General features: G+C 38.6%; 3 protein-coding genes across 5 annotated transcripts; 2 read left to right on the forward strand and 1 right to left on the reverse strand.

The window, feature by feature from the left end:
- LOC109839988 lies at positions 17,512–24,003 on the forward strand. Of its 3 annotated transcripts, none has more exons than XM_020408462.1 (9): positions 17,512–17,875; positions 18,735–18,835; positions 18,913–19,048; positions 19,134–19,210; positions 20,291–20,731; positions 20,840–21,379; positions 21,961–22,173; positions 22,908–23,063; positions 23,382–24,003. In XM_020408462.1, exons 1-9 carry the CDS (start codon positions 17,848–17,850, stop codon positions 23,490–23,492), a joined length of 1,803 nt encoding a protein of 600 aa, XP_020264051.1. In that variant the 5' UTR covers positions 17,512–17,847; the 3' UTR covers positions 23,493–24,003. The 3 variants fall into 3 exon arrangements, with proteins under 3 accessions (XP_020264051.1, XP_020264052.1, XP_020264053.1); XM_020408463.1 differs by having other exon boundaries at positions 23,406–24,003; XM_020408464.1 differs by having other exon boundaries at positions 18,735–18,799.
- Positions 43,448–43,876, reverse strand: LOC109842107 (3-hydroxy-3-methylglutaryl-coenzyme A reductase-like). The gene has a single exon (XM_020411019.1). The coding sequence runs from the start codon at positions 43,874–43,876 to the stop codon at positions 43,448–43,450; it is 429 nt and encodes a 142-aa protein (XP_020266608.1).
- On the forward strand, positions 47,791–54,727 carry LOC109839990 (aldo-keto reductase family 4 member C9-like). The gene is made up of 7 exons (XM_020408465.1): positions 47,791–47,998; positions 49,098–49,148; positions 50,796–50,872; positions 50,953–51,040; positions 51,210–51,482; positions 52,095–52,343; positions 54,458–54,727. The coding sequence occupies exons 1-7, from the start codon at positions 47,888–47,890 to the stop codon at positions 54,539–54,541; spliced, it is 933 nt and encodes a 310-aa protein (XP_020264054.1). The 5' UTR covers positions 47,791–47,887; the 3' UTR covers positions 54,542–54,727.

The following is a 72,089-nucleotide window of genomic DNA, read 5'->3' on the forward strand; positions in this document are numbered from 1 at the left end:
ACCCAAATGGGAACGACCGTTTGTAATAGAAACAGTCTATTCAAACGGTGCGTATCCGCCTGATCACCCAGGATGGCAACAAACTCATGATACCGATAAATAGGAAGTTCCTAAAAAAAATATTACCCTTAGTATGTTCAGGATAACCTATTTAAATGGGAAGTTCCTAGAGAATACTGTACAGGGTATTTTTTGAGGATAGTCCAAAATCAGTTGATTGCCCTATATAGGAACTGATCATCTGAATAATTCCTTCTTAATTATTATGAAAATGATTAAGACTCTTTCACGGTGGTTATCTAATTATTTCCAAAATGATTAAGAATCTACCACTATGATTATTTCGCTGAGACGAGGTTCAATGACTGCATATAGTCGATCTTTCCTCACGAGGTCTCCACGGTGTAATTGCGAAGTATTCAATGATTCACAACCTTTCACCACCAAATACCTCACCGATCAAGTTAATTGACGATGAGTCTACTAAAATCCTTCATGGATTAAAACCTTTCAAACTTCCACTTGGTCAAACCTTCCTATAGTTAGGACCAAAACCAAAATCCCCTCTCGATTCCTTCCATGAACGAGAGGTTCATTTTCAAAAACAAGATTCCCTTTCGACACACGAAAAGGCCTCAATTCCATTTGAGCAATTAAGCCTATAAAAGATAAAATTATCTCAACCCCCACCTGGTCAAACCTTCCTACAGTTAGGACCACAGCTAAAATTCCATCTCGGTTATTTTCACGAATGAGGAGTCTATTTTCAAATCGAGTAATCAAACCTTATGACAGTTAGGATTATTCAAACCTATCCAGATCCTCTAAATGGAGACCCCACTTTGAGTTTCCCTTGCACCAGAGAGATAGAATATAAAATTCTTCCTCTCCGATTTTGGGTTCATCTCTACCAACAAAAAAAAGACCAGGAGATAGAATATAAAATTCTTCCTCTCCGATATTAGGTTCATCTCTACCAACAAAAAAGAGACCAGGAGATAGAATATAAAAAAATTTCTCTTCGATTTTGGGTTCATATCTATCAACAAAAAAGAGACCAGGAGATAGAATATAAAATTCTTCCTCTCCGATTTTTTGGGTTCATCTCTACCAACAAAAAAAGAGACCAGGAGATAGAATATAACATTCTTCCTCTCTGATTTTGGGTTTATTTTTCTACCAAGAAAATGTAACCTACTTATATTTTAAAATCCATGTCATTCATGCATGGGGGATGTTATCTCGATCCCTTATTAGAGATAAGCCTACATCTAACACATGTAGCTTACATATTCAACATTATAGTTCAGAGCCTAAGAGAGTTTAAGTCTTTTAGTATAACATGATATGTGAAACGGATTTAGATAATTCACATACTATCCTAACTCAAACGGTAGTCGGTAAAGGCACATCAAATCCGTTAATGGTTGAGAATTTACCAAAAATCCTATAAGTATTATGATTATTTATTCCAAACAAGAAGAAGTAATCATGATAAATAGTCAGTAAGCAAAAGAGTTCACTATATTCGTCGAAAGCATTCAAATAAAACTACAAAGGAAATGAGGATATAAAAAAAATATCCTCAAGATTACAACACCTTATAACGACGAATTTGATCTTCAAGTTTGGAGAGCTCTGTCGTATAAGCCTGCTCAAACTCAGCTATCAAGTTAGCTTTAAAAGCTTCTTCATCAACACTTTGAAGCTTGGCGGCCTCTTGTTCTTTTTCAACGAGTATCTTGTCTTGAAGATCCGATTGTTGAAACATGTTTGCCTCGACTTGAGTTACTTCCGCCAGATCGGATTCCAAAATCTCCTGAGCATCATCAGCCTTCGCAAGTTGCTCTTTCAAGCGGGCTATCTCAACTTGACCTGACTCTAAATCTCGACGCATGTCAATCTTAGCTTGTGTTTTCTTGGCAACGCTCATCCTGAGCTGACTAACGCGAGCTCTTAACATTTGAATCTCATATTCAGGTGATTTTTGAGAATCGCCTATAACCTTGAGTCCATTTTAGAAGCAATATAAGCAGGTACACCGCTGGTACGAAGATCCCTCAAATATTCGATGTGTTGCTTAAGGTCGACTAAGTAAGCCTCAATCGAATTGGCCAATTTAGCATATCCTTCTTCTCTAATCCCTAATACATGACGGTCGAGAGATCTTCTAAAATTCTCGAAAGGTGATCCTTTGAGGATAATTCGATTGACCATAGTATTCAGAAAAGAGATGAAGCTTTGAAGATCAAAACTGATAACGGCCTTGTCATGGTCTTCGTCTAATATCAATGCCTGGATAGACTCGGACAATGATAAAGAAGACGCTGCAATAAAGACAGAAGAAAGTAAGTACTCGAAAAAATAAGTTGAATTAATATTCAAGACTTAGAATCCAAAAGCAATGGTAGACCGAAATGTATCAAATCTAATAAGAGAACCTTCAACATGGCTTTCTCGCACCAAGGATACCAATTCAACTTCTCGAGTAGATGCGATTATTTTAGGAACAGCTACTGTCGACGTACCCGCTACATCGGTTAACGGGGCAGCCGGGACCTTTGTCAGTGTCGAATCTGAATCTATGAAATTCTCAGAGGGAAGGAGTAAAGATTTGTCAAGCAAGAAAAACACAATGAGTATGCTGGAATATTAATCAGAAGTTTAAAACAAGCAATTGATAAAACTCGCCAACTTTAGATGCAACAGTTGTTGATGTACCAACTTCTTCGATTGGTCTCACATTTATTGTGACAGGATTAATCTGGGGGTGGCAGTAGCTTCTATCATCATTGGGTCTAAAGGAGTAAGAGATTGAAATTTAGGAATTGATGATTGAATGTCGGCTTCGGTTCCTACCAACGACAAGAAGCCACGACCCTCGGGTTGATCAGACATTCCAACAATTATAGCAGTATCAGTTTCAGCAACTGGTCCTATAATTCAAACACTTATATGATTATTCAAAGTTAAATGACAAAGAGACAATGAAGGTTATAGAATAAAAGCCTTACCTTCAGAAGAACCCGCTTTAGTTAAACCAACTCTAACGGTTGGTCCTGTGGCTACACCAGGAGTTTTCCTCGATAATAAATCAGAGATATACTGATGGCCGTCCTCTGAGAGATCAAGATTGATGTTGTGCTCGTTAAGATCCTCAACTTTAATAGTATGAGTGGTTTCTCCTTCAGCTAGTTCATTCATGGTGACATCTACAGAATATGCTGGATAATAAATAACATACATACTTATATGAACCTACACAAAATTGAGATTAATTTTACCCTCATTGACTGGGGTGGATTTGATAGCTCTACTACTTATACCCGCTTCTTTTAGTTTAACTAAAAGGAGATAAAGTGCACAGGTCATTAGAAAAGGTAAGCAATCCGACTCATTCATCTTTCGGAATTGCCCTCCAAATAGAGAAATACTCGTACCTGTGCTTGGAGCCGATGGATCAACGTTAGAAGTTGTTTGAACACCAGCAGTTTCGTCATTAAGCGCGTCATGCATTTGTTGAACGAAGCTGGGTTCCTCAGTTTCCATACCGCCGGGAGAAGCAATGTCAGCCTGAAATTCTTCTTCTTCTTGACTCCCTACGGAAATTGAGTACGGGATGAGTTCAAATATTAAAAAGTATAAGAATAGTAAAATGAAGATAAAGATGAATCGTTACCTTGTTCATCTGAAGGAATACTGTGAACAGATGTTTTCTCTAAAGTAGGACGAGGAATGTGTGGTCGAGATGCAACCTTCTTCCTTCTTTTTAGTGAATGCGCTTCACCTTGAACCCCCGATCTTTCATGGCGATACTTGGTGTGTAACTTAGTTCTTGGAGGAATTTGAGCTTGAGCCTGAGTTGAAAACTGAGATCTCTGTCTATGAGCAATGGGCATTGTATCTTCTTCTTCTTCTTCTCCGCTACGGACCTCTACTGTTATTCGATTAGGATATGTCATAACGACCCTTTCCCTTCTTCTTTTGGAACGTTTGGTGGTTGAGGCGGATCAGCATAATGAGTCCTGTGAGCAATAGAAGGGTCTACATACCCTCTTTCGAAGAAAGAGGAAGGGAGACTAACTTCTCTCTCTTTGTCTCCAGTGTTAAGTTCGGCACTCCCAGTCTCATTTTCAGACCTGATATCAGCTTTACCTTCTTCCTCAGAGGTTTCTGTTTTGTCGGTTTGAAATTCTTCTTCACTGTCATCTGAATGAATTGGTTGCTTACCTTTCATTGAAGATTCAACAGGCTCTTTTCCTTTTCGCGAAAGCACAGTTTCGCGAACAACCTCTGTAGCACGCTGAGATGCAGCCTCCGCTTCTAATTCGGATATCTTCTTTTTCTTAGTTGGAGCGTTAGCAACTATTAGCCATCTACAATATAGGAAAGTCATCAATAGAGGAGGCGTTGGCAACGGCAAGTCAAGCTGAGCATTTGTGCATCCAACTATGCTCCAGAACCAAGCTCTTGCCCCGTCAATCAAACCCCCGTAAACTTTGAGGCAATTGTTTGGACTTCCAACATAGAGCTGATCGTACCCAAATTGGCGAGCGAATCTGCAAGGAAAATACTGCTCGATATATAGACATCCTTCACTCTGAAAACCAGGTAACCAGGACGGATATTCATCAGCCACCTGAAACATCCAATATCCAATATGGTCCTGTCTTGCCTTGGCTTTTCCATATCCAATAAAGTGTCATTGTAGGCATCGGAAAACTGAAGAAAATACGAAAAGAACTCCCAATACTTATGAATGTTGAATTGCCGAGACACCTTGTGCCATTGTTTCACTACCCACTTAGATTCTTCTAAAATTTGTAGTAAAGGGAGATTAGGATTAACATTCTCTAGAGCCCACATCAGATTTGGTCGGTGAAGAACTAACCAAGTCATTAGATAAGTATATGGCAGTTCCATTTTGGGAATTGGAATCTCCGTAGAAGGCTGCTTTCCCTCTTGCATAAATGTGGTAGCTAGATGATGAAGCCCACAGTGAATATCAACTACCATAACTGGGAGAAGAGATAGCTTACGACCTTTTGCTAGCTGAACTGCTGGATATAATTCTTCGACAGGCATTGCATCAGAAGGTTGGTGAGGTACTACACACTTCTTTAACCAAATAGCTAAATACCCGGCTAAAAGAGTTATCGGTTCAATTTATGTACCGGCTTGCCACAAAAATGATCTGAATCTGGTGCCATGAGGAAATCCATCTTCCGAGTACGAGGTATACATTTGAGAATTCGTCCTCTCTAATAATTCATTAATCTCTGATGTGGATAAAGGAGACAACCCGCACACTACTCTATCAGAAGGATTCTCAAGATTCTTGAACAAGTAGTCAGCGAATTGTTTCAAGCTAAGCTGTGGAGACTTCTTCTTGGTCTTAGTCTCCATTTTTACCAAGGTAGTATAATAGTGATGAGTTAACTCCCATAAGGTGTCATAAGTTATCTTAGCCCGTTCCTTCATCCTATTCAGTTGACCAATTGTCGGAAAGAATTCCTGATAAGGTACGTCACCCATGGGTAATCCAGAAACTTTCATCATCTCATGGAGAGAGAGTCCCAATTCTCCATTCTTAGTCAGGAAGGTGTTAGTGTCAGGGTTATAAATTTTAAACATAGCAAAGAAGTGATCAACATTAATTTGCAAACCATGCATACTAGCTCGAATAGGGATGTATAATCCACTTTCATTCAGCTCATGATCCCAACGTGTCAATACGTAGTTGGTCAGTCTCGTCCACCACTTATCTCTAGTATAATGGACCCAGCCATAACATCTGAACTTCTTGATAGGGAGTTCTCTGCCTAATCTTGCTAGGTGATTCTTCATAGTGTTAGCCTTAGCTAAGATTTCATTTTGAGGGGCATTGTCTTGACCTAGAACACCTGAATGAAGTCCTCGTATGGAGTTCCTATTACTTAACCCTAGAGTCGTCGCATCTTTCCCAAGAAAACCGCAATGGACCCGCTCGTGGTCCTCGATTAATCTCCAAGACATCTCACGACCTACGGCTAAGTTCCGAAACCGTAAAAGATAATGGTGGCGAGGAATTGGTGGCAAATACCGAAAGTATGAACCACATTCATTCAGCCACTATGTAGGTGGACAAGAAAGGGCTTTGGGATCCTTCACCGAATCCCCGAAAAGGTACTGTGGCTTCTTCAATGACCGTGTCAAAGCCTGGTCCAATGTCAAAGGAGCGTCTGAAATCAACCAACATAAAGTATGACAGTCTCCTTGTTGCACAAGCCTATGGACACCCTCCAGACAGTCCGTAGAAAATTGAGGTGCCCCTTCGATTAAAGTAATTCCCTCATAACAAGAGTGCGTAGCACTACTCTAATTAGTGACTTCTCCATCCGGGAAAATTACAAAAAGAAAATGGACTGAAAAGGAAAATAGAGGGTTGGAATCTATTTGAAAAGGATGTCCTAAAACTAAATAAGGGGTAGAACTCGTCTCGTGAATTTACAATATAAAGTCACCACCTCACAAGTAGGTGAACGATTTCAATTGGTACACGCATGAAAAGCAATATACATCACCGCGTACGAACACTACGACAATACATACGACCTTTAATGTGGAACAATATAAAATCGTCCCCACTGCTTTTAGATGTGTTCTGTCCAAGCAAAACAGCATCTTTTAGCGTCGATCCTCTCAAAGGATAATACCGGCTCTTCCCGAATGCTTCTCAAGGGATAGCAAACGAGGATTTACACACATGATTCATAAAATACTGAATTTAAATCAACAAAAGTGGAGAAAACATACCTCCATGTGAAGCGACAGTAGGCTCCACCCTATCGGTGACATGAGAGACGGATCTACCCCTCGGGATGCGGGATTTCTTGGGAGACATGATAAAAATATAATTTTGACTGAAATTCCTACAAAAAAGATTAGGGTTTTGAATCAAAATCAAACAAAATCATGGAAAACATCAAAGATATGATCCTATAGCTCGGTTTTGCCAAGAATTAATGAAGACAACAACTTAGCAAGAAGAAAAAACAAAGAAGGAGATCAAACCTTCGAAGAAAGAGCCAAAACCCTAGATCCTTTTTGATGAAATCCAACAGAATCCTAGGAAGAGGGAAGGAAAGGGGCTTAAGGACTCTTTGGAAGAAGTTTGGAGGAGTTTTTTTTGAATAAGTGCCTAAAAGATCGAGTTTTAAAGCCCCAGCGAAGGGACTGTTCGCCTTCATGTGAGATAGTCGTTACTGTCTCGCACTTCTGATGACTGTCTCGCACTTCCGAGATAGTCACAACTGTCTCGGAAGAAGGAATGACTCCTATGCTTTCGAGACAGTTACAAATGTCTCGGAAGAAGGGTCAACCTGTTAGGTCAACGATTGTACTCGTGAAGCATTCTCGACCCATTTTCAGCATATTTGCACACTCCGATGAGTATATGAGTATAAACTACATCTCCTTGAACCTCCAAAAGGGTATACAAGGTTAAACTGTTCCTAGAAAACTCTGAGGAGTACATGAGTATAAACTGATTCTCCACGCCCCAACGCCTTAAGAGCCTAAAATGTGTAGACTCTAATTAATATATGAGTATAAACTATGTTTCTATAGCAATGAAGGCCGATGCTAATCAACGCGTCAATAACTTTGTCAAAAAAAGGTGCAGATCAATTCCAAGTCAAAGGAAAATCCCTGCTAATTCATTCTGAATAGGATGAGCAGTTCATCGTCAACCCAATGACACGAGCTAATTCAAAAATCAACATATCAGCTTTAGTTCAAGATTTCGACAACGGTCAGTTGATAAACGCAGCACCAGAAAATTTTAGCTATTCGACAACAACTGAACAGACTGAAATATGCAGAAGTCAATGAATCGAAGTAGAAGTGCATCATATCCAAAGTATTCTAGACTCCTCCATAAAAGATTGAGGCTGAAATACTTTGGAGGGGGTATCTGTAGGCGTTAAAAACTGCCTATAGACCATCACATATAGCTCAAGACAGATAGAAGGTAATAAACATCATCATCTAATTTGCAGAGGATCATCCAAAGTTAAAAATCAACTAAAGGGTGTATCAAGAAATACATCATACGAGTTTCAAGGAATAAAACATGCATTAGAGTCATAAAGGAAAATCATAATTTCCGAGACAGTTATAACTGTCTCGGAAGCATGAAAGAAGTCCACCATTTCCGAGACACTCACAACTGTCTCGGAAGCTAAGAAGGAAGTATATTGGTTTTCTTGAGATTTGTACGTACCACGTGGCTCCATAACTGCCAAAGATCGTGTTTGAACATGGAGGAGTAGTTACAAGCGGGAATCACGTCCACAACCGCAGGAATCATAGCATTAAAACGTGTTTAAAGCAGTTACATAATAGCTGAAATAAAGTATGCTTCCGAGACAGTTGTAACTGTCTCGAAAATGGAAAGCCAACTACGCTTCCGAGACAGTTACAACTGTCTCGGAAATGGAACTTCTTCGACGTGATTTATTTTTTACTTACGACTTCAGTTATTGTTCCTAAGGGCTATAAATACCCCCCCAGGACCATTACTGACGAGGATCCAGATCGGAGCATAGAGAGAAAATAGAACAGAAAGACTTTAGCTTTTGGTGAATTTGAGCAAGAGAAAGAGAGTCTTCATTCCTCACAAACTTCAAAAAGGCTTTGGTGATTCCTTGAGATCTAAGCTTCGACTTGATCTTGAGAAGAGTGTTCATCTTACTTTGATAAGATATTCACTGAAACTATTCTTACTTCTAAACGAAGGAAGAATCCCCAAAACCTCTACGATTCAACCAGAATCTGTGATTCGGTGGTCCACGGGCTAACGTACCCTCAGCACAGGCGAAGATCCCACAAAAGCAAAGTCGATAAACGATTTTTGTGTTATTTTTTAGAAAGTTGTAATTTTCTTATTTTTCGTTGTAATTCATTGTAAGTGACCGAAGTTTTAATGGATTCCACAATGAAAACGACTTTCGATGGAAACAAAAACAAACCATTCACCTTGATCTTTCTATCTCCAGATCTAATTCTAGTATTATTCATTCATTTTCTGATGCTGATTGGACTAGTTGTGCGGATGACAGGAAGTCCACTGGTGACTATGTGATATTTATGTGTTCCAATCTCATCTCATGGTGTGCAAAGAAACAATGTACAATTTCTCGCTCTTCAACGGAGTCAGAATATCAAGCCCTAACCAACACTACTGCAGAATTAATTTGGAAACGATCGCTACTCTTCGGATTGGGTATCCAATTGAACAACCTCAAGTTCTATAGTGTGACAATATTGGTGCCACATACCTAACCACCAACCCTGTGTTTCATGCTCGCGCCAAACACCTTGAAGTCGACTTTCATTTTGTTTGTGATTACATTGTTGGATTTAATCTAATAAATCTATTTGTGGGCACATATGATTAATCAATGTGTATTGATATCTTTCAGGATAACCCACTAAAGTGATCAATTAATTTGGGTTAATTAGGTATTTAAATAAGTCATGGGGTTATATGTGCAGATACCAGGTTGTAATTGTGATTTGTTGAGGGGCCAAATTGCAAATGTACAACATCTATAAATAAGGGGTTATGGTCCCTAATCTAGGGTTACATTCTCTAATTATCTTCACCCCCATCTAGAGAGAAATTCGGCTAGAGAGAACCCTAAGGTTAGAAGATCAAAACCCATCTCAAGTTTAAGCAATGGATTCAGGTATAAGCTTCCGTTCTTTTATGATTCTTGTTAATCTCTTCGAATTAATCATGGCTATATGGTTTTAGATCTCAAGTTTTATGATTTAGATCTAACAAGTGGTATCAGAGCCACCTTGATTAATTCTTAGGGATTTAAGTTCTTAAAATTGGGTTTTTTTTATCTTAAAATCTCTGTTTTTTTGTTAAGATCTGTTCTCGGATGAACAGTAACGTTCGGATGAACAGTTACGTTTTTACTTTTTTCGGGTGAACAATAAAGTATTTTTTCGAATGAACAGTAACTAAAAACGTCGGTAAACAGTAACTTTTTGGAATTTTTTTTTGGCGTTTTTTTTTCTTGGATCTGGATCAAGAGAAATTTTCCGATTTTGGATCTGTTTTTTTTTTAAATCAAAGTATTTTTTGGGTTTGATCGGCGGCGGTTTCAGTTTGAAATCCTAAGGGTTCGTGCGTGAAAACGTGGCAAAAATTAAGGAGGTCGTTACCTCAAACGAACTTCGCGTTCGTTCTCAAGTGAGCTTCACGCTCAAACTTAACCGAACTTCGCGTTCAGTTCTTAAGTGAGCATCACGCTCAAATCAAACAAACCTTCGTTCGTTCTAAGGTGAGCCTCGCGCTCAGTTCTAAGGTGAGCCTCGCGCTCAATTTAAACGAACTTCACGTTCGTTCTAAGGTGAGCCTCGCGCTCAGTCCTAAGGTGAGCCTCGCGCTCAATTTAAACGAACTTCGCGTTCGTTCTAAGGTGAGCCTCGTGCTCAATTCAAGTCGAACCTCGCATTCGTATTTCAGTCGAACCTCGCGTTCGTATTTCAGTCAAACCTCGCGTTCGTATTTCAGTCGAACCTCACGTTCGTATTTCAGTCGAACCTCGCGTTCGTTTTCAGTCGAACCTCGCGTTCGTATTTCAGTCAAACCTCGTGTTCATATTTCAGGCGAACCTCGCGTTCATTTTTCAAACGAACCTCGCGTTCGTTCTCAAGTTGAACCTCGTGTTCTTTTTCAAACGAACCTCGCGTTCGTTCTCAAGTTGAACCTCGTGTTCTTTTTCAAACGAACCTCGCGTTTGTTCTCAGACGAACCTCGCGTTCGTGCCTAAGTGAGTCTCGTACTCAATATAGTCGAACCTCACGTTCGAAGTCAAGCGAACTTCATGTTCACTATGGTAAAGCCTCGGCTTTTCATGTGTCCACTTTGGTATACTTAATTTATTCAATTAAGTTATGGGCCCTAATTAAGCTGTGAGACCCCAATTAAGTTTTTTTGGAAATTCAGTTGATTTAAATTAAAACTTTTTAATTTAAATCTAATTTGGTTTTTAATCAATTATTTAATTCAAATATTATGACACTAAGGTATTAAGGTTGTCTCTTACTCCAATTTATTAATTAAAACAAGAAGTTGCCAAAGTAACCTCTCTTGTGTAGATTGTTCATGAGGAATGTGAGATGTTTATGTGTATGCTTTCGTGTAAATATTTAATCGGCTCAAAGGAAGGTTAATATTTATTTAGACTATATACACATCTGCGATGATAAGCGTGTGACAATTATAAGGTTTACATGTGAATAATAAATCGATCCAAAGATAGTTTCATTATTTGACATGAGTTATTGTCAATGTTTGATCATTGCAACAAGGTATCACTTACAAGTTAATATTACTGTCCAAAGACTTGATATTAATGTTGTGCCGGTATCTTGGATGGGGATTGTCATTATTTGAATTTTATTGATTATGGTTATTGATGTGAGCATTCTTTTGTTTTATTTCAGCTAATGCATCTGCTGCAACAATTTCTGCTAACATCAACTCAATTCCCATGCTAAATGGGACAAACTTCAAGGTTTGGAAAGAGAACATATTAATTGTTCTTGGCTGCATGGATCTTGACTATGCATTAAGAACTGAACAACCCCAACCTCTCAATGCGGATAGCACTCCTGATGCAAAGAAGGAGCATGAGAAGTGGGAGCGTTCAAATCGCATGAGTCTTATGATCATTAAGCGCGGCGTTCCGGAAGCCTTCAGGGGCATAGAATCCGAAGGGATTACTAAGGCTAAAGATTTCCTTGCCGAAATTGAGAAGCGTTTTGCGAAAAACGATAAGGTAGAAACAAGCACGCTTTTAGCTCGCTTGATTTCAATGAAGTATAAGGGCAAAGGAAATATCAGGGAGTACATTATGGAAATGTCTCATATTGCTTCAAAGCTTAAGGCACTTAAACTCGATCTTTGTGACGAGTTATTAGTGCATCTGGTTTTGTTGTCTCTTCCTGCACAGTTTAACCAATTTAAGGTCAGTTATAACTGTCAAAAGGAGAAATGGACTCTAAATGAGCTCATTTCATACTGTGTGCAAGAAGAAGACAGGTTGAAGCAAGATAAGACAGAAAGTGCTCATTTGGCCTATGCCTCTAAGGATAAGGGCAAGAAAAGGAAGAATGATAAGGAAGCTGCTAAGGGTCCAGTTGAGAAGAAACAACATAAGGATAATCAGGGTTGTTTCTTCTGTAAGAAGCCTGGACATGTAAAGAAGGACTGTACAAAATATCACGCCTGGCGTGATAATAAGGGTACGTTCCTTGCTTTGGTCTGTTCTGAGGTTAATTTAGCTTCAGTACCTAGAAACACTTGGTGGTTAGACTCTGGTGCTACTACTCACATAAGTGTTACTATGTAGGGTTGCCTGAGCTACCGAAAGCCAAGTGATGTTGAAAAACACATCTTTGTGGGCGACGTACAATCGGTAGATGTGGAAGCAATTGGGCACTTTAGGTTGTTGTTAGGAACTGGTTTTTATTTGGACTTAAAAGATACTTTTGTAGTACCGTCTTTTAGACGGAATTTGGTTTCTGTTTCTGTATTGGACAAATCAGGTTATTCTTGTTCATTTGGAAACAGTCAATTCAGTTTATCTTTTAATTCAAATGTTGTGGGAACCGGTTACTTGAGTATTTATGACAACCTATATTTGCTTGATACAATTGCTTCTTATAATGAATCCTTGCATGTGGAATCACGTGGTACTAAGCGTAAATTAAATAAGGAAAATTCGGCGACATTATGGCATAAGCGCTTAGGTCATATCTCAAAAGGTAGAGTTGAGCGTCTTGTGTCTGATGGCATTTTGGATTCCCTTGATTTTTCAGACTTCGACGTATGTGTTGAATGTATTAAGGGAAAACAGACCAAAGTTAAGAGATTAGGTGCCAACAGATCTTCGGATGTCTTAGAATTGATACATACGGATATTTGTGGGCTATTCCCTACAGAATCCTGTAATGGTCAACAATATTTTATATCATTCATAGACGATTACTCACGTTATGGGTACTTATATCTCATTCATAAAAAATATGAGTCTCTGGACATGTTCAAAGCCTATAAAGCTGAAGTTAAGAATAAACTCAATAGAAGAATTAAAACTGTTAGATCTGATCGTGGTGGTGAGTACTACGGTAGATATGATGGTTCAGGTGAACAACGTCCAGGACTATTTGCTAGATACCTAGAGGAATACGGTATCGTCCCACAGTACACCATGCCGGGTTCACCTAGCATGAATGGTGTAGCTGAAAGACGAAACAGGACTCTTAAGGATATGGTAAGAAGTATGATTGCTCATTCTTCTTTACCAGAGTCTCTCTGGGGAGAAGCACTAAAGACAGCAGCTTACATTCTGAATAGAGTACCAAGTAAAGCAATTGCTAAAACACATTATGAGCTTTGGACTGGTCGAAAGCCCAGTTTAAAGCATTTATATATTTGGGGATGTCCAGTTGAGGTAAGGCCTTATAGGCCAAATGAAAAGAAATTGGACTCCAAAACAGTTAGCAGCTACTTTATTGGGTACTCTGGACATTCTAGGGGCTATAAGTTTTATGATCCCACACTAAGGAATATTTTTGAGACGGGAACTGCAACATTCTTTGAGGATGTTGAGTTTGGGGGGAGAAATAAGGTTAGAGACGTTGCTTTTGAGGAGGAATTGGCTTCATATCCAATCCATACAGTTACTTTTGACAATGTTCAGGTTCCTATACCTGTTGTTGCTCAAGAAGTAAATCCGGAACCTCAAGATGATAATGTTGAACAACTCCCTGTTCCAGAAGAACAAACTCAACAACCTCAAGAACCAGTGCCATTAAGGAGATCCACGAGAGAAAGGAGAAATGCTATTTCGGATGATTATATTGTATTTCTTCAAGAACATGAGGAAAGTAGTGGAATGTTGGAAGATGATCCAATCAACTTCTCTCAGGCCATGAAAAGTTCTAACTCTCAACAGTGGATTGATGCCATGAATGAAGAGTACAAGTCTATGCAAGACAATAAGGTTTGGGAACTTGTCCCATTACCAGAAGTTGCAAAACCAATTGGTTGTAAATGGATTTTTAAGACCAAACGGGATGCAAACGGTAATGTGGAGAGGTATAAGGCACGCCTTATGGCTAAAGGTTATACTCAAAAGGAAGGCATTGATTATACAGAGACTTTCTCTCCGGTTTCATCGAAAAACTCTTTTAGAATAATCATGGCACTTGTTACTCATTATGATCTTGAGTTACATCAGATGGATGTTAAGACTGCATTTTCATGGCACTTGTTACTCATTATGATCTTGAGTTACATCAGATGGATGTTAAGACTGCATTTCTCAATGGAGACATTGATGAGATGATTTATATGGTGCAACCAGAAAACTTTGTGTCAGAAGATCCAAAGAATATGGTCTGCAAATTAAGGAAATTTATCTATGGACTCAAGCAAGCTCCTCGTTAATGGCATCATAAGTTTCAACAAATAATTGTCTCATTTGGTTTTGAGATGAACATTGTTGATGACTGTGTATATCACAAGTTCAGTGGGAGTAAGTATATCTTTTTGGTTCTGTATGTCGATGACATATTGCTTGCCACTAATGATATAGGCATGCTGCACGAAACCAAGAGATTTCTATCAAAGAATTTTGATATGAAAGATCTTGGGGACGCCTCTTTTATATTAGGGATCCAGATACATCGAAATCGCTCTCGGGGTATTCTTGGATTATCACAAAAGAGCTATATCGATAAGGTACTTAAAAGGTTTGACATGCAAGATTGCAGACCAGGTGACACCCCTGTTGCTAAAGGAGACAAGTTTAGTCTTAATCAGTGCCCTAAAGGTAACCTTGAAATTCAGGAAATGCAGAAGATTCCTTATGCTTCGGCTGTAGGAAGTCTAATGTATGCTCAGGTATGTACGCGTCCGGATATTGCGTACATTGTTGGGATGTTAGGCAGATACTTAAGTAACCCTGGTATGGATCATTGGATAGCAGTCAAAAGGGTTATGAGGTATCTTCAGAAAACAAAAGATTACATGCTCACATACAGAAAATTAGAACGGTTAGAGGTCATTGGGTATTCGGACTCTGATTTTGCTGGATGCCAAGATAGCAGGAAGTCTACATAAGGCTACATTTATATGTTAGCAGGAGGAGATATATCATGGAAAAGTGTCAAACAGATACTAGTAGCTTCCTCCACTATGGCAGCAGAATTTGTAGCTTGCTATGAGGCATCCAATTAATCAGGGAATATGGCTGCGAAATTTTGTCACGGGACTGCGCATTTTGGAAAATGTTAAAAGACCACTAAGGTTATATTGTGACAATAAATCTGCAGTAATGTATTCCAATAACAACAGGAGCTCAACTAAGTCAAAACATATTGACATTAAGTTCCTGGTTGTGAAAGAAAGGGTACAGAGTGGACAGATATCCATAGAGCACATTGGGACAAACTCCATGATAGCTGATCCTCTTACTAAGGGATTGCCACCTAAGGTCTTTCATGAGCATACTGCTCATATGGGTGTGGTATTATTTGAGGATATTATGTTTTAGTGGGAGTTTGTATTTGTGGTGCTTTATGTTTGTTTGTATTGTCTGATCAGAATAAAGTTTTCAGTTAAGACACTCTGTTACATTATGTTTGGTTTTGACCTCACTAAGGAGGACCAGTTGAAAATAGACATGTACTGATCACATTGCATGTAATTTTCATGCTGCACATCCATGATTGATCTATGTCGTTTGATTGTATTGGTATATGTGACCATTGATGGGTCGAGTCACGATAAATGTGACGAAGGCCGCTTTGATCCTATATTGATATAGTCAAATTGTGATTTGTTGAGGGGCCAAATTACAAAAGTACAACATCTATAAATAAGGGGTTATGGTCCCTAACCTAGGGTTACATTCTCTAATTCTCTTCACCCCCATCTAGAGAGAAATTCGGCTAGAGAGAACCCTAAGGTTAGAAGATCAAAACCCATCTCAAGTTTAAGTAATTGATTCAGGTATAAGCTTGCTCTTTTATGATTCTTGTTAATCTCTTCGAATTAATCATGGCTATATGGTTTTAGATCTCAAGTTTTATGATTTAGATCTAACATACATTGCTAGGAATCAACTTCAAGTTTCTTACATATCAACAAAAGACAATGCGGCATATATAATGACAAAGGTCTTACCGGGTCCTCAGTTTGCATTACTTCGGAGCAAGCTGTGACTCCAAGAACGTCCAGCATATTGAATATTTTCTACAGTTGTTATGAAGATAGTTCATCTTCTATCTTGATGTCCAATATCCCCCTCCATTACTCTCTCTTATTAACTCATGGAATCAACTTTCACTTTTGTATATAACTCATGCAAACTCATCTCCTTCAACTTTTGTAACTGCTCTAAATGATTATAAATGGAAACTCTCTTCACCTGAGAGAAAGTAAGTGCTTGTAAACTGATAACTAAAGATGAAGGGGTTTTGTGATAACACCTAAAGTTAAGATGAGCTTCAGAAATTTTGAAAGTTGTGTGTGAGTAATCCTTTAGGAATATACTATTTGCGCAAAACATGTATAGTTTCCTCAATTAATTAAGACAAATAAGCGGGGCTACAAGTGACTGTAGATAAATTAACATAACTCGAATTTAATCAAAAATTTGGCCCTATTGAAAAATATATCCATCATACTGCATGTATTCTGTTCTAATCAAAAAATTTATGCATGAACTTAAAAACAATAGACTTTAAATGCGAACAGAAAAAATAAAAAAAAGAGTTTGGATCTCACCCAAGTAAACACGAATAGAACATAAAACCCAACAAAAATTGGTTTAATAGTAAGATTTAGTTGATACAATGAATCCAACCAATTAGAGAAGACCAGTCTGAACCTTCATAAAAAGAATTGAATTTTCGATTAAAAATGTTAGACCAAACCAAACCTAATCTATTTGCGACTCCGTATAAGAAAGCACAGATTTTTTTTTTTTTAATTAAATTTTTGAATCATCAATAGCGGGTCGGGTCGGGTCGGGTCGAACTTTAATAAAGAATCCATGCATGTCAACCATGCACCTTTTCCAGCCCAACGACGCACTTTTTGTAAGGTTAGATATTGCCCTTCTTGCCATCTTGCGGCCTAAAACCCATCTTTGGGATCCACCACCATCCGCATGCATGCAATGTACATGCCCATCTTCATCCAATCACTATGCGCATACATTCATCAACCACTCATCCATCCATTTGACCTCGTGTTAACTTATCCTCCCTATCCTAATTTACCTTAACTTGTTTCATAAATAAACGACAAAATGATAACTGCAAATCCCGACGTCCACGTCCGATTCCCATACAATCCAAACAACGCCTACGGAACACCAGAACACTGATCTCCCTAGATTTTATCCCGCGCGTCTCGGGATCATCAACAGGCGCAAGACTCTCCCTCTTGTAAAGCGCGAAAAGACCTCAACCGTCCGATCTTTCAGCGATCTGCTGACGTGTAATCACTCTCAGCCGTCCACTTTATTCTGCTGCTGGGCTTTACAGCTCGCAAACAAAAGAGGCCGAGTTTATTCCCACCAACCATCATTTCCAAAATTCCCCTCTTCACCGTCGGAGGCGAAACTTTGTGTCGGTTGCGGCGAAACGTTCCTCGTGTCGGCGATACTTTTTGCCCCGTTATTTTTTTCGTGGCGGTATCGGGCTAGGGTTTTCGAGCTGGATCAAGGAGGTGATTTAGGGTTTTACTGCGGGGAGTTCTGGTGTGATCTCATGGATTCGGGCGCCAGAAACGAGAAACGTATCCTTGATTCAGTCTGTTTGAGCCGTTATTATGGATTTTCTTTTTCTTTTAAGTTTGATTTGATGATTGTTTGTTAGGGAATTGGTCAGATCTGATGAACTTAAAGGCGTATGGTTGATTGAGGGTTTTGGTTTGTTTAGGTATTTATTGGATTGAGGTTGATCAAGGGTTGATGAAGGGTTTTTGGATGCGAAACGGATGTTTTTGAAATTTTCATGTGGAATTACGGTTGAAATATTGTTTTTACCTGTGTATGTTGATTTTATTGCAGTTAAAACCTGTTCAGTTAGAAAAGATCTTCATTGGTAGATGACCATTTCTTTGATTTTAATCATTCTTTACAAATTTGCATGTTATCCAGGGTTTATGTGGGCTTGGGTTGATTTTATTGCGCCTAAATCTCTTCAATTAGAAGAGATCTTTGTTGTCAGGGCCTAGATTCAATGATTATTTCCTAATTTTTTATTTGATTTTACAAATTTTCAGGATATCTAGGTTTTATGTGGGATTAGGTTGCTTTTATTGTGGTTAATCTGTTCAATTAGAAGAGATCTTAATCAGTAGGGCCTAGAATTCGTGATTATTTCTCATAATTTTAATCAGGTCCTTTGAAGTTTAAGAGGAATCTAGCTTTTATATGTTTTTTGCTAGACTTCTGTTGGATGAACCGAGCAGGATGGATTTGTTTTATGGTTTTTTGTTGTGTTTTTGGTAGTCATTTTTATATGGGAGTTGCAAGCGTTTTGATATCATGAATCTATTTATTTGCTTATCAATGGAGTCTATGAATAAAGAAAATAACTCACATGATGTTTCCTCCCTTGTTAAATTTCTTTAACTCTTGTTTCCAACCCAGCTATTGAAGAGTCGATGAAAAGCTTAAAAATTGATACTGCTTCAAAAAAATGCGAGACCAATTTGGTAAATTTAAGATTTGAATTCAGAAACTTCATTTCAGTACGTATTTAATTTTACATAGTACTTTGCGGAAATTTTCATCATTTGACAATGGTACTTCTCATCTTATTTCTTAGTCTGGTCCAAGAGAAGCGAGCCCGTTTGATGCAACATCTTGCATGTCCTCTACAGGCAGCATCAAAGGGAGCGAGGTTGACCGAGAGACTACTATGGGAGATCAGGGGATGTATTATTATGGGTACTGCTATCCAGGTTCGTTGTAATTATTCTATTCAATTATGAACTGAATATTTTTTAGAAAGCCATTCAGATTCTGATCATATAGTCAAAATTACAGGATACAGTGGTTCAATTGGTGAGTGGGATGATCAGGGTTACTATATGCCAGCTGAGAACTTCGAGATGCAACCCTCTGTATGTTTATATCTTGTATTTACTTTTGCCAGGACAGGTTGTCTTCATATTTAGCCTGATATTTGTTTGGGCAGAAGTATTTTAGTAACAGTGCATAATTACTGTTTACATGGTTCGTGAAGGACAAACTTATGCGTAAATGGGTGCCATGTCATTGTCATTTAAGCATCTCCTTTATTTGTTAGGGTAAAGATGGGAAACCCCACCTCTCCCTTTATTTCCTCTTTCAGTTTGCACTCCTTTTAAGTCTTGAATTGGTGACCTATCCTGTACGAGTCAAGCCCTCTTACGAGCTTGCTTCCATCATTGGTTTAGGCATCTTATTCTTTTAATACTAAATCAATATTTTAATAGTTGATATGTAAACTTGATAAAGATGGGACATATTAATATTTTGAAAACTTGCATATTCTTATCAAGTAATATAGGTTTTCGTCTTTTGTATATCAAAGCCTGCTCAACATTTGAATATCTTGAAAACTCACATCTTCTTATCAAGTAATATAGGGTTTTGTCTTCCGTATATCAAAGCCTGCTCAACTAATCCTAGAACTTCTACTAACACTAATTTCAGTTTTCACATGTTTGTTTTATACCAGCTATCAATTATTATATATCCTTTGGTTTGTTGGCTTTTGGCTATCCCGCTGTTAAAACTGTCATTGATTCTTTGTCATTTTAACCAACAACAGTACAGCCTCATCCCAACAAAACATTTTGATAGGTGTTCTCTCTACTACAGTATTTCTACTAAGTTATTTTGGTCAGTACAACATACTAACTCATGTTTGAATAATTGTTTGAATTCTTTAATAGGCTTACGTTGCTAATTTCTCTTCTGACTGTGAAAAACACCGTGTTAATATCAATAACGGAAACTGAAGGAAATACATTGTAGTTAGATCTTCAAGTTATCACAAAGTTCCACAATTTCTTGACATTTTTAACGGACTTAAATTAAAACCCCTTCATTTTAGTGCATACCGCCTGCTTGTCTTGTATACATTTGTGTTTGTTAATTTGTGCATATGATTCGGTGGACAAATAGTTAAGCTTATATGTGTTTCTCTCTCATATCAGGCTGCTCAAGCAGAAAATGGGTCAGTGCTATACTATTTACCCGGGTATCAACCTGGCTATGCTTCTTACAATCCCATCATTCCCGGAGCATTTGTTGGTGCTGATGGGCAATATTTGGTTCAACAGTCATATTACCCAAATCCAATGATACAGCAGCCCCCTACATCTCCAGGTTTTGCTTATGGACCAGATCTGGTTCCAGCATGCCCATGGGATTCATCTCTTCTCTTTGCCAATGGGCTTCAATTGCATGGGGTTTATGGAGATACAACAATTCCAGCTTCAAAATCTAATTTATCTTCCCGAAGTCAAACATTTATTTCTTCCAAAACTTCAACCTCCTCAAAGTCTTCAACTTCTGAGTCAAAAGGAAGTTCACTGGGATTGGATGTGAAATCAACTACTACAGTTCCAAAGCATTCCCTCAAGCCTGTAAATAAGGTACCCTTCTCATTCTAACTTTCCTATGTGCTTCTGTGACAATATGCATTTTGTAACAGCTATTTGAGCATGTTTTTGAATAATTGTAATGTTACATTGCCATCTTAGGGAGCTCCTCCTGTATTCTCCAAAGGTTATATCCCCATTAACAAGCTTCCGGCATATGCCCAAGGGAAAAGCGGAGTATTCTATCCAAACAGCCCTATGAACATTAAAGAAAGTGGCAGAAATTGGGTTGGGGCTGAGAAGGCGAGAGCCAGGACTAAACTTCATGAACTTGGCGATTTTGATGATTTTGATCTAAATGAACAAAATCGAGGTCCAAGAACAAACAACAACAAGAACGCCTTGGATGCTGGGGTTAATCTAGTTGGTTCTCCAGGTACTGGGAAAAATGAGAACGATAGCACTCTAATCACCAGAATAAAGAAGGATATGTATAACCTTCCAGATTTCCCAACAGAGTACGAACATGCATTATTCTTTGTTATAAAGTCATACAGCGAAGATGATATCCATAAGAGTATAAAGTACAATGTCTGGGCAAGCACTCCAAATGGAAATAGAAGGCTTGATAATGCTTTTCAACTTGCTCAAGAGAAGAAGGCTGAGAAGGGAAGCAAGTGTCCAGTGTTCCTTTTCTTTTCTGTAAGCTTCTCTATCTTTTCATATCAGGATAGTGGATCATACTAGAGCTTTGATTATCTTTTATTCGATGCTGTTTATCTTTTATTCAATCTCATTATCATTTTGATAGTAGGAGGCAGTGAAGTACTGAAACTGTGGCCCACTTGACTTCTTGACGCCTCCCAATGCCCTGCATGGTGCGGGACGGTCTGATAGAATTCATATTCTTCTCATAGTTAGTATTTTTCTAGAATAAATGGTGATATTTAGCATCACATGCGGCAGGAGTGTATTGTTTGAGACTCTTTAGAATATAGCCGAGTTAATTATTAACTATAAGCTGGAGTAACACTTTAGAATATAGCTAACTATTAACTAGCTGGAGTAACACTATGTGATATTGCGTGAATGACAATTTTTTGAGACTCTTTATAATGTAGCTGAGTTAATTATATTAACTACAAGCTGGAGTAACACTACTTTGTGATATTGCGTGAATGACAATTTTTTTGACTGCATGGCAGCTTCTCGTTTATAATATGTGTGTGCAGACCAGCAGTTAATCTGTCTCTTTCTTTACATTTCTCTCTATCTAATGTTAGGTCAATGCTAGCGGCCAATTCTGTGGTGTAGCTGAAATGTTAGATCATGTAGATTTCAACAAGAACATGGACTTTTGGCAACAGGACAAGTGGAATGGCTTCTTTCCAGTAAAATGGCATGTTATCAAGGATGTCCCAAATCCTCAATTTCGTCATATATTATTGGAGAACAATGAAAATAAGCCTGTTACAAACAGCAGAGACACACAGGAGGTATTCCCTCCTAACCTATTACTGCCAGCCAGCTATTGTTATAGTTTTTCGCTTTCTATTCCTATTGTACATGGATCATTTCTCAGGATACATTTATAACTTGAAATCTATTATTTTCTCTGTTGAAAGTCTAAAATTTGGTCACTGTTGGTGATGGATAACCCTAATAAAGGGGTAATCACGAAACTGGAGTAGGATTGGCACTTACATGATTTACCATATCCTCCATGCCCTCTCCAGCACACAAATTGATATTTGACGCATACACTCGTACCCACAAACTCCTAAATCCTACCTCGACACCTACAATGATGCATACACCCATCTCCTCGACGCACTTTCTTTATTAAAATCTATAACTATAAGATGTAGTCCTCAATTAACTACCTCGACACCTACAATGATGCATTGATTTTAACATTATATCTTTGTTCAGTAATATCGAAAGTAGTGTGTATTGTACCTCCCATCCATCAAAAGCTTAAATTATGTGTTTTTGATATTATTATATATCAGTTCTTGCTTTTCATCCTAGTCCTAATGATTCTCGAATTTTATATTTATGGAAAAAAGTAAACTGGATAGGAAATTTCTTGTTTGCTCGCTTATTTGAATGTTTCAATGGCTGGAATATTACGTAAGGTTTGATCTAGTTGGGCAGCATTCACATTTATGTTTAATATATCCATGTCATCTATTTATTGGCTCATAACCTTATGCTTATCTTGTATCAGGTGAAATTTCCACAAGGGATTGAAATTTTGAACATATTCAAGAACTACTCATCCAAAACTTCCATATTGGATGACTTTGATTTTTATGAGAACCGGCAGAAGGTCATGCAGCATAAGAGGAGTAAGCCGCCGATCCCGAATTTTGACCTTCCATCGGTAATGTCTACTGTCTTATTCATGTTATAATTTACACTTGTCTACGAATTTTGATACTGCATGGATTATTATCCATTAATGTTCCTTCTATTGGATACTTACTGAACTCCACCAAATTGTTAATGATACTTTGAATGCGAGAGAACCGCATGAATTTTGTTATTTGATTATGGCACAAAATAATGCACCCTTTTAAAGAATGGAGACTGATAATCAGAGTGAACAGTCGTCAAGAAAAATTTATGTTCTTTTGAGTATGTGTTTCGTTCATTTTTATTCAAAGGCCTTACTTTTTTCTATGTTTTATAACGTGTACAGCTCAAAGTTGAAGAATTGTCACAGGTCTCAAAGCCAGATGATGATCTGAAGTCTGTTTCAAACCCTCAATCTGTAGAAGCTGTGTTGTTGGCCGTGGATGTGGCAGAATAATGACTCCTCAATTGGAAGCTTGGCTTGCTTGTCTCTGCTGTCATTAGCTCATAATTATTGGCGTTACTGAACAATGCCATTCTTCGAGGATTCAGTTTGTTGTTTGCCTGACAATCCGTTGAAAGATTAACTTCTAATTTGTACAGGAAGAAAGGGGTTAGTGTTCAAGAAAATCTCCCCAAGAGCATCGGGTGCCATGATTGGGCTGAGATCATTGTTGCCGATCAGCAACAGCTTGCAGGAATCACCGCTGCAGTTTATAGATCATTTCCCCCCTTTGTTCTCTCGCATGATTTCCTTTTCTGTTTGTTGGCATTTTTTTGGCCTTTTGTTTCTCTTTCCATTGTTGGGCTTGTGATGGTTGGTCAAGTTTCTTTGGTGTCCGTATTGGTTCCATGGGTTGGGAAATGATGCCTATGGAGCTTGTTCCTTCATTACTGTTGTAAAGTTCAAAAAGAAAAGGAAAAAAATAAAAAAGAAAAGAAAAATGACCCAAGTTATTTGCTTGGCATATTCAGTTGTCTTTTTCCCCCCTCTTTCACCGATCTCCTATATTATTCTATGTTCTTCTCTCGTGAGCTCATTCTCTAGTCTCTTCCTTGATATTAAATTATTATTATTTAAGCAGAACCAAGGATTGTGTTAAAGTCAGCAATCAAAGAAGTTCTTGCATAAATATTGTGTGGACAAATTCTCAAAACCAATTCTATTTGAGATTTATTTGTAAAAACCAATCTACTTGAGATTTATTTAGCATTTTCGATTTAGTTTTAGTACAGTTAGTTGAATTTGGGTTGAAAATGCTAAATAAGTTATGAAAACTTTATGAGATTTAAAATCTCGTAAAGTTTAGTGCTTAATTAATTAATGCTAAACAAATAAGGTTACAGAAACTTTACAAGATTTTTGTTTAGTGTTGATTAATTTTTTTTGAAGCCAAAAACAGGGCGAAAAGCCCTGTTCATAAAAAATATATTTATATCACAACCAGAATATATATTTGAACCTGAGTTTACCAAAAAAGGAGGAGGAGGAAAGTACAATAGATGTAGACGGAGGAGAGCGGACCTTTGTCGTCATCCTCCAGTCTACACCTATCGTGCTTCCAAGCCTTCCTTAATCCAGGAGAACTCAAAAAATCAAAAAAGAAAACCAGAAGTTGCTAATAGAAACCAACGTAACAAAAACTGATTACAAATACATTACCAAAACACATTTCCACAACTTGATAAGCCAAAGAACTCAGGATGAGCTGAGGACTGCTAGAACCGAAGGAAGCTATTGTCCCAATAGCAGAGATTACTGGGGAACTAACAAAAACTGAAATTTCCAAAACCAAAAGGATCTCCTGGGGACCCGAACCCTTAAGGATGATTTTCTTCGAAGTTTTCATTCCGAGAAGATTCCGCTATCGCTGGCAGACCAGAGTTTATTGCCGCATTAAGCATCCTCTGTGATTTTTTGCTCTTAGAAGCCCCTGTCCAGTAGAGAACAAAGCGGGAAGAATTAGCTGCAATAGAGGAGGGAGAAGAGAGAGTATTATTGAAAATAAAGTTGTTGCGGCTCCTCCAAATGCACCAGCATGTACAGGGAAACAAAATCCTCCATAAAGCTTTATGATTCTGATTGACCAAGAACTCTTCTTTGCCTTTAATCAAACTTGTTACCTCCTGAGGCCATAAGCTGGTGGAAGAAGATGGTAGCAAGATGGCCCATACAGCTTGGGTAAAGGGACACGATATAAACAGGTGATCATGGGTTTCCATCATCTGGCTACAAAGTGGGCAAGATAAGTCACCCGTCCAACCTTTTTTGAGCAAATTATCCTTTGTTTGAAGCTTTTTCTTGCTTAGAATCCACAGGAAGGTTTTAACCTTGAGGGGGATAGGGGTTTTCCAAATGAAATTGTGGAAAGGGGATAAAATGCCTCCTTTGATGAGGATGTCGTATAACGATTTCACCGAAAATGAATTAGATGGATTGAGAGGCCATAGAATGGTATCAAATTTGTCGGGATCAGGCCTGATATGATTAATGAAGGCAGATAGGTCGGAGATATCTTTTTTGTCTTCTATGGAGATGCCTCTCCTCAAAATAGGTTTCCATATCCAAACATTATTCTGCCATGAACCTTGGGAGCTGATAAGGCTAGACTGAGAGAAAGCTAGATAGAAAGCTTTGGGGAATAAGCTGCTGAGGGAGTTGATACCCGCCCACCTGTCCAACCAGAACTTGCATGAATCTCCTGATCCTATTCTCCATTTGACAAAGCTTATGAAAGTTGGGTAAACTGTTTTGAGATCAAGAATGAACCTGGATGCATTGCTTCTAGGATTTACAATAGGATTAGGTGATCTGGAAGGATAGATGGAGAAGATGACTTTACTGATGAGACTCTCTCTATCTAAGATTTTCCAAATCCACTTGGCAAGGAGAGCTAGATTAAAGAGTTCCAAGTTTTTAACTCCTAGACCCCCCTCAGTTTTATCTTTACAGACTATATCCCATCTGACAAGGTTTTTGATTTTAGATGGTTGAGAATTTCCTCCCCACAGAAAGCTCCTTCTAATCTTGTCGATCTCACGGATGACCCAGCGAGGAAGTTTGAAGAAAGACATGTAGTAGAGAGGAATAGAGGACAAGACCGAGTTGATGAGGGTAAGTCTACCTCCAATAGATAGAGATTTATTTTTCCACATGGCCAACTTCCTAGAGAAGGAGTTTAGGAGGGGTTGCCAGTCTCTCCTTGAGAGAGATCCTTTTTTGAGGGGGAGACCAAGATAGGTAAAAGGGAGAGAACCAACTGGGCAATTAAGAATAGATGCTAGATGGGCTCCTTTATTAGGAATTCTACCTAGATAAAAGAGATGGGATTTGAGGTAGTTGACTTTGAGACCTGAGATATTGGCAAAGATGAGCAGGATGTTTTTGAGAACACTGATATCGGTGTTAGAAGCTTTGCAAAATAAGAGAGTGTCGTCCGCAAATTGGAGAGTCCTAATGGCTTGGAGGTCACCATTTAGATTCAGAGCAGAGAGATCTCCTGCATCAACACTGTTTAGTGTTGATTAATTTAGCACTAGACTTTACGAGATTCTAAATCCCATGAAGTTTTTGTAATTTATTTAACATTTTCGATTAGCTGGCTGAAACTAGGTTGAAAATGCTAAATAAAAGATAAATAGGTCAATTTTAGAAAATGAAGTTCCAAATGAGTTGGTTTGGAAAATTTGTCCGTGTTGATGGCTTTAGGTATGGTAAAGTTATACATATACTGGGTTTCTATTAAGGCCAAGTTTTACAAAACATGTTCTACACAAATATCTCTATTATTTTTTTTTCCCTTTTTTATTTTTGGGTACATACATTCCCTAAAGAACCATGCATATTTGCATTACTACTTTTTAAATCTTAATATTTGTAAAATTACCTTCAAATCTTGAACTTTGAAAAAAGATATCGCTAAATTAATAAATCATCCACTTTGTTGGCAGTGATGAGTAACAATTTCACTATTTTGTTGATGCTTTTACGTTATAATTACAAATTAAGTTATCAAAGTTAATGATTTGTTTATTTGAAAATTTTTTGTCCCAAAGTTAACAACAGGACCCATGGTTTAATTATTAGCACCAGTTGGTGCATTTTATAGAAGAATTATTTATATTATTTTTCATCAAGTTGCGCTATTGGTGGGCAATATGTTGGTAATAAAAAACATATAAAGAAAAAAGTTTGATCAAAATGGGTGCAAGGTGAATTACAAAAACTACTATTAAGCCCGCGTGTTACTTCAGATATTATTATTTTTAGGTGTATCTATTGTTAAATTGATAATATGATTTTTGTATATAACTATTCATATCAACTATAAAACTTTCACTACTATTAAAGTAGTGAATCTTCCAATCAGTTAACAAAATAATATTCAAATTAGCAAGTTTTATCAATTTTTTTTAATAGGTACAGAAAAGATTTTTATATGTGAAATGTCTGCAAGAACAAAAAAAAAGAAGAAGATATGAACAATATTTTTAAGGTTAGAAAATATTACTTTAGGTTGACAGGGGCCAAAGGGTAAAAATTTTTATTGTAGCATGAACAGTGTTTTCAAGGCTCAAAAATTCTATTTTTGTTTTGACAGGGCCATTTAGTTTCAAAATTTACTGTAGCATGAACAATATTTAAGACTTAAGATTGTGTTGTTGCTTGAAGGGAGGTTTAATATTTTGAATCAAAATGTAGCACGAATAGTATTTACTGTAGTATGAACATTTATTTAAAGGTCAATTGTAGAAACTATTTTGATAATATTTTGTATTTGTTGGTGTGACGCCCCTGGGCTCACACAAGGCTGCAGTCCAAGGTGAAACCAAGAATGTCAAACCTGCCATGCACCATACCGTGCAATAAAGGTGAAACCAAGAATGTCAAACCTGCCATGCACCATACCGTGCAATAACATGTTTCACCATCACAATTACTATCTCTCTAGTAGAGTCAAATAACAGGTGTAGGTACAAAAGCAAGTAAAAGATAATACAAGGGTCAACTGATGAAATAATGAAGATCAAATTAATATTTCATCATCTAACATACTGAAGTATAAGTCAATGTCTAAAATGAATAACTGGAACTTCTCAACAAGTCTTAAATACAAATGTCTGAATAAAAGGAAATAAGGCACACAGCCTTTACAACTTCTAGAAGTAAACTCTCAAAATGTCTATACAAAATCCTACAGTGGAGCTCAAAAGTAAAATACAACTATAATAGAATAACTGAAGCTAGAGTGCCTCGCCATCAACCTGCGACTCTCCGGGCTCCTGGCTCGTTACCTGAAAGGGGGAGGGACAACGAGCGTCAAAGCGCTAGCGAGCAACATCACAACCAACCCCAAGGAAAAGGGCTCATTGTATACAGAAAATACAGATATAATATATATATAAAATCACAAATCCTATTTAGATATTTGCAACGTGAGCATAAGTACGTCGAGCGAAATAATCCAAACAAGAAAACCCTCATGTATATACCATGTAGCTCAGATTGTAAATACCTATGTATAAGATGATTTTAGTATTTAGGAAGTTACAACACGAGCATAGGTACGTCGAGCGAAATAATCCAAATAAGGAAACCCTCATGTATATACCTTGTATCTCAAATTGTACCTCCCTACATACCAAACCCAAAATCTAATACAAGAACATTAATAAAAGAAGGTAAATCATCTCAGACTTGATTTCGGTGTCGTATCAACTCATATAAATGTCGTGTCCAGCCTATGCAAGTATAATGTCAACTCAAGGTCTAAACTAGCATCCAACACATGGACTAATAGGTAAATGTCCAACACGAGGACTGGAATGGATTATAGTCCAACACGAGGACTTCAATGGATTATAGTCCAACACAAGGACTTCAATGGATTATAGTCCAACACGAGGACTGAACAAACTATGCTAATATCAAAGTGATATATAATAAGATAATCTTCACAAATTTTCACACACGTCTCGGTGTGTAAACTAAACTAGTGTCTGCATGACATCTCACATGTAATGATGCAGGTTATACATTAGTTTCTAATACCCGTCATTCGAGGCGACGCCTCGTTCATATTTAAGCACGCAGCAATAATAAACATAAACAATTTCAGTTAAACTGAAATAACTCAAACAGATCCAAACTGAAGAAATACAAAAGAAGAAAACTCTTTATCAGTCGACTCATTGATCGACTCATCAGTCGACTCATAAGTCGACCAGACAAAGCACAAAAAACTGAGATTTTTCCCATCAGTCGACTCATTGGTCGACTCATGAGTCGACTCATTGGTCGACTGAGCAGAAAATCCCCAGTATTCTACTTTCGATGATTATCTGCGAAAAACGTTAACTAAAATTCTCTTTAATCATGTCCAGCAATATATTTCCGATTCTAACTCATGAGTATCAACAGAAACTAAAGGGGCTTGCATGTGATCACTTACATTAAAACCTTAATCATATAAACATGTTTAAAAACGTATTGAAAATAGTAAATCACATTGAATCTCATGTTTAAACAAAATTTCAGATCTGGATCTTAATTTACAAATTCGTTTGTGAGCTTTTTATAACTGAAAATTATAGATCTTGCATCTCATAATGTAAAGTATCTATTTTTATGCACAAAAATACGTTTTAGGCTCAAAAATTCGAAATAAAACTCAAGAAAAGCTATACAAACAGTGGGTGTAGGATTTGGCGAGATGTTACTCGCCTCTGATGTGCTGTAAACTCCTGTATCCGATGAGAGGACGATCCCCTTTGACATCACCACAAAGATCCTCTTCTAAAGTCACCAAAACGAACTAGGGTTTGAGGGGAGAGAGGGGCTAGGGTTTCTCTGGGGTTCTGATGGGTTTTTGGGTTGGTTTCGGGTAAATGATATATATATATATATATTACGGTTAAAACCCGAACAAAACCCAACCAAACCCGCACCTAAAAGAAAACCCGAAATCATCCCGTCAGTCGACTCATAGGTTGACTCATCAGTCGACTCATGAGTCGACTCATAAGTCGACTGAGCAGACACAAATTCCAGATTTCGTGCATGTTTTGCTATTCAGCCAAAACCAACGCACAAAACTCTATGAAATCACACTCATACATATCTAATGACTTGTTATCAAGTATATTCATGACCTCAAGTCATTTACCACAAATAGAATTATTTATCACTAATAATTCACATATACTTCTAATAAAATACGGGGTTCTACATTCTTCCCCCCTTAAAAGAATTCCTTCCTCGAAATTTAGAAAGCACATTCAAACAAATAGTATCACTCTAGACGAGCATAAAATGATATTTATATTTAACAATCCAGAATGACTATATTCCCACTCAACCCTTAATCAAATGGAACTAGTACGTCGGGTAAAAAATCCAAACAAGGAACCCCCCATATATATACCATGTGTTCCAAAAGGTTAAAAATTGAGTGGAAATATCCTCATCCTAGTGTTAAATCTAATTATAATCACACAAATACTCATGCACATAAATCAATTCACTTCCTCAATAAATGCAGGAAGTAGCACTACGTATCATCTTCGCGCTCTCGAAAAATCATATTCGATGTCTACACTTAACCATCTAAAATGTAACTACCCCCACTTAACCCCTAACTAGATGGAACAAGTACATCAAGCGAAAAATCCAAACAAGGAACCCCTCATATATATACCATATGTTCCAAGTACTTAGAAGATAAGTGGTAATACCCTCATTTTAGTGTTAAGTATAAACATCGCCATAATTGAATCTATAAGCCATAAAGTGGTAATACCCTCATTTTAGTGTTAAGTATAAACATCGCCATAATTGAATCTATAAGCCATATATAAATCATACAAAAAGCTTTAATTTAGTATAAACATCGCCATAATTGAATCTATAAGCCATATATAAATCATACAAAAAGCTTTAATTTACCTGCTTAAACATGTGTGGATAGTCACGACGCATGTCCTCTTCGCGCTCCCAAGAAATCTCACCAACGCCTCTTCGGTTGCACCGAACTTTCACTAAATGAATCACTTTGTTTCTAAGCCTCTTGTCCTCCCTGGCAAGAATACCAATTGGAATCTTAATAGTAGTCAAATCCTCCTGAAGCTCAATCTCTGGTGCATCCAATACTCACTGCTGCTCCTCATCATGCAAGTGTTTCTTGAGCATAGAAACATGAAATACATTGTGTATACTAGACATCGATGCTGGAAGATCTAGTCTGTATGACACAACTCCAATGTGTTCTAAAATCCAGAAGGGTCCAATATATCTCGGTGCAAGCTTCCCCCGTCTTCCGAATCGCTAAACGCCTTTCATAGGCGAAACCTTCAGCATAACCGCATCTCCAACCTGAAACTCCAAGGATCTTCGTCTCTTATCTGCATAGCTCTTCTGCCGACTCTGGGCGGCTAGAATCCTCTCTCTGATCAAGGCTACCTTTTCAGTAGTCTGCCTCACTAGCTCTGATCCAAGCATTAAGCTATCCTCCGGCTCTGCCCAACATATCGGTGATCTACAAGGTCTCCCGTACAATGCCTCATATGGGGCCATACCGATCGTCGCTTGATAACTATTGTTATAAGCGAACTCTATCAGTGAAATATTCTCCTCCCAGCTGCCCTGAAAGTCAATGACACAAGGCCGCAACATGTCCTCTAACACCTGGTTCACCCTCTCCGTCTGACCATCCGTTTGTGGGTGGAATACACTACTGTAAGATAACCTGCTGTCGAGCGAATCTTGGAAACTCCTACAAAAATGTGAAGTAAACACTGAACCTCGGTCTGACACGATCGTGTCTGGAACTCCATGAAGTCGATATATCTCCCGAATGAATATCCTCGCGTATGCCTCAGCGGTATAAGTAGTCCTCACTGGAATAAAATGGGCTGACTTCGTCAACCGATCCACAATCACCCAAATTGAGTCGTTCCCCTTCTTCGACTTCGGCAACCCTACAATGAAATCCATAGAAATGTCCGCCCACTTCCACTCTGGGATGGGTAAAGGCTAAAGTGTTCCTGCCGGTCTCTGATGCTATGCCTTCACCTGCTGACAGGTAAAACACTTAGCCACATACTCTGCAATCTCTCAACGCATACCACTCCACCAGAAGTGTCTCTTCAAGTCCTTATATATCTTAGTGGTCTCTGGATGTACTGTATACCTAGTACAATATGCCTCATCAAATAACTCTCTCTTCAGCTCGGTACTGGATGGCATAACTAGCCTACCCTTCATCCGTAGACCTCCATCTGCTCCAATGGTCCAATCAGCCTTAGGCTCTTTGGAAATCTCCTCCTTTCGGATTTGAATCCAAGAGTCTTCCAGCTGAGCTCTAACTACTCTGGTACTCCAAGATGGATGAACTGACATAGCTCCCCAAAATGCACTGGCTTCACCAATCTCGGGTCTGAAATCAAACTGGCTAAGAGTAAGAAGATCTCTATACAATGAACACCTCAAAGCCGCAACCCGATATCGACGCTTCCTACTCAAAGCATCTGCTACGACGTTCGCCTTCCCGGGATGATACTGAATCGCGAAATCGTAGTCCTTGATAAACTCAATCCATCTCCTCTGTCTCTGGTTGAGTTCCTTCTGAGAGAAAAGATACTTCAGACTCTGATGGTCTGTGAACAACTCAAACTGCACTCCATACAAATAGTGCCTCCACGACTTCAATGCAAATACCACTGCTGTTAACTCCAAATCATGAGTGGGATAGTTCTGCTCATGCACCCTCAACTGCCGTGATATATATGGTACTACTCTCTGAGTCTGCATCAATACACCTCCTAAACATGCCAATGATGCATCTGTGTAGACGATGAACGTCCTGTCGCTACTCGGAATAGTGAAAACTGGTGCTGAAGTCAACTTAGTTTTCAAGATATCAAAGGCCTTCTAGCACTCTATACTCCAAATGAACTGTACACCCTTCTTCGTAAGGCGTGTAAGTGGCATCGAAATCTTCGAGAAGTCCTGGATGAACTTCCTGTAATAGCCGGCTAAGCCCAAGAAGCTACGAATCTCTGTCATCGTCTTCGGCGGTTCCCAGTCAAGAACTGCTGTCACCTTAGCCGGGTCTACTGCTATGCCCTCTCTACTGATAACGTGGTCAAGAAATCTGACTTCTGAAAGCCAAAATTCACACTTGCTGAACTTGACATACAACTGATGCTCATGCAGAGTCCTCAAAGCTAATCGTAGGTGCTCCTCATGGTATGCCTCCGATCTCGAATAAATGAGGATGTCGTCGATAAAAACAATCACGAACTGATCTAAGAAGGGATGGAAAACCTGGTTCATCAAGTCTATGAATACCGCGGGTGCATTGGTCAGTTCGAATGGCATGACCATGAACTTGAAAGATCCATATCGAGTAAGAAAGGCTGTCTTGGGAATATCCATCTCCCGAACCCGCAACTGATGATAGCCAGAACGAAAATCAATCTTCAAGAAGAACTACGCTCCCTGCAGCTGGTCGAACAAGTCATCAATCCTAGGCAATGGGTACCTATTCCGGATAGTGATCTTGTTTAACTCCCTATAATCAATGCACAATCTCATACTACCGTCCTTCTTCTTCACGAAGAGGACCGGTGCGCCTCACGAAGAATGACTCCGACGAATAAAACCCTGAGCTAATAACTCGTCTAACTGGGTCTGAAGCTTCCTCATCTTAGCTGGTTCCATGCGATAGGGTGCGCGGGATATCGGGGCTGTGCCTGGCTACAACTCAATACAAAACTCAACCTCTCTCACAGGAGGTAATCCAGGTATGTCCTGAAAGACATCCTAATACTCTGAGACAACTCTAGTCTCTAATAAATCAACACCCTGATCCCGTCGCATCACCTCCTCGATGTATCTAATAAATCAACACCCTGATCCCGTCGCATCACCTCCTCGATGTACGCCAAAAATGACTCCGCAAAATGGTTACCCTGAGAGGTTGCCACAATCATCTCGGACCCGTCGGACGCCCGCAAATTGACTGTCTTCGCAAAGCAGTCAATACTAATATGGTAGGAAGACAACCAATCCATACCAAGGATGACATCGAACTCGGATATATGCAACACTATCAAATCAACCACAAACTCCGACTCATCTAGACTGATAGTACACCTCCTACAAACGCTCTCCAGAAGCGATATCTCACCTAAAGGGGTGGAAACTGATAAAGGGGTGTCTAATGGTTGTGCTACGAGCTGGAGTCTAGATATAAAATCATGCAAAATGAAGGAATACGAAGCTCCCGAATCGAAGAGAATACGGGCAGGAAAAGAATTCACAAGAAACGTACCCTCCACCACTGCTCCGTTAGCTCCATGATCATGCGGTACTACCGCATATACCCTACCTGTGGCTGGAGACTGCTCTGCTACTAGTGCTGGAGAATACGGTACTATCTGCCCCTGAGGAACCTCCTGAACTGCATGAATCTTCCCCTTAGTCCTCTGTGCTGCTGGCGGTGCCTCAAGTCTCGCCTGCTGGCCCTGAACTCTGCCCTGCTGTCGCTGCTGCTGCTGGTTCGGGCCCTTGCCCTGCTGAGCTCCTACTGGTGCGCTACGGCACTCCGATGCCTTATATCCGACCTTGCGACAGTTAAAACAAGCTCCCTAAAACTTGCACTGCTAATGCGCTCTCTGATCATGATGGGGTCCCTTCTTATGAGGACCTTGCTGCTGCTGCTAGGATCCAGAAAAAGGCCTATTGTTCTTCCCCTTATCCCCGGTCTGTACTACCTTGGTCTTCCCTTCCTTATCCTTCTGAAACAAGACAGTCTCAATCTCTTGAGAAGTGGCGGCCTCAGCTACCTCCCGAACTGAATAGAACTTCCTCGAGACGAGGTAACGACGGAGATTAGGGCGAAGCCCTGCTAGGAACATCTGAGCCTGTCGCTCTCCCGTCTGCCACATGCCTATGAAGTGTAGCAACTCCATAAATCTGCTCTTAAAATCTGCTACTGACATATCCCCCTGAGTCAACCGGGACAACTCAAGCTCCTTCCCAGTCCGTGCGGCAGAAGAAATATACTGTCCATCAAAGAAGTAGACGAAATCCTCCCATGTGAGGGTCATCCGATGCTCTGGAGTGAACTGGAGCCTATACCACCTCCCGACGACTCCCTTCAGACTGTAGGACGTCAATCGCTGCTTTTGTACTGAATCCACATTAAGTATGTCGAGGGTGTTACTCACATCCTCCTTCCACTTGTGGTCTGTAAGCGGATCTGCTGACCCCTGGAACTCTGGTGCTCTCATCTTCTGAAACCTCTCAACCATACGGAGCCAAGCCTCCTGCTCTGTGGCTCTGTCTGGGACTGCTGGTGGAATGACTGTAGGTGCGGCCTCTGGGGGTCTCTCGCTGATAGGGATGGTTGGTATCTCTTGTAGCTGATCTGCTGGTGGTGGTGGTGGTGGTGTCGGTGGCGCGATATGACTCGTCACAAGCTCCTCAATTGCTGCCATCCTAGCTACGATGGGAGCCATTAGATCAATAAGGTACTGTGGAGCCTGCTGCGGCTCGGGTGGTGCCTGCTGTAGCTCGGGTTGAGCTTATTGTGGCTCAGGTGGAGCCTGCTGCGACTCTGCCTGTCCAGCTCTCTGAGTACGAGGTCTACCACGTCCTGCCATCTCTCTGTTCATAAGAAAACAAGAGTTTATGAGTCCAAATAGACATATACACATACATAGCATATCACAATATGATTTTCACAATAATTTAGTATTCACTCAAATACTTTAAGTTTACACAAAATAGTTGTCATAAAAAAATATCCTTAATTTTTGAGATATACGCATATATCGTCCTCACTCATACTAGGGAATCCTTACGGACTCTATACATGAATCCTAAGAAACTCTATCCTAGCTCCACGACTCGACACAGGATGATCCTAAGGATACTGGAACTAAATCTCTGATATCAACTGTGACGCCCCTGGGTTCACACAAGGCTGCAGTCCAAGGTGAAACCAAGAATGTCAAACCTGCCATACACCACACCGTGCAATAACATGTTTCACCATCACAATTAACATCTATCTAGTAGAATCAAATAATAAGTGTAGGTACAAAAGCAAGTAAAAGATAATACAAGAGTCAACTGATGAAATAATAGAGATCAAATTAATATTTCATCATCTAACATACCGAAGTATAAGTCAATGTCTGAAATGAAAACTTCTCAACAAGTCTCAAATACAAATGTCTGAATAAAAAGAAATAAGGCACAAAACCTTTACAACTTCTAGAAATAAACTCTTAAAATGTCTAAATAAAAGCCTACAGTGGAGCTCAAAAGTAAAATATAACTATAATAGAATAGCTAAAGCTAGAGTGCCTCGCCATCAACCTGCGACTCTCCGGGCTCCTGGCTCGTTACCTGAAAGGGGGAGTAACACACACACACACACACACACACACACACATATATATATATATATATATATAATCACAAATCCTATTTAGGAAGTTACAACACGAGCATAGGTACGTCGAGCGAAATAATCCAAACAAGGAAACCCTCATCTATATACCTTGTATCTCAAATTGTACCTCCCTAAATACCAAACCCAAAATCTAATACAAGAACATTAATAAAAGAAGGCAAATCATCTCAGACTTGATTTCGGTGTCGTATCAACTCATATAAATGTCGTGTCCAGCCTATGCAAGTATAGTGTCAACTCAAGGTCTAAACTAGCATCCAACACATGGACTAATAGGTAAATGTCCAACACGAGGACTGGAATGGATTATAGTCCAACACGAGGACTTCAATGGATTATAGTCCAACACAAGGACTTCAATGGATTATAGTCCAACACGAGGACTGAACAAACTATGCTAATATCAAAGTGATATGTAATAAGATAATCTTCACAAATTTTCACACACGTCTCGGTGTGTAAACTAAACTAGTGTCTGCATGACATCTCACATGTAATGAAAAATCCAAGCTAGGGTTTGAGAGGGAGAGATGGGGGCTAGGGTTTTGAGTTTTGAAGGTGTTCTCGGGTAGGAGATATCATATATGAGAGGTTAGACCCGATACAAAACCCAACAGACCCACAAAGAAATACAAAAGAAGAAAACTCCTCATCAGTCGACTCATTGGTCGACTCATCAGTCGACTCATAAGTCGACCAGACAAAGCACACAAAACTGAGATTTTTCCCATCAGTCGACTCATTGGTCGACTCATCAGTCGGCTCATAAGTCGACTCATGAGTCGACTCATTGGTCGACTAAGTAGAAAATCCCCAGTATTCTGCTTTCGATGATTATTTGCGAAAAATGTTAACTAAAATTCTCTTTAATCATGTCCAGCAATATATTTCCGATTCTAACTCATGAGTATCAACAGAAACTAAAGGGGTTTGCATGTAATCACTTACATTAAAACCTTAATCATATAAACATGTTTAAAAACGTATTAAAAATAGTAAATCATATTGAATCTCATGTTTAAACAAATTTCCAGATCTGGATCTTAATTTACAAATTCATTTGTGAGCTTTTTATAACTGAAAATTATAGATCTTGCATCTCATAATGTAAAGTATCCATTTTTATGCACAAAAATACGTTTTAGGCTCAAAAATCCGAAATAAAACTCAAGAAAAGCTATACAAACAGTGGGTGTAGAATTTGGCGAGATGTTACTCGCCTCTGATGTGCTGTAAACTCCTGTATCCGATGAGAGGACGATCCCCTTTGACATCACCACAAAGATCCCGCTGAAAACTCCTCCGAAACTCTTCTAAAACCACCAAAACGAACTAGGGTTTGAGGGGAGAGAGGGGCTAGGGTTTCTCTGGGGTTCTGATGGGTTTTTGGGTTGGTTTCGGGTTAAATAGTATATTTATATTACGGTTAAAACCCGAACAAAACCCAACCAAACCCGTAACTAAAAGAAAACCCGAAATTAGCCCGTCAGTCGACTCATAGGTCGACTCATCAGTCGACTCATAGGTCGACTCATCAGTCGACTCATTAGTCGACTCATGAGTCGACTCATAAGTCGACTAAGCAGACACAAATTCTAGATTTCGTGCATGTTTTGCTATTCAGCCAAAACCAACGCACAAAACTCTATGAAATCACACTCATACATATCTAATGACTTGTTATCAAGTATATTCATGACCTCAAGTCTTTTACCACAAATAGAATTATTTATCACTAATAATTCACATATACTTCTAATAAAATATGGGGTTCTACAGTTGGGAATGAGATGACAAGATGATCAGACCTTCGAGTATTTTGTAATACATGAAAAGTATGTGCAAGGGTTGATATGCGGCATGCAAGAGATACGAGAGGATAGATGTTCCCTGCAACCAGAACTCTCTCTCTATAAGGACTAATATGGTGTCATGCACGCGTGAAAAGTATGTGCAAATACTATGTGATAATGTGCAAATACTATGTGATAAACAACCAAGGTAAAAGAGAAGGAAGGAGAGGCGGGTCCACTAAAAAACATATAAAAGAGAGCATGAAAACTACTGTAGCATGAATAGTTTTACTACCCTATGAACAATGCTTAAATTTATTTTGAATTAAAATTTTCAAAATACCATTGCAGCTAAATTGACCCGCCTAATGTCGCGACATTTGTTTGAAAAAGTCGAACAATAATATTTTTAAGCATTTGCGATACAAATAAGTTATACACCTAACCATAGAACAAATATATAACAAATTATAGCAAAAGGTGTCAACTTACATTGTATATCTAAGTTGTGCGGGTATGAGTACATGTGCAAGTACGAGTACAACTACAAGATACAACTACGAGATACAACAAACTTGTAAAAAGGTGTACAAGTATGAGTAGGAATACGAGATATGACAAACTTGTAAAAATGTAAGATACAGGGCATGGCTCAAATGCATGAGCTGTAACCATAGTTGCAAGGTAGATAAGTAAACAACAATTTGAAATTGTAGTTCTTAAGGTTGAAATGAATTTGACCACTATCCAATAAGTTTCAAAAATAAATGTGAAGTGTAGAATATATATCCAAGAAGCGTATGTTGAGTGTTTTAAATTAAAAAATATATTATGTAATTGAGTATACATCTAGATAGATTAAGGAAAAAATATTTCAAGGACCCCCAAAAAAATAGAGGATGTGGCCACCCTAATACAACATCCACTTGTGTTTCAGCCCCTATTTAGGTTTCCAACACAACACAGTGACAAACATTTGTTCAAAACTCAAAAGTGCCCTTAACCCATTTCGTTTCTTCTTCTTCTTCTTTCTTCTTCTTCTTCTTCTTCACTTCTTTAGCCTCTTAGTTTTTGGGCTTTTCCTTTGTTTCTTTCTTTCTTCTTCTTCACTTCTTTAGCTAGCCTCTTAGTTTTTGGGCTTTTCCTTTGTTTCTTTCTTTCTTCTTCTTCACTTCTTTAGCCTCTTAGTTTTCTGAAGTACTCTGTTCATCTTACTTCTTCTGAGACCCATTTCACTTCTTCTTCCTCTTCTCTGTTGAAGGTAGGAGTAAACAAGAGGATCTCAATTTCCTCAAGATATAGGCACTTTTATCCCTCTGTCCCTATGTTTTCCTCTTCCTTCTATTTTTTTTCTTTTTTGTATGACGCCAAATTTTCTCTTTCATTCTATCACATTTTGCTTTTGGCCATGTTTTTTGTTCTACAGGTAACATTTACATATTTATTATGTCGTTCCCCACAAAAAAGATGCATTTTTTCCTTCTTTTTTTCTTCTTTGTTGTAAATTTCTTCTGTTCGACGCTGCCGCCGCCAGTGAGAAACCCAATAGCGTCATTTCAACAATCCCCGTCGAAGACGAAGAGATCATCGAATCCGTGATCATGGGTACAACACCATCTTATTCATTGGAGTCCAAATTAGGAGACTGCAAACGCACTGTAGGTGTTCGACACGAGGCCTTAAGGAGAATCACCGGCAGAAATCTCAACGACCTACCTTTTGATGGGTTCGATTATGCCGCTCCATCCTCAGCTAGTACTGCGAGATGTCGATTAGGTTCGTCGCATTGCCCGTTGGCATCGTGGACCCACTGGTTTTGGATGAGAGGACTTACTACATGCCGATGGCCACGATCGAAGGGTGTTTGGTTGCGAGCACGAACAGAGGGTGTAAGGCCATCAGGGAGTCAGGTGGGGCCTAGAGTACGTGTTGTGCTTAGGGATGGGATGACGAGGGCCCCGACGGTGAGGTTTATACTTAGGGTGCAAGGCCATTGGGGAGTCACATGTCATGTTTCATTGTTTAGTTGATTATACTATGTGTTATTATTGTTTAGTTGTACTTAAATCAAAATTTAATAAAATATATTGTGTCTATTTAGTGATTAATTTTAGTGTAATTTATTGCAATTGTACATAAAACGTATTGTGGTTGTCATGTGAATATGTACAAGTTACGATAATATGCACATAATCTTGAACATGTTAACTCTCATCTATAAATGTTAACTTTCAGGTATATATGTTAACGTTCAGGTTTATATGCTAACGTTCACGTGAACATGTTAACTATCAGTTATATATGTTAACTTTCATCTGTATATGTTAACTTTCTTACGAACATGTTATATTTCATCTCTGCATGCTAACTATCAGCTGAATATGTTAATTTTTAGCATAATATGATGAACGTTAACATGTTCAGTTGAAAGTTAACATGTTTTGAAGAAAATTAACGTATTATGGTGAAAGTTAACATGTGATAGTGAAGGTTAATATATTATGATGAAAGTCCTCATGTATGTGTGCGTATTACACTTTTATGACTAATGAAAATCCTCATGTAAGTAATCTTGAATTTATTATTAATTTTTTGCTCAAGTGGCTGTGATTTATGATTCATGATTTAACTTGATTTTGATTTTGTTTTTGTACATAATTTCAGAATGATGGTTGTAGATTTCAGGAGTGGTTTGACAACCTTGTGTATAGTGTGGGAACTCAATTATTTCCACTTATGAGAGAAGAACTCACTGATTTGAGGAGAAACTTGAATTTGAAGGATAAATTGATTGAAAAGTATTATGAGACTGAGAAGTCATGAGGTAATTTCCAAACTCAAACAGAGTTAAAGTTGAATAAACAAGAACATGAAGCTTGTTATTGCTTGGATGAGGTTATGAAAATGAGGAGAAGAAATGAATTTGATGGGTGAGCTTGCAGAAGAAAATATGAAGAAGATGTATGTGTCATGAATTGCTTGTAATTCACCTTGCAATTCACGTTACAAACTTATAACGTGTCATGTTTCATTGTTCAGTTGATTATACTATATGTTCTTGTGGTTTGGTTGTACTTAGATTAAAAATTAATAAAATATATTTTGTCTATTTAGTGATCAATTTTGGTTATTGTAATTGTATGTGAAGTGTATTTTGGCTGTCATGTAAATATGTGCAAGTTCATTCAAATAGAACTTAATGTGCACAATAAACTGAATATGTTAAGATTGTATACAAATTATGTGTATCAAAACATAAATATTATAGTACATAATATGTACATAATCTTGAGGTTATTGTGTACATAATATATACAGATTGTGTACATAATCTTCAAGTTACGATACACTATTAAATCCTATAACATGTTAACTCTCATCATAACATGTTAACTTTTCAGCTGAACATGTTAACGTTCATCATAACATGTTAACTTTCATTGTTACATGTTAATTTTCATAATAATATGTTAACCTTTGTCATAACATGTTAACTGTCAGGTGAACATGAGAACTTCCATCATAATATGTTAACCTTCACTATTACATGTTAACTTTCACCATAATATGTTAACTTTCTTTAAAACATGATAACTTTCAACTGAACATGTTAACATTCATCATATTATGCTGAAAATTAACATATTCAGCTGATAGTTAGCGTGCAGAGATGAAATATAACATGTTCGTAAGAAAGTTAACATATGCAGATGAAAGTTAACATATACAACTGATAGTTAACATGTTCACGCGAACGTTAGCATATAAACCTGAACGTTAACATATACACCTGAAAGTTAACATATACAGATGAGAGTTAACATGTTCAAGATTATGTACATATTATCGTAACTTGTACATATTGTTTGTGGAAAATTTGTAGTAAAAAAAATAAAGGAAAATTGATTTGTATTCCTTTAATCTCAATTACAGTTGGATTCCGATTATAAAAGAGAAGATAATGATCTGGATTCTCCTCTTTGTTTAAAACTGGGTTCTTCACGGTGGCGATGAAGTGCCTCCCTCGAATGCTCGCGTCGAGTTTGCTCTCCGTTGACGATCCGACGTTTTGATTCACTAGAACGATGTCTTCTCCTCACGATTTGACATTGTGGAGAACTTGCGTGGCAAGTTTTAGAACTCTGAACGAGTTTATAAGAACTCTATAAAGAGTTGATTTGAACCGGAAATCGGTTAATAAGCCAAGGCCAGAAGGAAGCTCCGGTGGTCGATCTCCAGATCCGAGAATGCTCCAAAGATCCTCTCTTTGCTGCCAAGCTCCAGCGTCAATCCGAGCCAAGAAGTTTCAACCCTTAACTCAGTTGAGTTTACTTGTTTTTATAGGGGATTAAGGGGGTGTAACCGCCCCTTAAATCACTCCTAAGTGGGGTGTAACCGCCCCCAAATCGTGGAAAATAGTTTTAGAACCGTTCAGCTCATGTTGAATGAGTCAAACAACGCCCAAGTTGGCGTTCAGGACCCTAACTTCACGTTTTAGACTGGAGACGCGGAGTTGGGAACCCGCTGGATGTTGAAAAACACGAGGGCCGCCCGCGTTTGGTTTGCTGAGGATTGGAAACGCGGGGGTCGCCTGTGTTTCGAGAATTGAAACGCGGGGGTCGCCTGCGTTTCACGAATTGAAACGTGGGGGTAGCCTGCGTTTCAAGAATTGGAACGCGGAGATGACTTCCGCGTTTAGAAGGGGCTAGTTGACTTATAGCCTCTTCTGTAGAGCGTTGTAAAGACCATTGTTGAATGATCTTCGCCTTGGCTGCTCGAAAATACGAGAGTTGTCAGATTGTAACTCCCGATGTTGATTGTGAAGACTGTTAAACTAGAGCTTTCATCGGTTGTTGTGAAGGTCGTCAGATTGTAACCTTCATTAATCTACGTGAAAGTCTTCAAATTACAGCCTTCTGGAAGTCGTCAGATTGTAACTTCCATCATCGGTGTTTGATGGGGATCAACTATCTATTTTGATTTTTTAGACAGCCTACACATATTTACATGATAACCATAATACATTTTACATACAATTGTAATAAATTACACCAAAATTGATTACTAAATAGACACAATAAATTTCATTATATTTTGATCTAAGTACAACCAAACCACAAAAACACATAGTATAATCAACTGAACAATGAAACATGATACGTGACTCCCCAATGGGCTTGCACCCTAAGCATAAACCTCACCATCAGGGCCCTCATCATTCCGTCCCTAAGCACAACACTTTGGGCCCCACCTGACTCCCCGATAGCCTTACACCTTCTGTTCATGCTCGCAACCAAACACCCCTCGGCCATGGCCATCGGCACGTAGTAAGTCCTCCCATCTAAAAACAGCGGGTCCGCGATGCCAACGGGCAATGCGACAAACCCAACCGGCATCTCGCAACACTGGTTGAGGATGGAGGCGTAATCGAACCCATCAAGAGGTAGGTCGTTGAGATTTCTGCCGGTGATTCTCCTTAAGGTCTCGCGTCGAACATCTGCAATGCGTTTGCAGTCTCCCAATTTGGACTCTAATGAATAAGATGGGGTTGTACCCATGACCATGGATTCGATAATCCCTTCGTCTTCGACGAGGATTGTTGAAATGTTGTCGTTGGGTTTCTCACCGGTGGCGGTAGCGTCGAACAGGAGAAATTTACAACCAAGAAGAAAAAAAGAAGGAAATAATGCATCTTTTTTGTGGGGAACGACATAATAAATATGTAAACGTTACCTGTAGAACAAAAAACATGGCCAAAAGCAAAATGTGATAGAATGAAAGAGAAAATTTAACGTCATACAAAAAAGAAAAAAATTTAGAAGGAAGAGGAAAACATAGGGACAGAGGGATAAAAGTACCTGTATCTTGAGGAAATTGAAATCTTCTTGTTTACTCAAACCTTCAACTGAGAAGAGGAAGAAGAAGTGAAATGGGTCTCAGAAGAAGTAAGATGAACATAGTGTTTCAGAAGACTAAGAGGCTAAAGAAGTGAAGAAGAAGAAAGAAAGAAACAAAGGAAAAGCCCAAAAACTAAGAGGCTGGCTAAAGAAGTGAAGAAGAAGAAAGAAAGAAACAAAGGAAAAGCCCAAAAACTAAGAGGCTAAAGAAGTGAAGAAGAAGAAGAAGAAGAAAGAAGAAGCAGGAAAAGCCCAAAAACTAAGAGGCTAAAGAAGTGAAGAAGAAGAAGAAGAAGAAAGAAGAAGAAGAAACGAAATGGGTTAAGGGCAATTTTGGGTTTTGAACAAATGTTTGTCACTGTGCTGTGTTGGAAAGCTAAATAAGAGCTGAAATACAAGTGAGTGTTGTATTGGGGGCTTTGTCACCCAAAAAATAATACGGGGGGCTGGCCACATCATCTTTTTTTTTGGGCCTTGACACATTTCCCCCTAAATGTAAGCATATACAAGTGTTTTAAATTCAGTCAAAATGCTACAAAATTAGGATGGAAAAGCGAAAATAAATAATAGTTTAAGCATTTTATTTAAAAATACATTGTTACCTAACCAATTAGAATAAAAATATAACACATTAAAACAAAATACAGCAACCTAAACTGTATACTAAACTGAAATTACAAAGTTACTCCAAAAATAATTGTTCTAATATATTGAGTCTGAAGTAATTTTAGAAGTATGCGAGCTTAAAAATAGGTGGGTAAAACTTCAAGTTTATGTGAAAAAACTCTCTTTGTAAAATGGTGGATTTAAGAAATAAATAGGTGTAAGATACTTGGTTTATAGGTAGAAAAGTGCAAACTCTACTCAACTTTACAATATAGTATATAGAATATATAATGTAATTAAGCGATGGTCTTAAGGGTTATTTTGAAAGTGGTTGAATTTAAAAACAAATATGGGTAAAGCTTTGGGTTTATAGGTAAAAAATACTTTTGTTTAATTGTATTGGATTAAAAATGTTTCGACGGTAATCCAAAATAAAAAATTTTGAAAGTGGGTCTAGGACTAATTCAGTTAAAGTATTGCAGGTGCGAGACTTATTTTAGAAGCATGGACGGTGGACCGGTGGATTTAAAAAAAAGGAAAACTATATTAAGGTCCTAAAAGTAATATCTTCATATGTTACAACCCTTTATTTTTTTTCCTATATGGTTCAACCCCAAGAAGTGTGACATCTTGTGTGGCAGCCTCTTTTTGCAATTATTACCCTCCAACTCAACATAGAGAGGATAAAAGGTACAAAACCTCAAAATGTCCTTATCTCTTTCATGTTAGGTCTATTTAGAACTAACATGAACTCTTATTAGAACTAACATGAACTCCAATAAGAACTAACACGAACTTTTATTAGAACTAATTTAATTTCTTTTAAGTCTAATTTAAATCATGTTATGTCTAATTTAACTTATTTTAAGTCTAATTTAATTGGACTTAACATGAAATTAGACTTAAAAAAATAAATTAGACTTACCATGATTTAAATTAGACTTAAAAAGAATTTAACATGATTGAAATTAGACTTAAAATTTCGTGTTAGGTCTACTAAAAGTTCATGTTAAGTCTGATTTCATGTTAGGTCTAATATAAATTTGTGTTTAAGTCTAATTTCATGTTAGGTCTAATAAAAGTTCGTGTTAGTTCTAATAAAAAAAATTCGTGTTAAGTCTAATTTTATGTTAGGTCTAATAAAAATTCGTGTTAGGTCTAATTTTATGTTAGGTCTAATAAAAGTTCGTGTTAGGTCTAATAAAAGTCTGTGTTAGGTCTAATTGGAGTTCATGTTAGTTCTATTTCGTGTTCGTGTTAGTTCTAACTTATGTTAGTTCTAATTCATGTTAGTTCTATTTCGTGTTCGTGTTAGTTCTAATTCATGAATTAGAACTAACACGAACTGAGTTAGAATTAACACGAACTGAGTTAGAACTAACACGAACACGAAATAAAACTAACATGAACATCAATTAGACCTAACATGAGTTAGAACTAACACGAATACGAAATAGAACTAATATGAACTCCAATTAGACCTAACATAAACTTTTATTAGACCTAACACGAACTTTTATTAGACCTAATATGAAATCATGTTATGTCTAATTCAACTTGTTTTAAGTCTATTTTAATTGGACTTAACATGAAATTAGACTTAAAAAAAGTTGAATTAGACTTAACATGATTTAAATTAGACTTAAAAGAAATTTAACATAATTAAAATTAGACTTAAAATTTCGTGTTAGGTCTAATAAAAGTTCGTGCTAAGTCTAATTACATGTTAGGTCTAATAAAAATTCGTATTAAGTCTATTTTCATGTTAGGTCTAATAAAAGTTCGTGTTAGGTCTAATAAAAGTTCGTGTTAAGTCTAATTGGAGTTCATGTTAGTTCTATTTCGTGTTCGTGTTAGTTCTACCTCATGTTAGGTTTAATTGGTGTTCATGTTAGTTCTATTTCATGTTCATGTTAGTTTTAACTTAGTTCGTGGTAATTCTAATTCATGAATTAGAACTAACACAACCTGAGTTAGTTCTAACATGAATTAGAACTAACATGAGTTAGAACTAACACGAACACGAAGTAGACCTAACATAAACTCCAATTAGACATAACAGGAACTTTTATTAGAACTAACTTAATTCGTGTTAGTTCTAACTCAGTTCGTGTTAGTTCTAATTCATGAATTAAAACTAACACGAACTGAGTTAGAAGTAACACAAACGCGAAATAGAACTAACATGAGTTAGAGCTAACACGAACACGAAATAGAACTAACATGAACTCCAATTAGACCTAACACGAACTTTTATTAGACCTAACATGAAATTAGACCTAACACAAACTTTTATTAGATCTAACACGAACTTTTATTAGACCTAACATAAAATTAGACTTAACACGGACTTTTATTAGAACTAACACGAACTTTTATTAGACCTAACATGAAATTATACTTAACACGAATTTTTATTAGACCTAACATGAAATTAGACTTAACACGAATTTTTTTAGACCTAACACGAAATTTTAAGTCTAATTTTAATCATGTTAAATTTTGTTTAAGTCTAATTTAAATCATGTTAAGTCTAATTCAATCTTTAAGTCTAATTTTATATTAAGTCCAATTAAATTAGACTTAAAATAAGTTGAATTAGACATAACATGATTTAAATTAGACTTAAAAAGAATTAAATTAGTTCTAATAAAAGTTCACGTTAGTTCTAATTGGAGTTCATGTTAGTTCTAATAAGAGTTCATGTTAGTTCTAATTAGACCTAACATGAAAGAGATAATGGTATTTTGGGGTTTTGTACTTTTTATGCTCTCTCTATATTTAGTTGGTTGGTAATAATTGCTAAAAGAGGACTGTAGCACAAAATATCACACTTCTTGGGATTGAACTACGTGGGGGAAAAGTGAAGGGCCTGTAACACATTGAGATATTGTTTTTTGGGCGTTGATATAATTTTCCCAAAAAAAATGTAACTAAAACTTTCTTTAATTATAAAATTTTCACAAGCGTGAAGACCGATGCTCCCTCATTTTGCTCTTTATAGTCTCTTTTTAACCCAGTTTAAATCTTTCAATTTTTTTCTTGTCAATTGTCTTTGTTTGTTGACCTGAAATGGCTCGATCCTTCACCCTCAACACGGGTGCAGTTATTCCTTCGCTGGGTCTTGGCACGTGGAAGGCCGAGCCCGGAGTAGTTGGAGATGCCGTAATCGCTGCTGTCAAGGTCTTAATCCCATCTTTCCTCTTTGCTAATCAATTTCTTTAAAAAAATTATTTTTTGAATAAGGGGTTACTTTTTTTCAAGTTAATTCAAACTTCAACTTGGGTGGCTTACTTGATGTATGATCTTTTAGAAAACCCAATCTTCGAATTTCTCGTCAGCTTGCAATTTGCGTGAAGCTAGAGAAGAAAATGTAGGAAATAGTTAGAATATATGTTAATTACATCAGGAAGAAAATATCCCATTGAATAATTTATGGGTTTTCTTCAATCTTCTCCATGGCGTGTAGAAGAAGCTTATTGAAGCAAGTTAAAAATTTGGCAATTTTCTTTTTGTTTATCGTTGATCTTTAAGCTTGCTTGGGAGTTCTCACCAGTCAAAGAGTTGTTGGGGTGTTCAATTAAGAAAAGAGAAAGTTTAGCATCTATTCATTGTTGGGCTATTGAGGATTCTCTTTAGCATTTTGTAAGAGTTGGTGTTTTGCCTAAAATGATGATAATTGGAAAGTTAATATTTTACCAAAAATATGAAGATTAAAATTGAGAAGTAATTTGTTAAAAAAGTAAAAGAAAAATAAATTATTAAAATTTAAAACTTTAAAAAAAATAAATTTAAATTTTTTATCAATTTATTAAGGGGAAAACAAGTTGCATATGTAAAGGTACAAGCACATCCGTACAACTGCAACGGCAAGTTGTAAGACTTAAAAATTGAACCGAACATGCAACTAAAATTGTATGCATGAATAGTTGCAATAGTTCAGTTGCATGCAAGTGACACTCACATTGTAACTATAGTTGCAATCTACTAAACACTCCCTTAGAGGAGAGAAAAAAAAGGGGAGTGCTTTCGAGCCCTAATTAAGGTGGTAAAGAGTAAAATGTCCTGCAGTCCAGAAGTGAATTCTGAGGAAACTCTATGAAATAACCACTAATCTTAGTCTTATCGGGTTACATTATATATTGTTCATATTTTGAAGCTTTCATGAACATGTTTATCCTTTTGTGTAGTTAAAAAGTTCAACAGGATGTTTGAACCCACAAAAGACTTGTTGACTACATTTTCTCCTCTTTAAAATCGGCAATGTCTGGCGTTGTTGCAGGCTGGATATAGACACATTGATTGTGCTCCGGTATACATGAATGAGAAAGAGGTACACTTACTGAATCTTAGTTTTTTTATATTGTTAATTGAATAGTGAAACTCTAAATTAAGTGATTTTTTTTATATTATTAATTGGATGTTATAATACCTGTAAGCAGTTGGTTGACAATTTTCTTATGTCTGAATTAGTGTCTCTTGTGTACACTGTTGTACCTGAACAGTTAAACACTCGGTGACTTCACATATTAATAGGCGCTAAATGAACCATGAACTGTAGCTTGAGTAAATGCTTACTCGCTTAGGTGTCTATTGATGTTGGTCGTTGAATCCAACGTGTACTGTCATCTTGTGGAATTAATCTGCATATATTAAAAATTTTGAACCTTGTGGCCAGGCTGCTGCAAAGCTTTGAGTAATCTGGCTGCCTTGTGAATTTCTACAGGTATTTTTTATTGATAATTTGATAGAAATGCAATGCTGGATGTTGTATGTGCAGTATAATCCCAAACAACTTCACAATATGCCTGTGTAGCTATAATATTAGTATGTGCTAGAAAATGTTGATAAATGATAGGTATTTATTAAATAGCCGTGCTTGTTTGTATTTTATACTTTAATGGGTACGCTACATTATTCTTCACCTCTAAGAATTTTGGATGTCTTTTCTCACCAGGCCCTATGTTTTATATCATCTGGTCCAATCATTCATGATAGGCTTAATTGCACTTAAATACCCTATAGTTTTCCCTACTTTGCACTCAAATCATTCATGATCGGCTTAATTGCACTTGTTTTTTGCCGCACTTATATACCCTAAACTTTTTAAAATTTGCCCTTAAATACCCTCAATTATGCAAATGCGTGAATTTCCACCTGGAAATTCTCGTGAGAGACTCACATGCTAGTGTTGGAACTTTTTAACCCTTAATTTTTGTTAAAATTGTTGTTAAATCTATTATAGTTCTATTTTTCATCTGCCATATTTCTATTTTCAAATAGAATTTTGATAGTTTTAACAATAAATTTAACAAATATTAAGAGAAAATGTTTTAAAGATTTGAGGGTATATATGTGCAAAGTAGGGGGAACTATAGTGTATTTAAGTGAAATTAAGCCTTCATAATATTATTATAAGAACAAATTTTCACTGTAGACCCAAACGGAATTTTAATTATCAAAATCGACCGATTTTTTTTTAATTACCAAAATCGACCCGTTTTATGCCACGTAGGCTTAATCCAGTTTCCTAATTAGTCGGGGTTGCCAACCCCGACTGTTTAGGAGTTGTTAAACCCCGATTAGAAGCCTTAAAACCCGGTTTAACAACTCCTAAACAGTCGGGGTTGGCAACCCCGACTAATTAGGAAACTGGATTACGCCTACGTGGCATAAAACGGGTCGATTTTGGTAATTAAAAAAAAAATCGGTCGATTTTGATAATAAAAAATTGGTTTGGGTCTATAGTGAAAATTTGTTCATTATTATAATTTGGGCATCGATAAAAGGTGCCTATGGCAGTATATCATGATTTGAAACAGATAAAGGTATGATCTGCTCGCTGTTAATCAGTTGCGAGCAAATCCTCCAGAACATCAATCCTTTTTTGACTTGAAATTCGAAAACGCATCATATGTACTCTGTGTTAAGGATTAATATTTTAAATAATCAGTGTAATCATACTTTCTGTTAATTTCAGATCGGCGTGGCCTTGAAGAAGCTGTTTGATGAGGGAGTTGTGAAGCGTGAAGACGTTTTCATCACTTCAAAACTATGGCATGCTTTTCTATTTTCTACATGAGTGCAAATCGTTTTTCTTGAAGATTCTTTTACAAATGCAAAGGTGATTTTTGCAGGTCAGGTCACCATGCTCCTGAAGACGTGCCAGCTGCATTAAATTTAACTTTAAGCGACTTGCAGCTTGATTACGTGGATCTGTACCTTGTGAGTTTTAAACGCTTGGATGTGTTATTTTCATATTATAACATTTACACTTAATTTCCATCTCATGAGGCATTTCCCTTGTAAATTGTGGGTCATGAGCTTTTTATTCTCTGAATTATTACCATCGACCCTCCTTTATATTGCTTACTATGCTGCAAATTTCTTGAAGATCCACTCACCTTTCCGACTTAAGAAGGGATACGACACGAAACCTGAAAACTTCATCCAACCTGATGTACCTTCTACATGGAAAGCCTTGGAAAATTTATACGATTCAGGTAAAGCTCGTGCCATCGGCGTGAGCAACTTTTCTACCAAGAAATTGGAGGATTTGCTCGCTGTTGCACGGGTGACCCCTGCTGTTAACCAGGTGGAATGCCACCCTTGTTGGCAGCAGCAAAAGCTGAGAGCATTTTGTGAACTCAAGAGTGTTCATTTCTCTGTAAGTTGCCCATGATACAAGTTGTATTTTCTTCTTTCTTTTTTTTTCGATATTTCGCCAAATCTTCCATATTTTCAAATTAGTCCCCCTAGTTAACAGTTGCTTGAAATGGAGGAATTATTCAGTTATCTTTAATATTAATTTTGGGGTCCAAGACCAATTATATCCTCAAGCATTCAAACCCAAACTAAACCATAACTTAAAACCCAGTATTCTACATACCCAACCCCACGCCACCACGTTAAAAAAAAACCCAAACCCATTTAAAAAAATTTCTCCCTACCTGATCTCTCCTTCCTCTAAACCATGAAACCAATGGACTAGCTCTTCTATGAATGAGTGAGTTGAGTGAGGGAGAGGATTTACTTCATAAGGATAATTTGGTAATTACTTGTCCCAATCTGACTACTAAACCAACCGTGTTTAACAATTTAGATGGTAAATGTAATCTAGGGCCTAACTTCAAAACTCTTTAAGATAGGGAGGGCTAATTTCGTAATATGAATCTTTGGAGGAAGAATTTTAGAATATCAAGATTTAGGTGACTAATAGCCAAAAAAACCCGTTTTTTCATGTTTATTTGATTTCAGTTTCCTGTTTGGATTTATGTAGGGTTACTCTCCACTGGGATCACCTGGTACAGAACGGATTAACGATAATATTCTTAAAATCCCAATTGTAAATATGGTAGCAGAGACGTTGGGTAAATCTCCAGCACAGGTTGCTCTACGTTGGGGGATTCAAATGGGCCACAGTGTACTTCCTAAGAGCACAAATGAGGCAAGGATAAAGGAGAACTTAGACATATTTGATTGGTGCATTCCAGAAGAGCTTTTCGCCAAATTTTCTGAAATCGAACAGGCAAGTTCCTAATCACTGAAAATCTAATTGAAAACCGTTAGAATATAAAACTATAACCATTAACTCTTATCATAACCTCGTAGTTTTGATGTAGTGATGGGTACTTTTAACATGATATCAGAGCAACTCGAGTTCAAATTTTAACAACTATGAGAATGTCTCAGAAAAGCCCTCTCAACTATCTTAGTTTGAGAAAATCCCCAATTTGGGCATATTATAGAGAACTGACCTCAACTTTAAAACTTTGCCCCCCCCACCCCACCAAAAAAAAAATTTGGGGTGTCTCACAAATATCACCTGATCCTTCACACTTTTCTCACCAAACTCTCATGATGTTGTTATTTTAAAACGTAAATAACTAAAATACCATTTCAGAAATCAACTCATTGTTGTTATAAAGAAACCCCCAACCTATAGAAAAAGACCCCGACTAATTTATAATACCTTTTCCCTTTCTTTCTATCATCCCGTAGAAAATCAGCGTAGTTTTTTTTTATAAATGAGGGGTATTTTAATCTTGTCTCATCCAGCTACTTATCATGTGACATGTTAGACTTAGCGGTGTTAGTTTTCAGGGGATTAAGTTAAAAAAGTTCAAAGGGATTTTCTCGAATGTTCGAAGGTGAGGGGTTACTAACTAACTACTATATGTTCAAACTTGAGAGAGAGTTTCTCCAATTAAAATAATCGAGGATGGCTTTCCTGAGACACCCCCATAGTTGAGGGGGATTAAGTGAGAAAATTTCAGAGAGGTTTTCTTGAAATTTCAAAGTTAAGAGGGCTTATTTGTAATATGTTCAAACTTGAGGGGGGTATCTGTAATATGCTCAAACTTGAAGAGGTTTTTTAGCAAAGGAAAATATTTTTTTGGGGGTGATGGGGGGGATGAGGGTGCAAGACTTTTGAGCATCTCTCATAGTGGGGGCGGGGAGGGCGGGGGGCGGGGGTCTTCTTAACTTATTAATATATTTTCGGCATTTTAAAAGAAAATATATATCATAACATGTCTCGAGGTTTTAACCCATAAAAGGCCCCTCAATCTGAATTGAATATAAAAGTATGATTCTCAACCCTCATCACAATGTTGGGGTTTTGGTGTAACAGAAGAGACTTTAAGAAGAACTGACACATGTTTTTTTAGTGAGAAGAAAAAGTAAATTTCTCTTGGTAGAGGGTTTTCTTGTTTAGGATGATTAGGTAACTTGCTTTTGATTAGTTAGTGAGATACTAATAACCATTCAGGAGTATGCATGTCTAATAAATGGGTTAATTGCTAATAGACATTTGTAGTTTGCGAATAGACCCTCTATAGTTCCATTTGTGTGAATAAAACCCACTGTAGTAGTAGCCAAGTGTGAATACACCCTCTTAGTGAACTTTTTCAACTCTTTTAAAGGAAAAAAAATATAACAATTGGGAGTCTATCCTCACAAATAGAACTATAGGGGGCTATCTATCTTCTCAAAACATTTTCAACGAGTTTAAGAGTCAAAAAATTCACTTAGGTGATTTATTAGCACAAATGGAACTATCGTGGATCTATTAGCGATCGGGTGATGCCATAGGGGTTCTATTCATGACTTACCCTTGATAAATTCTATGCAGTGAGTAATTAGTAGCCATTAAAGTGATTGATTAGACACGTTTGTATTATAGACTTAAACCATATGTGTATATGTAGTAGGTGTCGTATGTATGTTGTTTGAATATAAAAGTAAACCCTCAACCCTTCACTATAACTTCAAAGTTTCGATATAGTGGCAAGATGTTTTGACATGGTAATAGGGCAACCCTGGTTCAAGTCCCATCGGCCACAAATTTGAAGTGAATTTTAAGCATTGCAGCTTAAAATTATAACCCACAACCCTCAATCCTCTTTGTTGTCTAAGACTCTATATATAACTTACGTGCAAGGCAAAATTTTTGTATGTAAAAGAAATACACAGAAGTTATTCAAGTTATTTGCTAAGTAAGTTTCATTAATGTTAGAGAAGCTCGGCAAGTTTTCCATCTTCATGTCCTTAGCCGAGTATGAGGACTGGTCACATTTAGAGCATGATGAGATTCAATTTACCTTTAAAATTTCTTATAAGATACCCTTGTGATAAATGCAGGCAAGATTGTTTAAAGGCGATTTATTTGTTGACCCTCAAAGCTTTTACAAGAGTATTGAGGAACTCTGGGATGGTGAACTTTGAGCAAATACTGTTTGAATCTGAATAAATATTGATGCTTTCTTGAGGGCATTACATGACCCAGCTTTTATTTCTCTACCGTATAAGGTCATGATCTGTAAACCAATAATGTTCAATTTAACTAACTTCTATTGCAGTCAAGTGTGAGTTTAAATTTTGTATTTATCAAATATATTTCATTCCAGTTTATTTGTCTTGTTGTCGATCATCTCATTTTGAGCTCATCTGATCACAACATTTGGTCTCGATCTTTATACTGTTGTTGTTATGTTCTCATTGCATCAGAATTTGCAGCCAAGACTTGTGATTTCTAGTTACCTAGCTCCTTTTGCTATGGATGGTCATCTATTTGAAAGAGTGATGAACTCTTCAAACTGGCAAGTTGATCAATAATGAACATTTCAGAAGAGACACGTGCGGACTGCTTGTAGCTGATACAGGACTTAATTGTTATGTACTCATGTGTGTAAGATTTATGGCTAGACAACTTGCTTATTAGAATGTTCACCCTCAAGAAGAGGAGATGGATAAATCTCTTGGGGTACTTACAAGAGAGATGAAAACGAATGATGGTTTCATAAGTAAATAATAACAAATAGGTTGGTACTTATGCTATCCAAACAAATTGTTTGAGCCCCCCCGTAACTTCTTTTGTGTTGTCAGGTACTAAAAATTCACTTCGTTCCCTCTTTCTCCACTCAACATAATACATGTAATGGTTATTGATCCGTTACTTTAATAACGCATGAGAGAGATGTCTACCTGGCAACCTGGCAACAGAGACCTTAAGGATTAGAGTATCGATTCAATGTTGTCACTTTTGGTGAACCATTTGATTCAATGGATGAGGAATGGATCTCCGTGTTAATGCTTATTGGTACCATTTAATGCAATATCTAAATATGGAAACATGAAATTTGGGTGTAGGACAGATACGGATACAAATGACAGTACTCTCGATGCGGGTTATCGTAGGCTCATGCATCGTATATATTCGAAAGTGTTCATGCAGGCAATTCTAATAAGAAGGCATAGTCTCCATTACCAGGATCGTAGGTGTTGTGCGCGTCGCAGAAGCGTGACAACCAAACGGGCGTGCTTTGAGAACCAAATCAAACAAACGTCGAAATAAAGGCCAAACAAATCAAAACAACGGTACAAATCCAAACACAATAGTTTTACGTGGTTCGGCAATTGCCTACGTCCACAGGGCAAGAAGGGGATGAGGTTTTCACTAATAGAGAAAGAGTACAAACTGAGATTACAAATCACTCGAAGGAACAAACTAATCTCACCAACAAGCTCTTAATCTCTCCAAACAAAACCCTAAACAAATAGCTCAGAAAATACCTCTTTTCTGTGCTCCAAATATCCCCAATTTTTCTTCTCCTCATTCTCTCTTCCAATTGTTCCATATATATAGAAATCCTAAAATCATAAACATACTAGGAATTCTAAACCAAAACCAAATCAAATTAGGAATCCTAATAACCTATTACCAAAATAGATTAGGAATTCTAATAACCTCATGTTATCAAAATGGACTAGGAATCCTAATAACCTCATGTTACCAAAATAGATTAGGAATTCCCTATCCAATAATTCTCGACCTCGGCGAAGTTTTCCCAAAACTGAGCCGTGTCGACCAAACCAAATGTCTCACTTGTTACGTCCAGTACGTCACGACAACGGACTCATGACAACGGACTCCATCCACACAAGTCGAGACCCAAACGGGAGTGCGAACACTCACCCAAATGTCGATATCTACTCACCAAATCTGCTACATCAAAACTGACTGCCTACGTATCCTCTTGTCCAAGGAATCAAGCCTTCACGTAGTTCACCCAAATGGCCTCCAAAGGCCCTCAAACAAATAGAAAAGTCTGCAACTCTTCCCCAATATCGCCAACGGATCTGCAACTAATAGCGGCCCCAAACTGATACAAATCAAACACCTCCATCTGAGGTGAACCAATGGCCGTATCCAAATCATCTGCATTCAAATCAACACGATTCCCAATCTGTGTCACATCAGCTGGAATCCCAAATGATGCAGTATGATCTGGAGTTTTCTCCTAATGTGGAGTAGCATCACTCTCCACCCGCTGCGATGTCCTAAAGATCTGATCACCACTCTCTACCTGCCAAGAGTCAAACGTGACATACCTACTCAGAACAAAGTCAGAAACCAATACCTGATAATCAAACACGCCTCTGAATCTCAAATGTGCTATCGGATCAAATCTCACATCCACGATGTGACTGAGTGCTGGGTAGCCAAACATTCGATGCAACCCAAAATCTGAAGCAGCTCCACCAGATCCCATATCTATACATACAGCAGTTGGCAACCTGTACATGAGACGGCCCAAACATGTCGTAGCCTGCACACCAATGCCAATGCTCGACATCAAACGCCGATCCTCCTCCAGAAAGGAACAGCTACCCAAATCTTCCATCTCGCCTTGTCGGCTCAAAGTTTCCACACCAATGAAGTGTCTCAAACTGCCATGAGCTCGGCACAAATACAGTAGGTCCCTCTTGTACCTCCTTCTACAACCAGAATGAAGTACCTTCACCTTACTCCCAATACACTTCTTCAACTGTTGTTGACTACTAGGACTTCAAAACCAACGGGATTTGGTTGCAACCCATAAATACCTAGTATAATCCCCAACATAGGAAACCAAAATATCAATTTACCTTCCAACGATGGCTCCTTGGAAGGCCCCTAAATGCCTGAATGAACACCAAATAGAAGACCCTTCAATCATCAAATAGAAGTGCCAAACTCCAACTCGGTCTCCTTGCTCATACCAACGTGCTCAAAAGGACTTCAATATGCAGGTCAAGGGCACTTCTTAATAATCCAATGCACCGTATCAATAAACAAATAACCCAACCTCAAATCCTTCTATCTCGGCCAACTATCTCAAAGCACCAACAAATGAAGAATAGATCCAAACTGATAAATGATAGAATTTTACCTCCAAATGAAACCCTAACAAGAGTCTCCAAACGATCTCACCCCGCACGATGGCAATGAGATCCACAAATAGGAAAAATCTCACCTTTATCTCTAAACGAAACCCTCGAAGAGCCTCCAAAGCGATCTACTCCTCCAAATAGCCCAAGCGCCAACAAACCAATGCGGAATAAACGAAGAATGGATCCAAACTAAAAAAGATAGAGTCTTTACCAAAAAGATCCCACATTTCTCACCAAACGAAACCCTAGCCGAACTTCCAAATTGATCTACTCCTCCAACCAAGACAAAACCCTAGATCTGAAATCTGGAGCTCTGATACCAATTGTTGTGCGCGTCGCGGAAGCGTGACAACCAAACGGGCGTGCTTCGAGAACCAAATCAAACAAACGTCGAGATAAAGGCCAAACAAATCAAAACAACGGTACAAATCTAAACACAATAGTTTTACGTGGTTCGGCAATTACCTACGTCCACGGGGCAAGAAGGAGATGAGGTTTTCACTAATAGAGAAAGAGTACAAACTGAGATTACAAATCACTCGAAGGAACAAACTAATCTCACCAACAAGCTCTTAATCTCTCCAAACAAAACCCTAAACAAATAGCTCAGAAAATACCTCTTTTCTGTGCTCCAAATATCCCCAATTTTTCTTCTCCACCAATTTTCTCTATTAAAGAATAAATGAAATCACAAGGCAAGAAATATGAATTAATAAAATCAAGAAATAAAACTAAGAATGAAAAGAAAATTTAAGAAAGTCAAGATGGAGGATTCAAAAGAGGTAAGAAATCTAGAATATAATCCACTAACCAATTTCAATTACAAAATATAAACTATTCTCTTTTTATCATATTTCAACTTAGATTTATTAAGCATAGATTATCAAACCATTTAAGGAAAGTGTAACCTATCAAATTATCATCTAAGCTAAAATTACTATTCATGATAAGAACAACAACATGATAATAATCCTAGAATTCATAAGCATAACCTATCAAACCATTTAAGATAAGCATAGATTATCAAATTCTTCTTCTACCGATTAGTTCTCTAGTTGATTATCCTAACATGAACATTTTAAGTACAAGAGAATAATTCATACAATATAAAAGAAATTAGACTAGTTTCATACAATTCTAAGATTCCTACAAGAATTAAATTCACATCTTAAGAAATAAAAACAAGAAAAAGAAGACTAATTACAAAATTAAAAAGAAAAGAAAAATCTAAACTATGAACAAGAAATAAATCTAATTCCAAAGAAAATAAAAATCTAAACTACAAAATAAATTGCAGAAATTAAATGCAAGAAAAATAAATCTACTCTACAAATTAAAGTGCAAAAAGAAAATAAAAAAGACAAGAAAGTAAATCTACACTACAAGCATGAATTTAAATCTAACTAATAAGCAATAATAAAGAAATTACTAAAAAGAAATAAAAGAGAAAAGAAATGCAAACCTTCAAATTGCTCTTCATCTCCATCCTCATCATTCAACAAGAAGAGAAAGAACAAATTTAAAAAAGAAAAATTATTATTATTAAATTACAACTAAAGTTATAATTTTTGGAAGGCCTTCTCAATTAAGAGTAGCTCTCCTCTCCAAAAGGAGCTCCAAAAGGAGTTTACAAAATTTTCACCCCTCTAACCCCTCACTCTCTACCCCTATTTATAGTAAACATTAGTGAATGAGAGCCATTGGATCAAACTAGAGCCATTGGATCAAACTTGAGCCCCAAGACAAGCACAATCAGCCATTGACGCGCGCTACAGTAATCTGACATCGATGCAGGTATCGATGCAGGCATCGATGTCCACATCGATGCCGACATCGATACTCATTATTTCCAAATTCTGATTTTACGGATAGCTTCGTCTCGTCGAGATAGGCGATTTTCATATATTATATGTTAAATTCCGCCTTCCGGATTAGGAGATATCGTCGTTTGAATCCATTGTTGTTTGCTTTTGGGCTTTGGACTTTGGGCTTTGCTTGACTTTTCTACAGGCTACTCGGCTTGATTCTGGACTTTTGGATAATTTGGAAATTGATTTTCCAATGGGCTTCTTTGATTCATTTCTTCATTTAATCGATGGGTTTTTGTTGAGAGATGAGAGTTTGAGATTTATTTTTCATTTACCTGCAATTAAAAGATAAAAACAATTATTAGTGGTATATTTATTCATATAAAATAGATAATAAGGGTATAAAATTGTAATAAAAATGTGATTATCAGAATTCTAAACCAAAACCAAATCAAATTAGGAATCCTAATAATCTATTACCAAAATAGATTATGAATCCTAATAACCTCATGTTACCAAAACAGACTAGGAATCCTAATAACCTCATGTTACCAAAACAGACTAGGAATCCTAATAACCTCATGTTACCAAAATAGATTAGGAATTCTCTATCCAACAGTAGGTACATTCTATACTAGATTTGTGCTGTATCATGTATAACAGGAACCGACGAACAAAGATATCTCTGGGCTCAAATCCTCTTTGCTGTGCTACCAAGGATCTATACGTGACTTAAGAGTTAGAACAAGCCAAATCTTTCATATGTAAAGCAAACCTGCAGAACTTGTTATATTTTACGAGCAGCATGACCATATCTTTCTTGATTACTGTATCTTGAGTATCTAAGAAACTGGTATGGGTTTGCTATAGAAATCAAACGCCAATGTTTGTGATATGTGCAGGCAAAGGCTGTACGGTACTGCTGATTCATTTATTCGCCCTCAATCATATACTACAAGTCTCGTAGAACTCTGGGATGGTGAAGTTTGAGCAAGTGCTGTCTCTTCTTGTTTAGAGAAGTCGCAAAAGATTATGAACTGTAAATCATTACTGTTTCAGTTAACCAACTTCCAATGCAGTCTTAATATGTGTAAATATTGTTGCTGCTATGTTTTCGTTGTATCATAATTTGTAGCCAAGACTTGTGACTCTATCGTAATTTATAATTTTTCACCGTATCGCAACCAAGGAGTTGGTGAGATCCAAATGGGGGGAACAAGGTAGCTGGCATTAAGTTGGCTAAATCATGACACATTCCATCTTTCTAGTCGTTATATTCCCATGTCACAAACAGAGTATGTATCAGTTTCGTCATCGACCAAACGCCCTCGTGGAATGTGTCTATTCTTCGAGCCATGTTCGGTAAAATATATGCAATTCGGCTTGCATTCTTGATACTCAACCGCCCGTAGACAAAGTGAATTGTTCTTTGCCCAAGAACAATGCTTGATCGCCCAAGCTTTCCATCTCAGCCCGTTTAAACTGGTATTTTCCTCTCTATGGGCGTCTGCCGTCAGCTGTGATGTAGCGAGCGCCTCCAGGTTTAACTGGCTCCGTACACCAAAAAATCAACTGTTACAAACTTATCTTCACCTGCTTCATAGTCTTCATTGTTGGGATTCCGAGGGCAAACACAAACGCTGAGAGAGAAGGCCAAACACAATCAAAATAACTGCACGAACACAAACAAATGAATTTTACGTGGTTCGGTAAGTCGCCTACGTTCACAGCGCAAGAAGGGGATGAGTTTTCACTAATAGAGGATGAGAGTACAAATAGAGATTACAAATTCACTCAAAATCTCTCAAACAAACCTCTCAAATCTCTCAAACAAAACTCTAACCAAATTGCTCAGAAAACTCAAAATCTCTCAAACAAACCTCTCAAATCTCTCAAACAAAACTCTAACCAAATTGCTCAGAAAACTCTCTATTATGTGCAGAAAACAAGCCCCTTTTCCACCTTACCTTTATCCTAAAAAATGTGTGTTTCAATATATATAAAAAATACAAACCAAATTAGAACAAGAAATGAAGCACAGACCTAAACCCGATTGTCGGTCGACCGCCGAAATCGTCGTGGTCGACTGGCCAGAATGACGGAAACCAAAAACCTCATTACAAGGTCTGCAGTCGACCGCCAAAGTCAATCTTCACGGTCGACCGGACAGAAATCCAGAACCTACCATGTAGCATACACGTTTCAGATCGACCGGCCTAGCCTCGCGGTTGACCGGATAGCACCAAAAATCCTGTCCGCTTCAAAAATCCTGAACTTCATCGTCGTGTTGCCATTTCTACAATTCTCCACATCGGCGAAGTTTTTTCAAAACTGAGCCGACACCAATACCAACCAAACGTCCCACTTTTTGCGTTCAGTACGAAGTGAAATAAATTCACGGTAACGGATTCAATCCACAACAAGTCGGGAACCAATTGAGAATGCGAACAAACTCCAAATGTCGGTATCAACTCATCAAACTGGCTGCATCAAAATGACTTCCTAAGATACTCTTGCCCAAGGAATCATGACTCACGTAGTTCACCCAAATGGTCGCAAACGACCTCAACTAACTAGAAGGATTTTTAAACCTTCACGATCATCACCAACAAATCTTCAGCTGATAACCCTTCTGATAGCCTCAAAGTGAAAAGAACCAAATACCTCCACCTGAGATGAGCCATCGGCCATAGCCAAATTCGAACTGTGTCCACTAGCTACGCTCAAATCCTGAATCTCAAACTCATCAGCTGCATTCACATCAATATGATCCCCAATCTGTGTCACCTCAGTTGGAATCTCAAACGATATAGAATGATCTAGAGTACGTGAAGTAATCTCCACCCAATATGGAGTAGCATCACTCTCCCCCCACTGCGATATTCTAATGATCTGTCCAATACTCTCCACCTGTTGAGAGTCAAATGTGACAATACTTCTCAGAACAATATTAGAATCCCATAACTGGTAACCAAACATGCCTCTAAATCCCAAATGTGCACTCGGATCAAATTTCACATCATCGATGTGACAATATGTTGGGCATCCAAATATCCGAAGCAATCCAAAATCTGAAGCAGCTCCACCAGATCCAAATACTCCAATCACGACAGACGGAAACCTGTAAATAAGATGACTCCACTATGTCAAAGCCTCAGCACCAAAACTCCTCTGCAAACCACTACTTAACATCAAACACCGATCCTTCTCTAGCAAGGAACATGCCATCAATTTTTTTTATCTCATCTCGTTGCCCTAATGTTTCCTTTCCAATGAAATGTCTCAAACTAGCTTGAGCGAAGCACAAATGCAGAAAAGGATCCCTCTTGTACTTCCTATCAAAATCAGAACTAAGTAAATTTACCTTTCTAGCTATACACTTCTTCCACCTGTTGTTGACTACTAGGACTTCACTCAAACGGAACTTGGTTGCAACCCACAAATGCTTAGAACAATCTTCAACACTAGAAACCAAATACCAATTACCTCCCAATGATGCCTCCTTGGAAGGCCCACAAATGCCTACGTGAACATCATCTAGAAGGCCCTTCGCTCAGTGAATAGAAGTGTCAAACTTCACATCGATCTTCTTGCTCACACCAATATATTCACAGGACTTCAAATTGCAGGTCAAAGTACCTCTCTCCAATCCATGCACGGACTCAACACTCGAATATCTCAGCCTCAAACGCCACAGTCTAACCAAATCAATAGAAGTCGTCAGCTCTCCATCTGTCACTGTGCTTCCAATCAAATAATACAAATTATTCTTCCTGACGCCCTTCATCACAATCATGGACCCCATTGTGACCTTTAGAGATGCATTCTCTATGATCATCCTATAGTCTGCTGCCTCTAAAACTCCAAGTGAAATGATGTTCTTCGAAAACTACGAAACGAACCTTATTTCCTAACTCCCTAGTCACCCCGTCACACATTCTGATCTGAACTATTCTAATACTACCAATAGGGCATTCATAATCATTACCCATGGGCAGGACATCCCCTCTTTCTAACTCATCAAAGTTAGAGAACCAATCCCTCCTAGGGTAAATATGGTATGAAGCACCCGAATCCAATATCCACTCCGTAGAGTCGACATCATAAACTGACGGTAGTGTAGGGCACAAGTAGCCTAAAGAATCCAAATTTAAATTGTCGCCACTAGCCTTGGCATCATTCACTTCTAAAGCTTGTATAGCTTTCTCCTTATTCTTCCTGGCTCAATCTTTTAACTTTGGACATTCAGACTTCCAATGTCCATCTTCTTTGTAAAAAGTACATTGATTCCTACCAACTAAAGGATGTACTCCTCTAGATTGTGACCTCCTATTTCGGTTTGAATTTTTTTCCTCTTGCGACCAATGCCTCTGCTACTGTATTAATCAAAGACTCATTGTCTTTTTTCCTAAGCTGATAGTTCACAAGTACAGTGGCGACCTCACTATACGAAAGAGATACATTTTCATTAATTAGGGTAAGAACAAATGTCTCGTATTCCTTATCTGGCAAGAAGCTAAACAACAACAACGCATTGTCCTCATCCTCGATCATAACATCCATATTCGCCAAATCCGTAAAAAGCTTCGTGTAGTTGTTCATGTGATCACTAATCGAGATTTTCTTCTTTAACTGGAAGCGGTAAAGCCTTCCCTTCAAATGCAAGCGATTCTTCATATTTTTTGTCAAATACTTGCTCTCAAGAATCTCCCAAATCTTCTTTGCTGAAGTCTCATTGATCACATCATAATTTAGATCTTGAGTTAAACAAGACCTAATCACATCACATGCCGTTCTATTCATCTTCTTCCAAACATTTTCTTCAATGTTGTATGGCTTGCCGTCCAACTCCAAAGTATCTTCTAAATTTTACGCGTTTAGCCCATCCAAACTTCACATATTCATAAGCCAAAGTTGTTCGTGCCATTAAACTTCTCCACATCTATCTTCATAGAGTGGATATTCCATCTCAACACATTCTTTCCCATCTATCTTCCTCAAAATACCAATTAACCAATGCAGAACAAACTGAAAGATAAACATTCCATCTATTTGATATACAAAAGTTTAGTATAGATTAAAATAAATATATAAAATTACATGTAATCATATCTATTACAAACTAATATACATGCATCCTAACGGAATCTGACTATCGAGAGTGCGGGTCTCCCTCAAACCTGGTCTTCCCAAATGCCATCACTCCCATGACCATATTTACTACAAAGTGAGGTAACCTTTGAATTCTTTATTTTGTAGAATACCACTTTTGTCATCTCCCTATAGAGATAAGCTAACACTGTACTTCCCAAGATAATTCTCCACACTTCTCAAGATCCTTAAGAAGTGACAACCATCTAACACGCACCAAATCCTTCATAGTAGGAGCTTGACTCAACAATCGTTCACACTCTCCTATCCAGTTGAATTCCTCGATACCCGTAACAGCATCTCCATCCACTTTGAGGCCAAGTAAAACCCTACATCCTGCAAAGTAATAGTCGACTCTCCTTGATGCATGTGGAATGTATTTATCTCGGGCCTACATCATTCAATCAATGCCGTCAAGAGAGGCCAATTGAGTCTTATCTATTTGATTTGTGAATAGTCAAAAAAGCTTGCTTGACGAACATAATATTGGACATGTGGATCTGTCAAATCCCAACTCGAATGTGCATGAGTATGATAAACAATAGTAATACTCGGGGCCTGCATATATGAAACAATTTAAATGATTAGTAAAAGAAATAACTTTAAAATTTTTAAATGATTGAAAATAATAAAAATGTAATTTACCTCCCCTGAGTCTATCTTCACAGATCAGTGTCGATCTTGGTCATATAGGACCTCATATGTCAATGGTCCCTCCTGCATACTGTAAATATATGCACATATAAAGCTAAAGTGTGTTAGTATTATGACATATAATAAATTGAATTAAAATTAAATCCCAGAATCTATGAGTACCCATTGATTTACAAATAAAGTAGAATAAAATTATAAATTAAATAAATTGTACCCATTAATTGCTATCTATTTGGATTGGTAGTACAATGAGATCTATTATGGCTCGGTTGTCTGCAATATACATGCTTATTTTCCTTTGGTGCTCATTCATGTCCTTCATCCATCGTACCTTTTATGTGTGCTGATTGCGAATGTCCGGCTTGTCTCTTATATTCAGGAGGTAACATATGTGACCCGTTATAGGGTGTCCAGTAACGACTATCTACAATGAAATGGAAACATGGTAATATATATCTCTATAGTGGCTTGATTAATACCACTCAGAAGTGCACGTGTAATACAAAGTATTTGCACCCCCAAATTACTTGGACAAAACTGCTATAACATGCGAACATGGCAATTTTTGCAATTGTGGTATGTTGCAAGTGCATGCGCATTGTGTCCCTTGTAAATTAATGGTGTAATTATGATTGTGTTTGTCTGTAGCCTATCATTCATCTATAGCAAATCTAACAATCTTTGTTGACCTCGTCTGCACGACATGAGACCCTACAAGCTAGCTCTTCATTTTTTTAGTGTCAATAACGTCACCCACTTTGCTCTATCCTCTTACCGCTTGACAAAATAGTGATTGAGTCTATAAAATATCCTCGTAACCAATGCCTGTATGGGCATTGCTTGAGCTCTCTTAAGTACACTGTTGAAGCTTTCAGATTAATTAGTTACCATCATGCAAAACGAGTTCCCTACATCTTTACTTAGTGCCCACCGGTCGACATATTCACTTCCCATATCGATTTGCTTCTTTCATCCTCCTCAATCGTTGTCCCTCTTAACGGCCTCATATTTTTATAAGGGCCTTCATTGTTCATAACATTTGACGTTCCCCCAAATGAAAGTGCACTTAGATATTGTAATTGAGTCCGCTCCATTTCACTCGACAAAGAAAGAAAATTGTCAGGCTTAACTCTCAAATCTAACATGCCTCAGAATTCTCCTAGAGGTTTGAATATTTGGTACGAACTACATGAAAACTTTTCAATAAACAATTCTATCGTTGGTTACGACTTGCTCAAATTAAACATAATACTCATTTGATGATCGTTTGAGATCTTAATTGCAGACGTTCTATCAAAAGTTATGGGCCAATTACATCTTATTTTTAGTTAGTACTCTCGCGGGTAAATTTCCATAACTCAGTGTAATTCCTTAATTAAGTCACAGTAACTATATGGTTCTGAGATCATTAATGACGTCGTTACCCCTCCGACGTACATTGGTATATTATTCATTCCATAATCAATTTTTCCACCATAAGAGCAAGCAATAAGAATCATATTGTTCAACCTATGCAAAAAAAGATTATATCATTTAAATGCAAAAAAAAATTTAAAAAAGTTTTATCATGTCATTGAATAAGAGAGGAAAACCCTAGATGTAAATAATCTCATATAATTTTGATCAAAAACCCTAAACCCTAAAATGAAAACCCTAAACCCTAGAAATGAGCATTCTATGCCCTAGAATTTTAATTTCAATTACAGCAATCAACACACAAAGCATTCGAACCACCACAAAGACAGTGATTGATATTAAATTTCAAACCCTAGAAAAATTGGGTTTTAATGAAAACCCTACATTTGAATGTTGAGAAAAAGAGAAAAACCCTATACTTTTACATGTTAAAAGAGGAGAGAAGGCATAGAAATTACCCTAGAGATCTTAAGCAAACTTTCACGATGAATTTGGAGCCACAAAATAGGGTTGGGAGAACCTCTTGGTCGAAAAAACGGGAGAGACCGGAGCTAGAGAGAGAAAAATCGAGAACTTAGGGCAAGAATGGGTGCAGTTCGTATATATAGTCGGGGGACCCACGCCAAATAGTCGGGGTTGGCAACCCCAACTATTTGGTCACTTAGCCGCTTCCCCATCTTCGGGGTTGGGGAGGCTCTGCTAAATGGTCAGGCTTGGGAACCCCGACCATTTAGACTTGGGCAACGGGTTGCACTGCCAAATGGTCGGGCTCGCAACCACGACCATTTTGTGCGGAGCAAGGAAACTCAAACCAAACGGTCGGGGTTGGCAACCCCGACCAAATTAGTCAAGGTTCGTAATCCCGACTTTTTTAGATGGCCTAGCCCCGGATGTGGCGATGGGCAGTTCTAATTAGTCGGGGTTGCCAACCCCGACTAATTAGGAAGCTGATTTTTTTAATCGACCCAGTTTCTAACCACGATGCTGACGTGGCCAGAAACTTGGTCGATTTCTGTAATAAAAATGCAGTGGGCCGATTTTTTAAAAAAAGGTTTGGTTTTGGGTTTTTTTGAGAATCTCTCCCCTTGGTTTTGGGTTTGAGTACGATGAGCATGACTGCTAGCTGGGGCTATGTATATGGATTAAGTTATAGGTTTGGTTGGTTAAGTAACTTAAGTTAGAAGGGTATAAATAAAGGATTCGGATCCTCTCCGCTATAAAAAAATAGTGGAAGGACCACTACATAATCACAGCCATTGATTATCTAGTTGATGGTTATGATTTTTTCTTTTAGTGCAAATTAGGAATGAGTGTAATACACGGGGATATGGTAAGTGTTAGATTTAGATTGTATCATAACCGCCTACTAAATAATCAACGCTTGAGATTAAAAGTAGTGGCCTCTCCACTACTTCTTTATAGTGGAGAGGATCCAAATCCATAAATAAAAGCCCTATTGAAAATGTCATATCCCTTAAAGTTGAGACTACATTGTAGGCATCTAAAAATGCCTATGGGTGCCCGCACACAGCTCAAAGCAAAGAGAAGACGATGAACGTCATTATCCGAGTCAAAGAGGATTATCCGACGCCGACAAGCACATGAAGCGAATCGGCGAACTGTTGATGACACGACAACGAACCACCACAATGGCCAACGCCAAGCGGACCGCACGCGTCAATCAACTCAAAGCGTACAAACGCGCCCAACAGTCAGTTAGCACGCACGCTTCATTCAGCTCGTGCATGTCAATCAGTTCGCACGTCAATCAGTTCGTGCGCGTCGGTCAACACGCGTGCGTCAATCAACACGCGCGTATATCAACCAACAGGCGTTCGACAGTCAATCCCGCAACGAAGCGTGCAAGTCAACAAGACGATCAATCAATTACGCAAAACGGTAGAAAATACAAGTCCCGAAAAGACTAGAAAATACCAAAGCTCAGCAAAAAGTTGAAACACCGCGTCCGTGCGGGTCGGACCGCGTCGACCCGCGCCCGCGCGGGTCGGCCAAGTCCAACCCGCGGCGCGGGTCGGCCATGGCCGACCCGCGGCGGCGCGGGTCAGACTTGCCCCCGCGCGCTGTTTCGACCCCTGTTCAGTTTTTTGACGGTTTTCTCAGGATTTGTTGGTTCCTGAGCATTCTAACTGACTTGATATCATCCCTAAACGTGGTTAGGCTGTTGTTGACAGAGATAGAGCCAAATCACTTGTTCTCATCCAAATAACCATTTCCGAAGCCCTATAAATACAAGCCTAGGGCCTCCTTTCAGTGAGGACGAATTATTATCAAGACGTGGAGGTGCTGCTGGATTGAGGAGTCAAGGAGCATGAATTTCAGCGAAGGCAAATCAGATCCTGACGAACTTCGGCATAAAGAAGGAGCTATTCGAAGGATCTGAACCCCGTCCGTCCGTCCCTTGAGATTAGGCTTGGTCTTAATCTCGAGAAGAGCCCTGATTTCGCTTGGTCGATCTCAGCGCTTCAAATCAAGTACTTCCTCGGTGAAGACGAAGCTCTGCCGAATTTTTCATCAACCGGGTCTAGATCAAAGGCGGTCCACGGATAAACCCCGGCACAGGCAAAGATCCCACGTAAGCAGAAGACCGATAAATGATCTCTACGTTTGATTTGACGAGAGTTGTAACTTTTTATTTTCATTGTGTAAAAGTCTTATAAAAAGACAATATTTTTGTTTTTATTGTAACAACTAAAGTTGTAATGAATACCGCAATGAATATAACAATTTTTGACACAAACAAACTGACGACCACAGTGGGAGCCAACGGTCTCGCTGCCGAGGCCGTTGTGTCGCAACCTCGGATCTGTATCCCGGTTGAAGAAGTGGTCGAATATGAGTTCGACCAACTGAAGTTCGAGGAATATCTATCGTCCTCCTCCTCCAGATCCTTCACCTCTCGCAAGCGCAGGAAGATCAAGACCCCCGTTGCTGCGGTAGCTAAACCTCGTAACGCCTTTCTGGTCTCCAATGAGTCCGGATCTACAGATCTGAACTCCTCCTCAATCAAGGAGTTGAGTACAGAAAGCACGTCCATTTTATCGAAGAGAGCTCACCAAAGGCAGCGCCAACGCCTTGCGCGCCAACTCGCTAGGGCTTTGGAATCAATTGACGGGATCCGTTACGAGGCGGATCTGAAAATTAGGCAACGTCAAGCACCCCAATAGCGGACTGTAGACGGTAAAAAATACCTCTATAGGCTTACAGGAAATTCGCCTGCGAGAAGAGCTCGCACGCTCAGTTCTCTGGCACGGGCCTAAATCGCATAGACGTCAGATATGCTCCGTTCTAGGTTCGCCTTACGGTTGGCTCGCCAGCACGAGTTAAGATCGATCAGGATGGCGGAAGTTCGCCTTTCACTCAACTCGCCTGCCCGAGTCCAGAGTCGAATCCGCCAGCAAACCCCAAGACCGTCAGTACAGCTGGGTATCCGCTACCCCACGTGCTGAGATGGACCTTCCCATCCCTCTCGACCCGAAAGGAGGGAGCAAAGTACCCCAGGACCGTCAAACGGCCGCTCGCAGTACGCACAGCACAAAGGCCTGGACAGGTGTCGAGTCAACCTGAGCATTCATAAATGTGACTCACCTCGGTTGTCTGAGTCAAGAGCTAGATCCGCCGGCACTCGGCAAGTTGGCTAGACCCACTCGAGTACTGTGCACCTACTTCGCCGCCTCTCCTGACCGGAAAGGAGAAAGCACCATGCTCAAAACACGCCGGGCGGTCACGCACAGTACGAGTGATCAGACAGACACCTCATCGATCTGCGAACTCATAAATGCGGTTCATTAATGCTGGTCAAGTCCACTCGGATAGCAGACGGCCGTTGTCTCATATACAAGGATGGGCCTTCCCATTTTAGGTGACAGGACATAAAGCACAATCCCTCAAATGACCATTCATGGTACCGAGGAGCAGCTAGACGTCTCTGAAGAAGATATGGTCACATCCCATAATTCAAGGATGAGTCAAGCTGTCCCTTTTTCATTTAAAAGCCCCTTCCAGCACACTGGAGGGGAGGTCGCAAAACTTGGAGAAAAAGAGTTGAGACCAAGCTGTTAGCAGATCCTTGCATTACAGCACCACCGCCTAGTTCCGAGCTCCGATTGTCGACGAACTAAGCAGACCCGAACTCTATTGGCCCGAGCTTCTACTGCGTACTGAAGCTCCCCAGCAACCTCATTCGAACGGTCCAAGGGAAGCAGACTCGACACGAGCATCGAGCGAAGCGTCCTATAGCCACCTAAAGTCCCACACAAAACAAAGAGGGCATTCCCTCTGCTTCTGTTGTAACCATTTGATTATTAGTTTGTAATAAAATACAAACGAACACTCCCCATTTTTTCGGGAAATCAAATATTCACCCTACAGAAGATGGCGACCACAGTGGGAGAAGCTGTTTCATCGAACGAAATGGTGGTGGCTCAGTTTGATGAGGTTACTATCGGGACAACCGTGGAGTCCCCAGAAATCGAGTTCGACCAGGCCAAGTACGAAGAGTACTTGTCTTCCTCCTCCTCTGGTGGCGATGCGTCCCGCAAACGCCACAGAGCTGTGCGTCGAGGCCGATTTCAGACGGTCAAAGCCTCTGCACCTAAGGGTTCCACCCGAATCTCATCGGAGGAGCCCACTCCCTCACAGTCGATCAAGGCCAAGCCAGAGATCGAGCGCAAGAGGCAAGGGTCTGCCAGATGGATCGCCAAGCGGTCCCCGCAGCCCCCTGCCTCGGAGGAAGCGCCGGTTCACTCCGGCACAAACCACACTGCCACAGCCCACGGTGACGTTCTCCCCGCTGGGAGAGCTAACCAACAGCGACGGCAAACACCCGTCAGACAGGGGGTCCAAACCTCCATTTCTCATAATGGCCTGAACCATCACACAGGCCCGAGAAACGCTAGACAGGAAGGCAAGCTGCCCGACCTCGGAAGGCCCTCCAAATCAGGAGCGCCGACCGAGGACGACAGAGCCATCCGCTCAGGAGGACTTCGCTTCTCAGGTCACATCCCTGATGCGAATAGATCTCCTCGAGCGAGCGAGCCTACCCGAGTAGGCGAATCCTCGAAGGCTGGCGAGCCTCGCCATAATCATTTGGCGGATAAACGTAAAGGAAAGGAAATAGGCGGTTCCTCCCGAACCCGCTCTTCTAAACGTAGGGTTGAACCCCGCCCACGTACTGGAGTTCGCTCAAACGCGAAGACTCGCCAGTCAAGGCGAGATCGCCCGACTCCAGCACCAAAGCATTCCACCCGACGCGCACCAGAGAGAGCGCCCAAAAATCTCTCGTCGGCTCACCAGAGCGACTCTTCTGAGGCCGGGGGTTGTCACCAACCACCCGTAGAAGACCTCAGAGAATTCTTGACTCGCAAACGCACTATTCACGAGGCGAATCCTCAGTGTCATTGCGAGAGACTCATCCACACAGTCCTCGCCGACTGCCAATGCGTTGGAACGGCGAAACCTTCGGTGTTTGAGAGGCTTTCTCAACAGTCCTCTCGACCAAGGCCCTCCCGTCG

Source organism: Asparagus officinalis, chromosome 5 (genome assembly GCF_001876935.1).
Source record: "Asparagus officinalis chromosome 5, Aspof.V1, whole genome shotgun sequence".
Lineage (NCBI taxonomy): Eukaryota > Viridiplantae > Streptophyta > Magnoliopsida > Asparagales > Asparagaceae > Asparagus > Asparagus officinalis.

Excerpts from the sequence above, each read along its gene's own strand:
- LOC109839990 (XM_020408465.1), top strand. The coding sequence starts at position 47,888 with ATGGCTCGATCCTTCACCCTCAACACGGGTGCAGTTATTCCTTCGCTG. Across the intron at positions 51,483-52,094 it reads TCAAGAGTGTTCATTTCTCT|GGTTACTCTCCACTGGGATC; the intron begins GTAAGTTGCCCA and ends GGATTTATGTAG. Across the intron at positions 52,344-54,457 it reads AATTTTCTGAAATCGAACAG|GCAAGATTGTTTAAAGGCGA; the intron begins GCAAGTTCCTAA and ends TGATAAATGCAG.
- LOC109842107 (XM_020411019.1), bottom strand. The coding sequence starts at position 43,876 with ATGGTCATGGGTACAACCCCATCTTATTCATTAGAGTCCAAATTGGGA.
- LOC109839988 (XM_020408462.1), top strand. The coding sequence starts at position 17,848 with ATGGATTCGGGCGCCAGAAACGAGAAAC. Across the intron at positions 21,380-21,960 it reads CAGTGTTCCTTTTCTTTTCT|GTCAATGCTAGCGGCCAATT; the intron begins GTAAGCTTCTCT and ends ATCTAATGTTAG. Across the intron at positions 23,064-23,381 it reads CGAATTTTGACCTTCCATCG|CTCAAAGTTGAAGAATTGTC; the intron begins GTAATGTCTACT and ends TAACGTGTACAG.